At 45.0% G+C, this 72,089-nt stretch overlaps 1 protein-coding gene and 1 long non-coding RNA gene across 3 annotated transcripts; both read right to left on the bottom strand.

Moving 5' to 3' along the window:
- Nucleotides 1–29,963: 29,963 nt before the first annotated feature.
- VAPA (VAMP associated protein A) lies at nucleotides 29,964–66,482 on the bottom strand. 2 transcript variants are annotated; one of them, XM_081561664.1, is made up of 7 exons: nucleotides 66,175–66,482; nucleotides 46,940–47,092; nucleotides 43,834–43,937; nucleotides 43,337–43,417; nucleotides 36,506–36,640; nucleotides 32,532–32,705; nucleotides 29,964–30,723 (listed from the first exon to the last, which is right to left on the bottom strand). In XM_081561664.1, the coding sequence occupies exons 1-7, from the start codon at nucleotides 66,251–66,253 to the stop codon at nucleotides 30,565–30,567; spliced, it is 885 nt and encodes a 294-aa protein (XP_081417790.1). In that variant the 5' UTR covers nucleotides 66,254–66,482; the 3' UTR covers nucleotides 29,964–30,564. The 2 variants fall into 2 exon arrangements, with proteins under 2 accessions (XP_081417790.1, XP_081417791.1); XM_081561665.1 differs by lacking the exon at nucleotides 36,506–36,640.
- On the bottom strand, nucleotides 49,300–65,897 carry LOC145534356 (uncharacterized). Its single transcript, XR_014074491.1, has 3 exons — nucleotides 65,472–65,897; nucleotides 51,234–51,309; nucleotides 49,300–49,464 (listed from the first exon to the last, which is right to left on the bottom strand). It is a non-coding gene; the product is annotated as an uncharacterized LOC145534356 (long non-coding RNA).
- Nucleotides 66,483–72,089: the final 5,607 nt, after the last annotated feature.

Below are 72,089 nucleotides of genomic sequence, written 5' to 3'. Positions count from 1 at the left end.
CTGCCCTCTGCTGCCCCCAGGCGGCCTAAAGCAGAGGCCTGGAATGCAGGACCCCACCTGCCCCTGAGCTGTTTGCATCCCTTTAGATGGTTAGCCATGCCTGGATAGACCACAGGCCAAGCCCACAACCACACACCTTGTGGCCAAGGCTTGGTCCTTTGATTGCTTCTCCCCAGGAAGCTCCCTGTGAAGGAGAGCAGGAGGCTGGGACTGGTGCTGGCCCCTCCCAGGGTGGGCAGGCCCTGCTGGGAACTGAGCTCCATGAGGAAGACAGAGATGCACACAGTCCTACCTGCCGGGGTATGACGAGAGGTGTGCCTGGCAATGTGGGGCTCCTTCACAGACCGAGTCTCCCCTGCTCCCCCCAGACAGGGCCACCAGATGGGATGCAGATGCCCACAGGAGTGGAGCTCAGGTTCACCACCAACAATGCTTTGGTATAAGTACATCTCAAACGTTTCATGGGATATACTTATCCTAAAAACTTTTCATCATTCATCTGAAATCAATATATCTGGGCATTTGGTCTGGGGGAGTTTCATTTGTCATTACTGGTTTGGGGAGTTTGTTTCTTTGTTTCTAAATCTGGCAGCCCTCTCCCCACATCAGCATCCCCACCTTAACAGGACTCACGCCCTGAAACGCCCGCCCCCGTGTCTGTCCCCCAGCAGCACGATCATGCAGTGACATGCAGCAGGCCTGTTCTGATGAGGGAAGCCAAGTGAGTTCAGAACCTCCGGCTGGAGGCAGCCTCTCCCGGGGCTCCTTCTGCTCAAGCGGTCACCTTAGGACAAGGGCACCAGCTGCCTTGGGAGTGGCCGCTTCTCTCATCCCAGCTGATAATTTTTTCAAAGTCAGAGATGAAAAGCACTTTTAAGGCCCCAGCATCTCCCAAACCATCTGTTACTCATTCTCTTTGACCTTGATTTTGTCTCAGTCTCGTAGAAGGGCTCAGGCATGCCTGTGACTATCTGATTTGTATTCTAAGCTGATGACACTGTGGAGCTGGCATTTCCGTCTAGATAAGAGCTAGAACACCCACATTTGTTTCCAAAAGCCTCTGCCATGCATCCCATCATGTTATCTTTCTGCACTGGGAGACAAACAGAGCAGCAGCCCCCACCCCCCAGGGCGACATGTTGGAATTACCTGGAGGTGCCGGGGTGGATAGGGCTTCCCAGGTGGTGCTGGTGGTAAAGAACCTGCCTGCCAATGCAGGAGACATAAGAGATGTGGGTTTGATTCCTGGGTTGGGAAGATCCCCTGGGCTTGGCAACCCACTCCAGTATTCTTGCCTGGAGAATCCCATGGACAGAGCCGGATGGGCTACAGTCCGCAGGGTCGCAAAGAGTCAGACACGACTGAAGCAACTGAGCCCAGCACTGCACAGCAATCTCATCATGTTCTTCCTTTAATCCAACTAAGCACCTCTGGGGCACCTTATACATGGTTAGTAAGACAGTGAGTAGGTAAATAAAAAGGTAGATAGATATGTAAGTAGGTTGGCAGGTAGTTAAGTAGGAATGCAGGTGGGCAGGTAATTAAGAAGGTAAGCAGGTAGGCAGGTGTGTCAGTAAGCAGAAAAAAGAACACATGCACACACATGCATAAACAGCTGAGACAACTTAGAAAATTAACCACAATATGTTGTTTGTTGTTTAGTCATTAAGTCGTGTCTGACTCTTTGCGACCCCATGGACTATAGCCCACCAGGCTCCTCTGTCCGTGGAATTCTCCAGGCAAGAATACTGGAGAGGGTTGCCATTTCCTTCTCCAGGGGATCTTCCTAGATATATACACAATATGCAACAGAAAAACGAATAGTAAAATTAGAGTCAAAGTCTGATTGAATAGCAAACAGACATTCAGCACCAGGCACCGGGGCGTGGGGATGCAGCCACTGGGGACCCAGTCCCGAGTTCCCTGTGACGGTGCAGGACCTACTTGTCACTGTTAGGTGAATAGAAGATTCATCTCGGGAGCAAAGCTTTCTCTGCTCTGCAGGTTCTTAAGTAAACTTTCATGTTCTTTGGACTGGATATACAGACCTTCTCGGGTCCTTTGTTTTCCCTTATTCTCTGCCACCTGCCTGCTCACTCTGACATGTCTTCATTCCATGGAAACACATATCCTTTCCTATTCTAGCTACAAGCCAGACCTGCAGGTGTGGTCTCTGAAAGAATAAATGAGGAGAGAAGGTGAGAATTGAGTCATGCTTGAATAAATGTATATCCAGTCCAGAAAATGTCTATTAAGCTCTGTGTCTGCCAGGAACCCTGCTGGGGTTGAGCTTTCAGAGCTTAGAAAGGCAAATCCTGCCTACCAGGGAGCTCACTAGTGAACAGAGGAGCGTGTGCTGCGGGTCCATGACCTGAGATAGGAAATCGAGCTGGTCAGCAAACCCATCTGCCTCTCTGCACTGAGGTTCTGCAACAGAGGAGTGACTGGAAAGGCTCGCTGGCTGCAGAGGAGGAGTAGTGATGCAGAGGGACAGGACTGCCTACCCCAGGTTCCCACACCTCAGTTCCTGGCTGAGTTAGTCTTCTTCTGTATATTTATAGTAATTCACGTTCTATAAAAAGTTACTTCACTCAGTACACTGAAACATTTGATCAGCCCTGAACTTCCCTTCTGGTCTCTAGGTTGAGCATTAGGCCGATTGAAGCATCTTATGATTGCATCAACTGTATAATATCACCCTTTTCCATCTTTTCATTCCACACTGCAAAAGTCTTAATGGCTTTATTTGCTCATCTTAGGGTCTTTGCCCATCCAAAAGTCTAAAATATATCATAAACATTGTGAGACATCTTAAATATTTTAAGTCATAGTTGATATTTTCAAGATGACTCGGCCTTTAGATACTTTTATTTCAGGGACCTGTTTCATCGTTGGCCACATCCTCTTGATACGCAAGCATGTAACTATAGCTCATTATCATAAGAGGGGCAAGCTTCAAAGAAACATCTAATCATTCACATCAAGTTCTCCGTTTTTCCTTGACAGACTATCTATCGTTGCCAGACTTAACTAAGCCCTAGTGTCTCTCAGGCTCAAGAAGATCTTGCCTGGAGGAATCTCCCAGAACACAGCCACTTTCAAATATTTCTGGGATGTTTTAGAGGTGAAGACAGTCTTGCATTAAATCAGCTGCAGGCAAACTTTTTATCACAGCCAGGCAAAAGCTTCTGACTTCACAGCCAGGCGAATGCTTCTGACTGCTGTTTCGTATGTAACATAATCTCTGTTTTCTGTAGCTCTTCCCAGAGATCAGAAACCAAAAATCGCACCATGCTTTTGTTACTCTCACCTCTGCAGGAGTTCTTTGCGTCTTTCTCCTGCAGAGGCCCTGACCTACCAGCTGAGAAGTTCCAGGGTCTCTCTTCATCACTGGGCCAAGCACTCGCATCTTCACATGTGGTGACCTGGACTGTCTTCCTGGCAATCAGGAAAGAGTCCACCTTGGCTACCCCAGCCTTCTTCATCAGGGAGCGCTTATGGAGGAATTCCCATGGACAAAGCTGTGCTGATCCCAGTGTACGTGTTGGTCAAAGCGAGCCCTAGAACAAGACACACGGAGGGTGGCAGTAGCCCATGGGCTCAATGACCACCAGGGGCCAGATGCCAGGACACCGAGGAGGCAGCGACCACAACATCCTGAGGACTTGGCAGGAGCCTTGGAGATGGTGACCTTTGAACAGGACTTAAAAGGTCAATAGTCATTCCCCAGCAGAAGAGAAAGGGCCTGAGGCGTTCCAGATGGAAGATGCCACATGCCAGCTAGAAAAATACAGACGGAGAAACACTATCCAAATAATTTGTGGAGTAAGAAAGTCGATAAATAAAAACCCTCTATGCTGCTGCTGCTAAGTCGCTTCAGTCGTGTCTGACTCTTAGCGACCCCATGGACTGTAGCCTACCAGGCTCCTCCTTCCATGGGATTTTCCAGGCAAGAGTACTGGAGTGGGGTGCCACTGCCTTCTCCGAAAACCCTCTATCAGTTCAGTTCAGTTCAGTCGCTCAGTCGTGTCCGACTCTTTGCGACCCCATGAATTGCAGCACACCAGGCCTCTCTGTCCATCACCAACTCCCGGAGTCTACCCAAACCCATGTCCATCGAGTCGGTGATGCCATCCAACCATTTCATCCTCTGTCGTCCCCTTCTCCTCCCGCCCCCAATCCTACCCAGCATTAGGGTCTTTTCCAATGAGTCAACCCTTCGCATGAGGTGGCCAAAGTATTGGAGTTTCAGCTTCAACATCAGACCTTCCAATGAACACCCAGGATTGATCTCCTTTAGGATGGATTGATTGGATCTCCTTGCAGTCCAAGGGACTCTCAAGAGTCTTCTCCAACACCACAGTTCAAAAGCATCAACTCTGTGGCACTCAGCTTTCTTCACCGTCCAACTCTCACATCCATACATGACCACTGGAAAAACCATAGCCTTGACTAGACAGACTTTTGTTGGCAAAGTAACGTCTCTGCTTTTAAATATGCTATCTAGGTTGGCCATAACCTTCCTGCCAAGGAGTAAGCGTCTTTTAATTTCATGGCTGCAGTCACCATCAGCAGTGATTCTGGAGCCCCAAAAAATAAAGTCTGACACTGTTTCCACTGTTTCCCCATCTATTTCCCATGAAGTGATGGGACCAGATGCCATGATCTTAGTTTTCTGAACGTTGAGCTTTAAGCCAACTTTTTCACTCTCCTCTTTCACCTTCATCAAGAGGGTCTTTAGTTCTTCTTCACTTTCTGCCATAAGGGTGGTGTCATCTGCATATCTGAGGTTATTGATATTTCTCCTGGCAATCTTGATTCCAGCTTGTGTTTCTTCCAGCCCAGCGTTTCTCATGATGTACTCTGCATGTAAGTTAAATAAGTTATATCTACTACTGTGGGCAAGAATCCCTTAGAAGAAATGGAGTAGCCATCATGGTCAACAAAAGAGTCCAAAATGCAGTACTTGGATGCAATCTCAAAAACAATAGAATGATCTCTGTTCGTTTCCAAGGCAAACCATTCAATATCACGGTAATCCAAGTCTATGCCCCAACCAGTAACGCCGAAGAAGCTGAAGTTGAATGGTTCTATGAAGATCTACAAGACCTTCTAGAACTAACACCCAAAAAAGATGTCCTTTTCATTATAGGGGACTGGAATGCAAAAGTAGGAAGTCAAGAAACACCTAGAGTAACAGGCAAGTTTGGCCTTGGAGTACAGAATGAAGCAGGGCAAAGGCTAATAGAGTTTTGCCACGAGAACGCACTGGTCATAGCAAACACCCTATTCCAACAACACAAGAGAAGACTCTACACGTGGACATCACCAGATGGTCAACACCGAAATCAGATTGATTATATTCTTTGCAGCCAAAGATGGAGAAGCTCTATACAGTCAGCAAAAACAAGACCAGGAGCAGACTATGGCTCAGATTATGAACTGCTTATTGCCAAATTCAGACTTAAATGGAAGAAAGTAGGGAAAACCACTAGTCCATTCAGGTATGACCTAGATCAAATCCCTTATGAGTATACAGTGGAAGTGACAAATAGATTTAAGGGACTAGACCTGATAGACAGAGTGCCTGATGAACTATGGACAGAGGTTCGTGACATTGTACAGGAGACAGGGATCAAGAAAATCCCCATGGAAAAGAAATGCAAAAAAGCAAAATGGCTGTCTGAGGCGGCCTTACAGATAGCTGGGGAGAGAAGAAAAGCGAAAAGCAAAGGAGAAAAGGAAAGATATTCCCATCTCAATGCAGAGTTCCAAAGAATAGCAAGGAGAGATGAGAAAGCCTTCCTCAGTGATAAGTGCAAAGAAATAGAGGAAAACAACAGATTGGGAAAGACTAGAGATCTCTTCAAGAAAATTAGAGATACCAAAGGAACATTTCATGCAAAGATAGGCTCGATAAAGGACAGAAATGGTATGGACCTAACAGAAGCAGAAGATATTAAGAAGAGGTGGCAAAAATACACAGAAGAACTGTACAAAAAAGATCTTCATGACCCAGATAATCACAATGGTGTGATCACTCACCTAGAGCCAGATATCCTGGAATGTGAACTCAAGTGGGCCTTAGAAAGCATCACTACGAACAAAGCTAGTGGAGGTGATGGAATTCCAGTTGAGCTATTTCAAATCCTCAAAGGTGATGCTGTGAAAGTGCTGCACTCGATATGCCAGCAAATCTGGAAAACTCAGCAGTGGCCACAGGATTGGAAAAGGTCAGTTTTCGTTCCAATCCCAAAGAAAGGCAATGCCAAAGAATGCTCAAACTATCGCACAATTGCACTCATCTCACATGCTAGTAAAGTAATGCTCAAAATTCTCCAAGCCAGGCTTCAGCAATACGTGAACCATGAACTTCCAGATGTTCAAGCTGGTTTTAGAAAAGACAGAGGAACCAGAGATCAAATTGCCAACATCCGCTGGATCATCGAAAAAGCAAGAGAGTTCCAGAAAAACATCTATTTCTGCTTTATTGACTATGCCAAAGCCTTTGACTGTGTGGATCACAATAAACTGTGGAAAATTCTGAAAGAGATGGGAATACCAGACCATCTGACCTGTCTCTTGAGAAACTTGTATGCAGGTCAGGAAGCAACAGTTAGAACTGGACATGGAAAAACAGACTGGTTCCAAATAGGAAAAGAAGTACGTCAAGGCTGCATATTGTCACCCTGCTTATTTAACTTATATGCAGAGTACATCATGAAAACCCTCTATAGCCTCCCAATAAATTCTTTTTTTTTTGGCTGAAGTTAGCCAAAACTGGTTTGTGTTGCTTGCTACCGCAGAACAGTTAATCATTCTGCATTTGATCACACTGTCCTGGCCACCCCACGGACTGTCCTGACAAATAGACCACCGGGTGTGAGAGCGTTTTGTTGGCCATAAAGCTCTGGAGGGGTCTCACCACATGGATTCAAAGTCAGAGAGAACAGGCCAGGAACACAAGTCCTGGAGGCTGGGAAATTCCCACTGCGTTGGTCTCATGGAGTCTGGAATCCATCATGCCAAGGTATCCTCACGCCCAGAGAGAACAGTGTACATGGTGCACTGCAGGTGTGTTTTCCACGGGCTCCAAGCACCTGGCCAGTGGGACCAGCACTGCCCACTGCGAGCAGGCATCACAGGCTGGGTTTGTGGCTCACAGATTAGGTGGGATAAATCCTCTGTGCCTCAGAAACCAGCTAAACAAACAAGGGAGCGCATGATGTCAGTGCCCGCTTTGCCTTCTGAAGACCAGGAATGGGCAGAATGATGCTGGGGTTATAATTAGCTCCACTGAGATGCCTTGTAAACTGCCCAGCGGTTTTGATGCGAATCATCCAGCCTGCCGTCTCATTGGTTTCCTATTGTTGCTCTTTCCAGCCATAATACATGAGCCCAGAATACTGTTTGTTCTCGTAAAAGAAAGGGCTTGCCTTGAGAGTAGGGCTTCCCTCGTAGCTCCAGCCAGTAAAAAATCTGCTTGCAGTGCAGGAAACCAGGATTCGATTCCTGGGTTGGGAAGATCCCCTGGATCTTGGAAATGGTAAGATCCATCCATCAAGGAAATGGCAACCCACTCCAGTATTCTTGCCTGGAGAATCCCATGGACAGAGGAGCCTGACAGGCTACAGTCCATGGTGTCACAAAGAGTCAGACACGACTTAGTGACTAAATCACCACCATGGTGAGAGCTCAGAGTGGGCTCTGTCTGCTCAGTCAGTTGATGACTTCTAAATGCCAGGTCGAGAGGTAAGTGCTTATCCCGCTGGTCTCTTTTGTACGTTGTCAAGAGGAATTTTAAATCCTAAAGTGAACTGAAATGATATACACAAGCCAGACTCGCCCCTCAGTTTTTAGTGCAGAAGAAGCACAGCTTTCCTTGACTTGGTATCCAGTGTGTGCAAGATACTATGCATGGACCTCCCTGGTGGCTAGGTGGTTAAGAATCCACCTGCCAATGCAGAAGATGCAGGTTTGATCCCTGGTTCAGGAAGATCCCACATACTGTGAAGTAACTAAGCCCTCAAGCTGCAACTACTGAGCCTGAGCTCTGGAACCCAGGAGCCAGAACTACTGCGCCCACGTGGCACAACTACTAAAGCATTGTCCACGGAAACCAAGGCCTCCTTGCAGAGTTTGGGAGAAAGAGCAATGGTGACTATGGAGCACCGGGCACTGGAAGCTGCAGCCTGGCCCTGGAGACGGTCCTTGTGCAGCCTCCGCCCTGGGAAACCTCGGGGAGAGCACTGTACACAGGGTCATGTGGCAGTAGGGGTTTGCCGGCCCCCCGCGGGGCAGTCATCATCCACCCAGGAAGGGTCTGCTCCATACCTGCCATCCTAGTGCCAGGGTGGGGAGGTGAGAACCCCGGGTGCACCCAGCCATCCCAGAGCAGTGCCCAGGAGGCAGGCGGGTGTGGTCTGAGCTGCAGAGCAGCACAAAGGGGACCCCGGGCCCTCAGACCTTCCGGATTAGCGGACTCACTGGTATGGTGCTGATGAAACTCATTTTAATCTCCACAGCGTGATCACTGCAGTGCCTTAGATGCAATGACACATCTCAGAACCTCACTCAGTGAAGAGTTTCAGAGCTTTTCCCTCCATTTGCCTGCTACACCTTAATAGATGGTCGCTTAGGTATCCATCCAGGTCAACTTTACTCTAACCTGGGCTGGACGTGTGGGAGGCTCTGAGCTGCACCCTCCGGGGGCCGAGACATCACAGCACCTGCCCAGGGAAAGCTCCAGACAACATAGAGCAGCCACAGAGCAGCTAAAGGGCAGAAGGAAAAAGACACCACTCAAGAAAGAACTTTTCTTGTTGACTCAGGACCAGAGCAATTTGTTTGTTCAAGGATTTTGTTTTTCACGCGTTAAATCAGTCACTATTTCTGAGCACACAGTGTGCGCCCACGGGTGTCAGAACCATGGATGTGCTTGCAGACGGGATCAGAGAGGGAGCACTGGGCAGGCTTTGGACACCTCAGTTCTGAGGAACAAAGGCCATACTGATGCTCCAACCCAGAGAACATCCCCAGGCCCCAATTCCCTTCAATTTCCCTTTTCAGTCCAGTGTTCAAGGCCCTGTGGTCACTAGTGCTCTTGGAAGTTCCACCTTGGAGGCTCTGGGAGCGAGAGCCAAAGCCCGTCCAGCCTCCACTCCCCCAAGCTGGCAGGATCACCCGCTGTGGTCCCAAACCACATTTGCAAAAACCATCATTTTCTCGGATTTCTAGGTTCTGTTCTCATGCACAGGCCAGGCTTGGGAAGTTGTGCAAAGCTCAGGAAGTGAATTCCTCATAAGAAAATGATTTATAACATGACCGCTCTGGGGCTACACATGGTCAGAATAAGTCCAGCTCAACTTCTCCCCAAGTTCATCAGTTATTTCTCCCTCAGCCCCTCCTTGCCTGCCCCACCACACACATGCGCACACTCATGCACACACAGCACACACACTGCCCTCAGCTCACTTGTGTCATGCCCCTGTTTTCACATCTGTGTCCCCCTCACCAGCCAGCCATGGCCCAGGACTGTGACCCAGCTGGGAACCCTGGTCTCAAATGTCAGCCTGAAGAGTGACCCCTGCTGAGGGTCTTCAGACACCTGTTGTCCCTTAGTTGGCAGCTCGTCCACACCAGCTGGAGTTGCAGAGCCTTTCTAGAAGGTCCTGCCCATCCCAAGGGGCTGGTGAATGATAAGAAAAGCAAGTACCAAGCAGGCTCATGTGTTATCTTCACCCTCAGACCAGGACAGTGTCCTTTGGGTGTCCCTGTGCCTACTGAGAGCCCAGTGGGACCCAGTGAGGCAGCTGACATCCAGCCTCAGGAGTGTGGGCGCCATGATCCTCGGGGCAGTGGCGGGGCGGCGTGACGAGGCCCCCGGTGTCTGACACTCTTTCCCTCCAAGCATCCTGGAGACCTCTTTTAAGCAGGTTGGGGGAGGCAGGAGGGTGATCTGTGGTCCACCCCAAGCTAGTTTCCCTGCTGCTCCTTCTTCTCTGGGGGCCTTCAGAAACATGGCCTTCACACACGGTCTTCAGAGACATTCCTAACAGGTTGCCCTGGGCCCTACCAGAGGAATTGGCACTGACTCTCTGTTTCTCTTGCAAGAAGCAAAAGCAGGAGAACTTCAGGGTCTGAATAGCCTGCGTTCTGGCCCCAGATCGGAAACTCAGAATGACTGGGCTGTCAGTTTGCTCCCATGTGTTGGGTTCCTTGGAGGTGGCCTGGACCTGTCTCCTTGCAGTCGGCCCAGATGGAAGGCTGGCTCAGCCTCTCCCAGAACACACATGGTTTTGCATGGCAGCATCAGAGGAGAGAAACGAATCCTGTGTTCCATGCTCCCTACCAACTTCTTGATGACTAGCAAATGTCATGGACAATTAACCTTCCGCTCCCAGGGACATGCTCGCTCGATGTGGACAGGGGCGTGGACAGGGTTGCCGAGGCGGGCAGGCCTCCAGGGCATCAGACCACAGGGCAAATCCAGGGTCACATGGGGTATGGGCTCTGGACACAGACGGAGCCAAGTCCCGCTCCAGTTGTTCCCAGTGGCTCTTATGGATCACCCAGGAGCTTGACTCCTCCTGACATATCGAATTTCACTCAAACTCATGAAAAATACAGATTTGTCCATTTGAAGATCATAAAAATCTCCCAGCTGGAGAAGACTTTAAAGTCACTTATTTTGACCTTTTTTGTGACCCTTGCACACCAGGTAGGTATGCAATCGCCCCATCACGGGGTCCTCGCCCCCCAGGGGCTCGACTGGAGGGTCCCCTCATGCTGAACCCCCCTCCCCCACAGCGTGTCCTGGCCCAGCCTCACGGGAGCAGCGCCTACACGGTCCAGGGGCTCATCAGCTCTCTTAGCCGAGGTGTGTGTCCCCCCCTCCATTTCTCATGTAGTGTGGTTGGGGGCCCACGAAGCCCCAGCTCTCCTCTTGGCAAAGCACCCCATCAGATGTGCCCCTGTGGAGGGAGGCGTCCCTTGCAGGACCAGGCGCACTGCCCGGGTGGTCCAGCAAAGCCTGAGTGGGACGAGCCCTTGTGCCTTGAACCCTGCACTTATATTAACGCAGCGGCAGCTCAGATTCCCGGCAGGCACGACCCTCCAGGACTGAGGACTAACTTCATCCTCAACCAGCTTGCAGCCCATCTCAGCCCGTCTCAGCCTGTGCCCACTGGCTCCCATCACCCCTCCCTGAGCTTCTACAATTCACTTCCTGGACCCAAGAGCCAGGCCTTTTGTTTGCCGGGCATTTTAATTTAGAAGTAGACAGCTAAACCATAAATCAAAATTAGGCCACACCCACCCACATCCTTCGAAAGTTGCCTGAGAACATCCAACAAACAAGATCCAACAGGAGAGCAAGAATGGTTGAGCTGAACTGAAGCCCAGCCCATTCCTCCTCTGGACACTCGATGCCCTATCCATTTTAGTCAGTGATTCATTCGAGCCCTGCGGGGTCCAGCGGCCTCAAGGGACGAAGGCATCTATTAAAGCAAATGTTCTGATGTTGAGAGCCATGGGGCCCTTCTCTCTCTTCGGCCCGTGGAACACAGCCAGGGGCCGGGGCCAGCAGAGGGGCCCGGCGAAGTTCAGGCCTCCTGGTCCCAGAGGGGCTGCCAGAGAGCCAAGCAAACCAGTGGTCTCCCACCTGGACCACCATGCCGGCTACCTGGCACCCAGGGCTGGGTACCCCCACTAGATTCTGCCAACAAGCACCAGTGCCACCTCTGGGGTCCCCACCACAGTAGTGGGATGTGCCAAGCTTCCCTCTTGTTTTCCTTGAGTCTCAGTCTCTGAACAGCACTGGCAGAGGAAAGGAAGAGAAGGGAGGATGAAGAAAGCAAAGATGGAGAGACACAAGATAAGTCCTGGGCCTCTTTGAAAACATGGGCAGAACTCTGCACTCTGATGTTTTGTAGGAAAGCAGACTCTAAGAGGGACAGTGTGCACTGACCTCCCTGCTTGGAGAGAGAAGAAATTCGTCCTTCCAGCCTGCATGGAGAAAGGGGGCTTCCCCAGCGCACCCAAGCCACCAGCCAGGGTCACACCCTGGACACAAGAGTCCAGCAGGAGGGCCGGCCTCGAATTCCCCAACAGCAGTGACCCTGGGGGAAGGCCCTTCCTGCTGGGGATGTGGGGTCTCGTCCACTGAGGGGTGACCCCGAGTGCTTGCCGGCTACCCCAGGGCCTAGAAACTGAGCACAGAGGATCACCCTCCCTGTGGGCGGTCTTTGCTCCTCCTGGCTCATAAATCACATTTCATTACCAGCCCACAAGTCCTCCTGGGGACTGACTTCTTTGACTCAGCTTTTGGTTGAAAGGAAAACCCAGCGCAGCAAGAAGCAAAACTCAAGCTTTTCCCCAGACGTTTTCACGACGCTGTTGGTGTGGTTCCTCTGATGTGGGGGCTGTGCTGGCCAGAGGCACCCACTCCGCTCACACGCAGCTGGGGAGCAAAAACACTACCGGAGCATCTCCGTTATTCAGCAGGCCTTTCTGTGGTGTCTCAGTTTTTAACTGCAGTTTCCTTTGGAAATGTTCAGAGCAAAGACATCTGTTTCCTTTCATTGGGATTTTTATGTTCTTCCAGCCAAAAAAGGAGAGGACAGAGTTCATTAATTCAGGCTAGTAATAATTACAATGTCCACATAAATTCTGTTGGGTTTGGTGCTTTCAAATACTGAAGCCTCCACCCCCTCCTCCCCTCCTGCTTTCTCTGTTGAGATGTGAAGATGACAAGAAAACCGGGATGACCCTGGAGGTCTTGCCAGCCATAAGGAACTTGCCACCAGATCTCCAGGAGCACGATGACGTCCCCAAGACCCCCAGACAACACAAGGACATGGTCACTCAACATGCCATGGGCCCAATTCTGTGGACACAGGGAGATTCAGACCGCCCCACATTTTATTTCCTGAAAAAAGTAAAAATCTGCCCCAGAGAAGAGGGGGTAGAAGGAGGCAGGGCCAGGACGTGAAAGCCCACATAAGTTAAGAAACTTGGACTTCTTCCTTAAAGCATGGACTCTCAACTCCTCAGAGGTCATGACTATGTTATACATAGTTCCTGTCGTCCAGGCTCTAAGCCTGGTGTGGAGCCCACACTCCAAGCTCTGCACATCCTGATGAATTGATTCATGGATTTCAATTCAGCACCAGTGCCCCTCAGGAAAAAATGAAAACGACTGATGGTGTTCGATAATGACACCAAGAAGCCGGAGTCTCTGGGACCTCAGAAGTTTCACAAACTCTCAACACGTGCAGCTTTTGTACCAAACAACCTAATTAGTTTTTTCACAAAATCATCTGGGTATGCATTCTGCATGCCTCTCAGGAGAGCATCTGCAGACTATGCAGACTATATAAGAGGCAGGTTCATTGACCATCGTGGTTAGGCAATGCCAGCAACGGTCTGGCCCTTGCAGCCAGGAGGCAGGCATCGGCCGCAGCCTCCCTGCCTGCACTCCTCCGGCAGCCATGGCGGAGCCAGAGAACAGGCTTCCTTACTTTGTTCCTGTCGCTCATGACGTCCGAGCTCCTACATTCATGTGCTGTGCCCTCACCTAACGGGATGAACACAGAGGGCAGCCTGCACGCCCAACTGCCTGGCTCCCCTGTTAACCAACTGACCACAAGAGCCCCCGTGCTCACCTAAAACATGCAAAAATGATCATGTAGGGTCAAACTAAAAAGCTTTTGCACAGCAAAGAAAACCATCAACAAAATGAAAAGGCAACCTATGGAATAAGAGAAAATGTTTGCACATCATAAATATGATATGGGGTTAATATCCAAAAAATACTAAAAAATTCAAACAACTGGAAAGCAAACAAACAGGGAGCTCCCTGGTGGCCTAGTAGCTAGGATTCAGTGCCTTCACTGCCGCAGCCCGGGTTCAACCCTGGTCAGGGAACCGAGATCCCACAAGCCATGAGGCATGGCCAAATATATATGTATGTACATATATATCTTTATATATTCATATATATTTTCATATTGTTGTTCAGTCACTCAGTTGTGTCTGACTCTCTGTAACCCCATGGACTGCAGCATGCCAGCTTCCCTGTCCTTCACCAACTCCCAGAGTTTGCTCAAACTTTTGTCCATGGAGTCGATGAAAAGAGCAAACAATTCAATTTTCAAATGAGCAGAGGAATAGACATTTCCCCAAAGAAGACATACAAAAATGGTCAACAGGCTTGTGAAATGAAAATCAAAACCACAACGAGATATCACCTCATACCTGTCAAAAGACTACCACCAAAAAGACAATAATAAATGCTGGTGAGGGTGTGGAGAAAAGGGAACCCTAATACAGCAGTGGTGAGAATGTAAATTGATGTAGCCACTGTGGAAAACAGTATGGAGGTTCCTCAAAAAATTAAAAACAGAACTACCATAAGACCCTGCAATCCCACTCCTGGGTTTATATTCAAAGAAAATGAAAACACTAACTAGAAAAGGTGCCTGCACTCCAATGTTCACAGCAGCATTATTGACAATAGCCAATATGTGGAAACAACCTCAGTGTCCATCAACTGATAACTGGATGTGTGAATACAAACACACACACACACACAATGGACTACTACTCAGCCATAGAAAAGAGTGCAACTTTGCCATTTGCAGCAACACGGATGGACCAGGAGGGTCTTATGTTAATGAAGTAAGTCAGACCCAGAAATAAATGCTGTATGTTTTGTTTCGACCACTGCCCACTTTTATAAATTAATTTTTACTGAAACAGGGCATGCTTCCTCAACTACGTATTATCTATGGTGGCTCTTTGCTACAACAGATGTGTTGAGTAGTTGTGACAGAGACCATGTGTCCTGTAATATCTGAAATATTTACTATCTGGGCCCTTTGCAGGCAAACTTTTCCCCAAACCTCTGATCAAAAGAGGTTGTCTTCTCTGTGGTAACAAATAACTCCAAAATCTCAGTGGATTCACACAGTGGGTCTGGATAAACCCCAGGCATACTGTTCCCCATGGAAAAACACAACGTCTCGATCCCATGGATCTGCCACCACAACACAAATCTTCCTGGACCACCAAGTAAGGAAGAGCCCACAGGGCTCTCACCTCCCCCTCCTGCACCATAACTCCACCCACGGAGCTTCAAGGCAACCGAAAAGTGTAACCATCTGGATGGCGGGAAGGAGACAGAACCCAGGTATTGGTAGGAATTATAATATCTACCAAACAGATTTTATTACATCTCAGTAATTTCTTTCCATTCGTATTAAAAAGTTTTTATTTGGTTGTTAAATTTTCTACATGTATTGATAGATTCTTATGGGTTTTCTCCATAGGAAATGCAAAGTAATAAATGATGCTCATAACTTTTCTGTGAGGGACTCATTCATGTGTTGTTGCAATAAAGTCTATTTAGTGAAATTTTTATGACAGCTGATTTTTATATATTAATATTTTATTTTTGCAGCTATATCCATGTGTGAGATCAGGCTGTTGTTTTCCCTTTTAGTATTACCTTTATCATATTTTATGCTGGGAAAATCTCAATCTCAGTACTCATTAAAATCACATGGAGCTTTTGCAAAATACCAATGTCCATATGTTTTGGACAGTTAAGCACAATGAGGAGACAAGGGAATATGTCCCAAACAAAAGAATAAGACAAAACTTCAGGAAAAGAACTAAACAAAACAGAGATAAGCAATCTTCCAGGTAAGGAGTCAAGAGTAGGGACTTCCCTGGTGGTTCAGAGGCTAGGACTCCACGCTCCCAATGTGGGGGCCGGGTTTCAGCCCCTGGTCAGCTAACGAAATCCCACAAGCTGGGATTAAGATCCAGTGCAGTCAAATAAAAATAGATATTAAAAATTAACTAATAAAATTACTCACTGAACTCAGAAGAATGGAGGAACACATTGAGAACTTCAACAAAGAGATAAAATATTAAAAAGAACTAAATCAGAGCTGAAGAATACAATAACTGAGATTTTAAAAATATACTAGAGGAAACCAGGAGCAGATTAGATGATACAGAAGAATAGACTGGGGATCTGGAAAACAGTCTGGTAGAAATCACTCCCATCAGAACCAGTAAAAAGAAAAAAAAAGAAGATAGCTTAAGAGACAACATCAGGCTTACAAACATTGCCGTATAAGGGTCCCAGAGGGAGAAGAGAAAGATAAAGGAAAAGAAAACCGAGTGGGAGAAATAATAGCTGAAAACATTCCTAACCTACTGAAGAAAAGAGACATGCAGGTCCAGGAAGCACAGAGAATCCCAAACAACCTGAACCAAAAGGCAAATTCCTTTAAAGGAGTGATAAATAGACTGATGGCTGACTTCTTACAGGACCAGTGGGAGCCAATGACAGTGGAAGCATATTTTTAAAGGACTGAAAGAAAATAACTGCAAACCTAGATGGTACACCCAGCAAAAATATCCTCCCAGGATATAGATGAAATGATGACATTTCAGATAAATTATTTAAAATACAGGCTGTAGCAAGGGCAGGCTAGGACACATCAGAGCTCAGAAACACCATTCAAACACAGCAGAATCTTTTGGGAAGCAGCAGACCCTGCCAATGGCAGTCAGGTTTCCCAGTTCCTCTCCGCCTGGTTTTGGAAGTAGAATGGACAACTTTGGTCAATTGTGAGGGGTGGGAAGGCTGGCAGGAGAAAAGGTCTATGATCCTCAGTCTGTACTTCATGGTCCCAAGACGACCACTAGAGGCAAAGCCAATCAAATTCATGTTTCAATCTGGAAAACAGTATCAAGGAAAAAATGACATAAGCAAAAATAAGAAAATGAAATGTCCCAGTCGTTTCCAGCAGTCTCCCACTTACTTCTGACTGCTCATATCACGTGAGCATCCCCCCAACAAGCAGTGGCAATGTTTTTACCTGGCAAATGCCACCCAAAAACAATGGCAGGGTCTGTGGGTGCAGAAGGAAGGGAGTGATGTGGAGAAAAGGCAGGTGGGCCTTCACAGCGGAGTCAACTTCACAAGAAATACGCCATCCAAACTACATCAAAACTCAATGGAATGCCTGCTCTGCAGTCAACATTTTCTTAAAGGTTACATTCTAGTCTCTGAAAGTCTGTGTGGCATCTTTTGGTTTGTTTGTTTCCTTTTTACAGATGTTTCCAGGCTGAATTTGTGGAACATGGTTTGGACACCACAAAGATGGTTTTATTCTTTACGGTCAATCAAAAATGTCTTCTCACAAGTCAAAGAACATCATTAGAAATGGTATGCAAAGGAATAAATCTAAAACTGTTCCCCAAAAGTTAAAATCAGATTTTTTTTAATTGATAAGTGTCCTGAGGCATCATTCCTTTCCATTGAGGTAGGTCGAGGAAGTATATTTATTCATCCTTAGGATAAACCATATACTGGCGATAATGAACTCCACCCACGCCTCACTCTCTGCACAGCCTAATGAGAAGCAGACAGTCCCAGTGGCCCCCGCCCTCTCTTTTCCCTTCAAGGCTGGCAGCTTCAGAAGGAGCTGCTTGTGGAGCAGACCAATCATTCCCTTCATCCTGGTGCACTGTGCCAGGCAGAGGGGAAGATGCTCCCTTCATCGCAGGGGAGGCACCGCCATTCAGTTCCAGACTGGCCATGGGACCAGAGCTCCTCACCCAGAGGCATTGTCCCCTCTGCCCACCTGCCCAGGTGTAGGGTCTGCACAGATGAGGACAGGGTCCAGGCTCTAAAGCCAGCTCCACCCCCAGGACACTAAGTTCCTGACCATCAGCTTGTGACTGTGGTAGCACCCTCTTCAAAGACATCCAGCTACACAACTCGGCGAGGAGCCGGCCACCCAGGAAGGTCCCCTTTCAGAAGGCCCTGGGTGGCCCAGATAACTGACCCCTCGAGTGACCCGCTGCTCTCTGCCTGCACCCCAGTTCCTACTCTTATGCTTTCAATTTGCCAATAAAGAGTGAACCTACAAAACACAGAGCACCCCACCTGGGACCCTAATAAAGGCTGAGCTCCAGGTCCTCACTCCTTCCCTCCCTCAACCTTGACCTCAGTGTGTGGTCCGGGTGTGCCGCATGTCCTCCAGGACTGGTGAGTCATAAAGCTTCTTTTTTCCGAAGTTTCCTGGTGCTTGTTGCTGAGGTGCATTCTGCAGTCATAAGACCCAGAAGGCCTGATCTAGCCACATCCTTGGACCCTGGTCAGGGAGATGTCTGTACGGGCTGCTGCAGGTGGGATGATCCAGGTGAGCACCACAGGCATCTCTAGCCAGGAATATCACTGTCATAGACTGAGACTGTCAGGAAACACTGTGCTGTGAAGATGTGTGTGCAAGCTAAGTCACTTCAGTTGTGTCTGACTCCTTGCAAACACATGGACTACAGCACAGGCTTCCCTGTCCTTCACCATCTCCCAGAGCTTACTCAAACTCATGTCTATTGAGTCAGTGATGCCATCCAACCATCTCATCCTCTGTCACCCCTTCTCCTCCTACCCTCAATCTTCCCTAGAATCACAGTCTTTTCCAATGAGTTGGTTCTTTCCATCAGGTGACAAAGCATTAGAGCTTCAGCTTTAGCATCAGTCCTTCCAATGAATATTCAGGGTTGATATCCTTTAGGATTGACTGGTTTGATCTTCTTGCTGTCCAAGGGACTCTCGAGAGTCTCTCCAGCACCACAGTTCAAAAGCATCAATTCTTAAGCACTCAGCCTCCTTTATGGTCCAGCTGTCACATTCTACATGACTACTGGAAAAACCATAGCTTTGACTATACAGACCTTTGTCACCAAAGTGATGTCTCTGCTTAGGAGATTTACTTTTTAAATTTCTGTTGTTTTCAAGCCTGTATTGAAGCTTTCCTCTTCCCTCACCAAGGTTCAACCTGAAAGGCAGTACACAGGCCTCTTACACATTAGCCAGGCGGGCAGGGTGTGCACATGGAACGCAAAATTCAACCACTTCAATTGTCAACTTAAAAAGCTGCTCATCAAGAATCAGATACAAAAACACATAACCCCTTATGCATTTATGAGACATTGTGAAAAAGCTTACAACAAAAGTTAGTAATGAAATTAAAGGTATTATTCTATAGCATCTTTTCATTAAAGACATCACTAGCATTAAGCCACATTATTGCTATAATTATCCCAATTTTATAATGGAAAAACAAACTTTACATCAGCTATCTGTTATCTTCTGAAGGAGAGGGGAGAAGTTTCATATCTATCCTTAGAATCAAGATAAACGCTTCCTTCAGTTGGTAATGACACTTTGCATAATAAACATAAAAGTCTGATTTGTTTGGGATGATAAGCCCACTCGCTGGGCTTGCCCGTCCCCCCCAAGCCTTGAGACCACACTGCCACCTGGTGGCAGAATGAAGTTTTACAACAGTTCATTTGTGAGCTTGCCAGCCTTTGGGAAAGACCAGCGCGCTGGTAAAGACTGGAGGCAAAAGGAAAAGAGGGCGACAGAGGAAGAGATGGTTGGATGGCATCGCTGACTCGGTGGATATCAATCTGTGCAAACTCTGGAAGATGATAAAGGACAGGGAAGCGTGGTGTGCTGCAGTCCATGGGGTCTCAAAGAGAAAGACATGGACACAATTTAGCAACTGAACGTACACACACACCCAACACACACACACACACACACACACACACACACAACACACACACACACACCCAAACACACACACAGCCTTTGGTTTACTATTTTTAAAAATGAAAAGGTGGTTATCATTTAACTTAAAAAAAAAATGGAAGGGTCTGAGGGACAGGGGGTTGAAGGTGCCAAATTAAAACAAAATGTCCAAATCTTCTTAGAAAGCTGTTAGCCCCATCCATCCCCTGGAACAAAGCCCAACCCCACTGACACCTGGAACTCAGTGAGCATCCCCCCAGGTACCCAGTGGAGGTCGCACCACACTTCCAATATCCCTGCTTGCTTTAAAACCCAACCGTGCCTCTCAGCCAAAGCCAAATGGCAAGGCTCTGGAGGTTAGGAAACCTACTAGTTAGTGACCTAGTTTTAGAAAACCTGAAAGAAGCTATGAGCACAGGTGTTACTTGAAACCAATGAATTCTGGTGATTCTCATTTCAAACATGTCACAGCGGTTAAAATATTGGGGCTGAGATTTTAAGGAGCATTTCCTAAGACCAGGCGGTTTATCACAATAGCTAACGAGCTGTGGACAGGAAGAGGATGCGTTGCTGCCTCTCAGGGAAAGGGCTTTGGGGGGTGCCCTCAGCAGGACCCCAAACTCTCCCCAGGGTGACCCCACTGCAGCCCAGTACAACCCACACAGAACTAGACTTGTATATGTTGTTGTTCAGTCACTCAATTGTGTCTGACTCTGCAACCCCATGGACTCAATGGACATCACGCTTCCCTGTCCTTCACTATCTCCTCGAGTGTCTTCAAACCCATGTCCACTGAGTCGGTGATGCCATACAACCACCTCATCCTCTGTCCTCCCCTTCTCCTTCTGCCTTCGATCTTTCCAGGCATCAGGGTCTTTTCCAATGAGTTGGTTCTTCGCATCAGGTTGCCAAAGTATTGGACTTCAGTAATTAATGTATATTTACATCAAATATTATACTAACTCTACATACTTGATACTTAGCTCAGCATTCAAGAAGCTGCTGATAAGCCATCTCTGGGGAGTGGTATCAGAATTCTTTTCTACTATATGCATCTCTATAATTTCTACGCTTCTAAAGTCAGCGTTACCTTCATATTCAGAAAAAAAAAAAACAATGGAAATAGAAAACCAAAATGCATTATGTGTAACACAGTAAGAACAACCCCCTTCTCTAAATGTGAAGGTATTTTTACATTTCTAACTCAAGGTCCTCACTTCCATTAAGCAGCTGTTAGAAACTTCTAAATATTTATTGCATCTTTCTGATACATGATCAAAGGACAGAGTACAAATGCCAATTTTAATATGCTTATTATGTACCCAAAACTATGCTGGGTTCTTTAAAGTGCCCTTCAGTCCTCACCACACCCCCCTGGATTGCATGGGAAGTGTGACCAGCAGATGTGTGGCTGCCAAGAGGGCCTTGCAGAGGTCCCACTGTGTCCAAGGGCGGAGCTGAAACCCGAACCCAGGCTCGTCTCTTCTCCAAAGCCAGGGTCAGTTAAAGGTGTTTGCATTCGACCAGGCATTGCATTCAGCAGATCTGGTTCATGACTTCAAAATGTCAAGCCAGTCCCCTCTCTGGATATTGCACTTTAATTCTTGACCCAAATAATCAGACCACGGCCCACTTTCTGCCTCCCTTGTAGGTGGACAACACCTGCTTCCATCTACTGAGCGTCCGCTTGGCACCAGGCTCTGCTTTCCCACCCCCTTCACGCTCAGTGAAGCAGGCGTGGGTAGGACACCCTCTTACAAGCTTAAGAATTGGGGTGCAGAGAAAAAACACCCCAGGTCATAACCAGGGATGTGACCAAACTCAGAACATAACCCACGCCATGTCAGCCCAGGCCCTAGGCTAGTAAACCCTTTAACAAGCTTCCTTCCCAAGCAACTCATGCTTCATACTAGAAACTGTTAACACTAAACACCATATATATATAGCTAGTCATAATCTGGGTTAACTGGTTGAAAAGCCAGCTGTAAAGACCCTGGGTTGCAAAATGCTTAAACTCTGAAACCGTATCATGGCTAGAAGCTTCTAGCCACTAATGCAGTGTGTAGTAAGTGTGGAATATTGTCTTGACGCCAAGATTTTCAAAAGCAGAAAATCACTTATTTAATACATCCAGTACTGAGAGACTGAGACCAAAGCGTGCTCTCATTTGTATTGAACTGAACATCATTAAGCCAATTTGGGGCTTAATCTCAGCCCCAAATTGGCATTTATGTCACAGATTATAACAGGTAAACACGCTACGTGCTGATGGTGACATACTAGAGGGGTAACATCTTCATGCAAGGCCTCCCTGGTGACTCAGCGATAAAGAACCCACCTGCCAATGCAGGACACATAGGTTCGATCCCTGGATCAGGAAGATCTCCTGGAGGAGGAAATGGCAACCCACTGCAGTCTTCTTGCCTGGGAAATCCCATGGACAAAGGAGCCTGGCGGGCTACACCCCATGGGGTCACAGAGTTGGACACGACTTAGTGACTAAACAACAAAAGCCAATTTTGCAGCTTCATCCACCTTCTTCTCAAAGACGGTGGTGCACGGGGCGGCCCACGCCTGGGACCAGGACTCGGCTCAACACAGTAGCCTGGAAAGGCCAGTCCTCCCAGTTCTCCTCTGTTAAAAGGTGCTCCAGGGAGAAGTTATGTAAGCCCTGATCTACAACGAACGGTTCCTCCTAGAAGCGGCTTCCATTGCCCCTCAGACTGTAAGGCTGTTTCAGCTGAGGTCGCTTTGGACCGTCTGGGCCCAACCAGCTGTTGACAAAGGTCAGGGGTCTTCAGGGATCTTTTGTCCCCTGAGAATAAGATTCCCCTGGGTTCTACCTTCCAGAACTCAATCCCAACCTGGTGTCATCGTACCCCAGCCCACGCCCACCAGTGCCCAGCTCAGGGGAGGAGTAGCCGCCAGTCCCACAACATGAGGACCTGAGCTGGCTTACCGGCTCGAGTGAGTCCAGGACTCGTCCCGCCAACCCAGAGGGAAGTCAGAGCCTTCAAACAGGAAGTGAATCACACGTGGGAGCCAAGTCCGTGCCTCGAGTTTCCCCAAAGTGGGAAGCCCTAGTGTTTACATTTCTCCCTTTTCAAAAATGCAACAAAAACCACCTCCATCCCACACATGTACAAACACACAGTGTAAGCAGACAGCAAGGCAGCGTGGCCACACGAGGGTCCCACACGCGGACCTGCGTTCTCACCTCCCTCCCCATCCTCGCTGTCCTTACAGCTCAAGTTCTGTGCATCTGTGTACACACATCACACAGGTGGCTTGTAGGGAACCATTTGCCCACCTTCCTATCTCCCTCCTACAACAAAACCCAACTGCCAGAGATGCGGCTTTAGCAGAAGGGCCAGGATCTCCGGGGTCTTGCTGTCACAATTTCAGTGCCAGCCTTGGCAGCAAAACATCCCTGTGACGAGTGCAAGCTGGCAGGGAAGAGGAGAACATGGTGTGTTAGGTCCTGGAACTCGTACGAGACATGCCAAGGGCGATTCCTAGATGTTTGCGTGCCTCCAAGAACTTCTAGGGGAGGGAGAACTCAACACAGCCCACTGAGTGAAGAATGGCATTTATGTCACAGATTATAACAGGTAAACACGCTACGTGCTGATGGTGACATACTAGAGGGGTAACATCTTCATGCAAGGACGAGAAGGACCCCTGGACACCGCAGGTCAGCGGTCTGCTGAGGGAAGTGTCCTCAGGAAAGGGTATAGAGGGGACATCAGTCCTTCTCTCTGATGAGTTCCTTTTCTCTTTTCCTTTCTGTTGGGAGTACAGTTGCTTTACCACTTATGTTGTGCTAGTTTCTGCTGTAGATGATTTACTTTTTAAAAGCCAAGAAATCAAAGGCAAATATGGAAAAATGAAATGTCAAAGCTGAGGAAAAGTTCATAGTGAAAACAACGAAGCCCCAGGGGAAAGGCGAAGCCATCCTGCAGGCACGCCCATCTCAGCCCCTGGACTCTGGGGTGGGGACACACGAAAAAGGAAACCTCGTCTCCTACTGGCCTCTGTTGTTACTCAGTCACTCAGGCGTGCCTGACTCTGTGACCCCATGGACTGCAGCGTGCCAGGCTTCCCTGTCCTTGGCTATCTCCCAGAGTTTGCTCAAATTCATGTCCATTGAGTCGGTAGTGCAATCTAACCAGGCCTCTCTCTGCAAGGTACGCTTTTAGAGTTAAGGGATCTAAGTATTGGAGGAAAAGAAATGTTTATTTACATAGCTTGAAACCTACTTCTTGGTAACATTTGTACATTTACTGCCTCAACCAGATACAGCAATGTTACGTTGTTAAAAACTTGGAACAGCATGTGCCCTCCTATGGCCTCTCGGTGCAAACACTACAAGGACAAACACACCAATTTTGAGCACTTTGTAAAGTTCCCTGTCAAGAACCTAAGCACATATTCTGATATACTTACCTCCCTAAAATTCCACCCACCACTTGCCTGACAAAGGAACACTTTACCCAATTAAAAATTAACATTCTTAAGCCATTTCCTCATTGTAGAATGTAGGATCTTGATAAGAAACCAATTTTTTAAAACGTGTAAGGCAATTCCCCAGTTAACAAATTCCATGGGGGTGGCAGGGTGGGGGGGGGGTGCTCATGGTCTAAGAGCATTTTTCCCTTGAGAAGATGAGAATTCAATTTGATAAATTAAACATGATCATTAAACTTTTACAAGAAATTCTGATTTTTATTTGTTATTTCACAAAACTTAGTTGATGGCAAAGTACAGAGGGCATTCAAAGAAATGCTTTGCAACAAAGCTTCTCTTTGCTTCTCAAAAGTTAAAGTTGGATTTTTCAAATCAAGTATTTCCCTAAATTTAAATCAAAGTAGCTTGCTACACACCCTTGTATATTTATCTACATACTGCACATTTAAGGACACACACTTAGGATTAAAACAGCACACAATGAAAAAGCAAGTTTGCCCCCAAAACTACATTAAATTCTTTATGTAACTCCCAACAAACCTCTACTTCTTAAAACAAGGAATTCACTAAAATGAGGAATTCTTACTGCTAGAAATGTCAAATGGACAAGTACTTGCAATTCTTCATAATTTTTTTTGTAACTCAGTTCTTTCCCCTCCAAAATCTACATTTTTCCTTAAGTTCCTTAGGTGTGTACATTACTTGATCTCTTTTGTTCTTTGTAGGATTATAAACAGTATCACGATTTTAGACTATGAATGATCAAAATCCATACACTTGGTTTAATCATTAAATATTTAAGGACCATGTAGATTAAAGACTGAGGTCACACTCTGTTCCTCCAGCTGTGAAGGTCACACATAAGCCAGTTTCTGAGTTCCACAGTCTCCTGCTTATGTGACATTGATAAACGTGTTTGGCTATGCTCATCCTGGCTTTATTTAAGAGCTGAGATTGCTAGTGGCCAGTTATTTCTTTTCAATTCTATGGGAAATAAAGGCAAGAAAAAAGGTCTTAGAAAATTCAGGACAAGGTTCCAAGGTTCCGGTCTGCCCTCCGCGTGTGTGGGATGCGCATCGTGGATACAAGAGAGCTGACTGGACTCAGTCATTTCACACAAGTGACTGTCGGACACCCCTGGGTCATGGTTTCCTGGGGGAATCTTGGAACCCATCCATCCTCAGGCACAGAAGAGAGGGCTGCATCATCTGTGCAGTCAACCACAGGCATCACAGAAGGACCACACCGGAGATGGCGCTGACTAGGACAGGACACAAGGCACTCCCTCCACATGATGGACCTCACTGGGTGAGAGCCTGAGCTCTAGGACCACGTCATCGGGATCCAACGCCTGCCCTGTTACCGAGAGCCCTTAAACCTGAGCATCCTTCACTTCCCTAAGCCTGTCTGCCCCTCCTCGACAAAGGTGCTAAAAACAGTACCTGTATCCCAGGAAGGGGGTGAGGACTACGAGTTGACCTAAAAGTAACACCTGGCACACTGTGATAAAGATCTTGAAAACCATTCCGTGCTTTGAGAAACACAATGGGTGAAACACATTTCTCAGGTGGGTAATCACTTTGGGTGTCTGCTAGCAAAGCAGTTATTAAAGCTGAACCTGAAAACATTTGTCAAATCATTCATTTTTGGACAGACGATTTAGATCCTTTTGCAAGCTAAAAAACTTTACTGGTGTTCTAACCAACCTAACTTCACCAAGACAGCTTGTGCAGTAGCAATCCCTAAAGGTGATGCCTGCAACTTAATAAAGGTGTTAACACAGTAAGAGTTCTGAAAATGCAGGTCACCTATATTGTTAAGACTTCTGTCTTATTTAAAACCGATTTTGTACCTTGCCTTGGCATTTAAAAGCCTCTAAAGCAGTTTTCCAGAGAAGGCAATGGCACCCCACTCCAGTACTCTTGCCTGGAAAACCCCATGAATGGCGGAGCCTGGTAGGCTGCAGCCCATGGGGTCACTGAGAGTCAGACACAACTGAGTGACTTCACTTTCACTTTTCACTTTCACGCATTGGAGAAGGAAATGGCAACCCACTCCAGTGTTCTTGCTTGGAGAATCCCAGGACGGGGGAGCCTGGTGGGCTGCCGTCTATGGGGTCACACAGAGTCGGCCATGACTGAAGCGACTTAGCAGCAGCAGCAAAGCAGTTTTCTGGCTGCAGACTAAAATGACTGGAGCTTAAAAACAAAAGACCATGCCAGGTCTCCACTCCCCGCCAATTAAGGGGTATCTCCGCAGGTACTGGTCAAGTGTCAGGACACTTTCTGAAGTGCATCACCACACCCGCTAATGCTTGGGTCTGGTCACCCACCACTGAAATCTAACATAATGAATAACTATCTTCGTAGTTTCCTACACCTTTTCCAAGGTGGGTGTTATTAATACACACCGGAACAACTGGAAAACAAGAAAACCAGTTTCAATACAAGAGCAATGTGATCATAGGGAACGTATGAATAATTAAGAAAGGGAATTACCTGGCCAATCGAGCTTTACACTGTTAATTACAGAGCTCAAAACCTTACAGTCAAGAATGTGATCATAAAGATACTTTAGGATCAGAAAAAGCATTTTTGCAGTCGCTTATACTTGGTTTTCAATAAACCTGAGAAAGTAGATTACGTTAAAAAAAGATGCAAAGCTGTAATTTATGGTTATGCTTGATCAGCACTGACAGGGAAATACTCACAGAAACTGATGCTGGATGGCAGAACTTAGCATTAGTTTTTTAATATAATTTACTTTCCAAATTGCCTAAAATGCACACATCATGATTTCTACAATCAGAAATGCAGGAAGACCGAACTCTCTCTCCCTTCAAGGGTGATGTTCTCACTTCTCTGCACCCATCCCACAGGTTGGGAGTTCACAAGAGGCCACGGCTGCCCAGAGCTCTCCAGAAGCTTGGCTCTCAGGGTGGGACTGGAGTGCAGCTGTCCCCATCTCCTACCCAAAAGCCCTTGACCTCCAGGTCAAGGTCACTAAGAGGAGACCACCTGCCAGCAGACTCGAGTCAGTGACAGGCCATCACTGCCTGACGCAACGTGAGCACACGCATGGCCGTACTCCATGGAGATCAAATCCCCTGCTGCAGTTTTTCAGAAAGGAAAATGACACTTCACCACACTTCTGAACAGTTTATTTATTCACACAATAGTTTATCTTCCTTTGAAAGCTAGCATATGAAGATCACTTATTTACCTTGTTTTGTTGTTTTCCCACATGGTAAAACCTTGATCGTCCCCTAATTCTCATAAAGGTCAATGTTTTAAAATCTATGCACATATCAGAATCACCGAAAGCAATATGCAAAAGCTCTGGGAAAACTAGTGCTTGAATGTTTTTAAAGTGGCAGATCACAATTCAGGGATAAACCCTGTAAGGAACTGTATTTTTACCTTATGGGTAAAACTTGTTTTCAAAGTGGTATATTTTGAATGATTACAATCCAGAACTAAATCCCATGGCAGACAACATCCGTTTTAGGGGAACTTCTGAGCTAAAAAAACAGAAGGAGAAATTAAGAGTATTACTTTTCCCTGACAAGAATTTCCGACTTTGATACATATTTTCCAAATGTCATTTTTTAAGGTGACATACGACACACCCAGAATATGTCTTAAATCTGTCTCTTGTAAATACAAGAATGGGTAGAATTACGTACATTAGTTACAGAAAGAACGTAGGAAGGCGGTGCACTTAGCATCACATAAGAACATTAAGGCCTTAGTTACGTGGCTGTGGCTTCGGTGATGTCAGCAGTGTGTTCCCCTCATGCTTACATTCCAAGTAAGCAGGCAGGCAAAGCAAAGATTTCTAAACATGTAAGGGCTAAAGATAGTTTAACCTATATATGCTATGCTATGCTAAGTCGCTTCAGTCGTGTCCAACTCTGTGCGACCCCATAGACGGCAGCCCACCAGGCTCCGCCGATCCTGGGATTCTCCAGGCAAGAATACTGGAGTGGGTTGCCATTTCCTTCTCCAGTGCATGAAAGGGAAAAGTGAAAGTGAAGTCGCTCAGTCGTGTCCGACTCTTAGCGACCCCATGGACTGCAGCCTACCAGGCTCCTCTGTCCATGGGATTTTCCAGGCAAGAGTACTGGAGTGGGGTGCCATTGCCTTCTCCATTAACCTATATATTACCAGTCAATTAACACAGTTGGGACTCTTCTCAAGTAACTGTCACAAAGCAACCACATCACACTTCATACAGAAACGAGGCGCCTCCCGTTCAGTCAGAGCGCTTTCTGGAATGTAAAGCAGAGGAGCCCACGTGGACTTCTATGTTGTAGACGGTTCCCAGCTAAGACCAACCACTGCATCATGCAGTCTGTGAAATGCCTACCAGAAAATGCATTTACTTCTTACCAGTTTGGGAGGGGGTAGTCCTAACCTAAACATTAAAGCCAGACATGTAGGTGAGACTATTCCATGGCGGCCTGTGGTTTCATCTTAGGACAGGAAATTTCACACAGTTATTAAACAGCATCTTAATGTCCACTATTCCTGTCATATCAAAGTTATCAGAAACAGACAGGAAGCTGGAGTCTGGAGAGCAGGCTTGTAGGTGCAGCCCTGCCTCCACCTCCCGTGAGACACGAGGGAAGTTCTCAGCCCCCAAAAAGGTCTCGGAGCCCTCAACGAGAAAACAAAGGGGCTGAACAAAACGAACCCTAACTACACGGGATTCCCATCAAATGGGATTCTGCTAAATTTAGCTTGAAAACTGACAGCTCTGAAACTGCTGGCCTGATGCTCATCACCAGTAACACTGATCCCAGGGAGAGATTTAGGCCAGGGAGTGACTGCTTCTGCACTGACGGGGCGGGATGGCAAGGCTGCTGCCGCGTGCGTTCCCCCTGGGCCCCGGACAGGCGGGCGGCTCCAGAGACATGCGTGTGTTCTCGTAACTCGTGCACGCAGGCAAGGGGTTTTCTAGAAGACACCATACAGCACATGGATCTGACAAGCCCAAAACACATCTGAAATGAAAATGCAACCAAATACTTCAGACTGTTTCTCTCCTTCATAAAATGCACACACACACGTGGGGGCAACATCCTTCACTGCACGCCAGGTCCCCGAGTCCAACTTCCCTTTCAGATATCAGTGCTTCTTTTACAAAACCAACACCTATTTTCAAAAATCAAAATTTGCTTGGATTAGACTGTACTTAGTAGAAAAAGTGAATCTATTTTTTCTAGTTTCAAGATTTTCTACACCAACACAGAAAAACTAAATGAGACATAAGACTTAAGTACAGGGAAGTACACCAGACCCTGCCACGCACTTATACTGAAAACCCACTGCACGTGGCTGACACAGAGACTTGCAAAGACGGTCATTTTTCAAAACAGAATTCCCCAGGCTTACTCGGTAACACCAAAATTCCATAATGGAAGCTACTTCACATGTCAAACTGGACACGGGGGGGGGTGGGCTACTTTTCAGTATTATTCTGAGATGCTACAAAATCACTAGGCTGGTCAAAAAGCAGTGATTAGAACCAAGGAAAATTAGTCTCTCTTGAGAAGATACTCAAAGAACCTAAGAACAGGATAAATTAAACAGAATACCGCCACAGGGCAGACACGTAAAGTGACTGACATTACCGCACTTTTTTTATTCTCATGATATTTGCTTATCTTGTATTATCTTGAAGACAAACGGATTATGACCTTCCAAAATACCAAAAGTGTCCTGAAATCTTATCAATTCCTTTCCTTAAAGGAATGAGGCCTTTGAACCACAAACACCATGACACCTGCAAGGGTTTCCGTGAGGTAAGTCATGCGTTTCATAACCCAGATCGCCACACAGCCTCAGGACACGACAGACACAACAAGCTATTGAGCAAGAATCTGTTAACAGTTTTATTATTTTTGTGTTAAATACCATGGGACAGGATTGGAAGGATGAAAAACTCAGTCAACAACTGCCTCACAAGGGATAAGAAAAATTCTGCCATGATATTAGCAAAGGTGAAGGAGAAAATTTACACTGTACGAGGCACCATTTCCCCACAGAATACCTCTTGGCATTTCCTGAATGAGTGGGATTAGCAATCTAAATAAATCATATTTCAAGAGGTAACAGCAACAGATAAAATTTAAAGGGATTATTAAAATAACATTTACAAGACTCTGAACAATTCTTGAACTCTTATTAAAACCACAAAGAAAGAACAATTCTTTATTTATGAATTTCATAAAGGACTGAATGTGCAATGACACCTGCTAGGGACGGTCTGGTGACGATGGCGCTGTCCGGAGCCCAGCACTCTGTTCTTACGTGTTTCTTTCTAACCGTGAGACCGTTACGGGCGAGGCCTACATGACGCTGCACACACAAAGCATGGTCACCGTGGGCCACACTACCAGTGAGATGGCAGGTAAACGAATCTTTTCTGGTCAAGAGGAAAAAAAGAAATAGCACTCTGCATGCTTCACTCTACAAGATGAATTTCCCTAGAAAGAATCCAATGAAAATGGCTGCAATGACAACAAGAAGTGAAGGAAGAGGACTGGTGACGTTCTCTCTGAAGGACGCAGCTGAGGTGGATCCAGGTTTATCCGAATGTGCTACCTTCCTGAGCCGTAAGCCTTCATCCTAGGAAAAAACACAGGCACGAAAAGAGGTTTCAAAAACAAATGTGCATCAGACCACAAGCTACAAATCCACAGACAACAGAGCCATACGCAGGTGACCCAGGAGGCCCACAGCGTCCTCACAATGGGCCCTTCAGCCACAGACGACCAGAAACAGGTCAGTGCTAGTCAGAGTTTGGCTTACAGACACACGTGGCAAGACAGCCCCACACAGGAAGAGCCGGGATCTCGCAGGACTAGGGGAAAGGGAGGGTGTGAGTAAAGGGCTAGCACCCGGCCTGGACCACAGAGGAGACACAGGACCCTGTTTTGTGAGAAAGGAGGGACACAACAGAGGGGAAGTGCTGCTCACAGGACCCCACCCTCAAGGCGCTGCACCTGGACTGGAGACCACTTTCCTGCAAGGTGATCTCCACTTCCAGACCAAAGCGGCTGCTCCATCCTGACTGATGCTATCTCACACAGCAATTTCTGACAGTCAGTCTGGGACTTTAGGGGACAAGGTTCTCAGTAACACGACAGCAGTCACTCAAAGTAGGAGGCTGTTATGACACTTCACCAGCTGCAGAATGACCTTGGAAAACACCCACACCTGTGTGCCGAGGCAGCCAGCTTCACCTGGCCTATCACCCTGACCAGAGAGGGGGCAACCCTTCAACCCCTGAGCACCAGCTGGTCTCACTTCTCGCACTGCCTCCCTCATGCGTTCACTAGTAGCACCACATGCACTTGACGTCATGCTGTGGGTTGTGGGTTTGGGTCTTGTTCTGGTTAGTCCTGTGTGGACACCACAATGACTCTCAGTCCCATAGAGAATTTTAAAAGGCACTCCAGATGACTCTGACTCCCTGGGTCTGGGGTGTGGCCCGGACATGAGGCAAGAGCTCACAGCAGATTCTGATGAACAGGCTGGATGAGGAAGCGGGGGTGGGGAGGTGAAGGGCAGTGGGGAGATCCTGCTCAGGAAGGCTGTCACAATGCCAGCCTCAATATGAGCTGTTAAAGGGCCAGAGGTCAACTCAGTGCACCAGCGGTCTTCAAGGCTCTTTTATCTTTTAAAAAGCAGGATGCTTCTTCAAACAGCATCTCCTAGAGAACATCAGTCAATTCCATCACCTGTCTCCCAGCCTGGTCAGCCTGGCAGTTCCTGGCATTCGGGCCTCGGCTTTCTGAACACCTGGGCTCAGCATGCCAAGGAGCACACCGTCCACCAAACACAGAACTGAGGTCACGGCAGGTAAAGGAAAAGTGCAAACAACAGCCCCCTTAGAGCTGCACGGGGTTGAGTGTGGTTGTGAAATGGATATCTCCACCCTCCAGGTAGGTGCTCGGGGCAGGGGCCTCGGAGAGGGGCTTGGGAGAGGGAGAAACAGCCAGAAAAACCATCTCAGCACAGGTCAAGCCACCTCACAGGAGCCTTCAATGCGAGCCATGCATGAAATTTAAAATCTTCTAAGCCCATTAAAAAGGTACCAAAATTGATAAAATTAGTTTTAATAATGTATTTTTTACTGAATCCAATAGAATCCAATATTATTTCAACATAACAATACAAAACAAGGATTTTCCTTGCACTATGTGACTCACAGCACAGCTTAATTCCAACTAAGCACACCTAAGTGCCCCACCCTGGACAACGGGAGCCCCTCGCAGGGATGGCACTGCTGCCGCAATGACAAGACCAGGCCCGGAACGCGGAGGCTGCACCAGAGAGAGAGGAAGCAAGGCCACGCCAACCCCCAGCGCCCAGGCCAACGGCTAGAAGGGCGTCAAGGCCTTCACCGACAGCGGGGACCACCAAGCACTCACCCTCAGGTGCCGGTTCTCTTCCGACAGCTTCATCATCTCCCCCTGCAGCCGCTTGCACTCCTCCATGAGCTTCCTCGTCTCGGTGTCATTGAGGGAAACACTGTGCGGCTTTGGCACCGGCCCGTCCTGCTTCGCAGCGTTCAGGGGAACGGCTTTGCTGGGTTCCATGTCGTTCTGCATCACAAAGATAGCAGGCGGGGACTTTGTCAACAGACAGCTCTCCTTACAGGTTTTAAACAAAACTTTAAACTCCACATCCTTGTCCGAGCAATTATTTACACAGAAAGTTCTGACAGGTTTCAGTTTCATTATTAAAGTTTTTAAAATGTCCAACATCTGGTCCCCTGTGACCAGCTCTACAGGACAACAGTGAGCATGAGCAGTCACCAAGGTCTGAACACGTGGTTCCCTGCTCTGCATCCACCTCCCACCCCAGGGCAGCGAGCATCGTCCTCCAAGAGTCTTCCCTACAACACCTCAAAGTCTGGGAGAGCAAGAGTCACTCGTCTGTGCGTTCACCCGTAAACCCAGCACCCCAGCCACTGGTCACTCAACAAGGACACTGAGGGACGCCTGCCTGGATCCACACACGAAGTTCACGGTCAGTGCTGATCCTGCAGCCCGAGCGAGGTGCCGGAGGGCAGGGGGATGTGGTCACAACCAGTCAAATGAAATCAGACCACCTAAGAGAAATGCGTGACGGAAAACCCAAGTTCTGTTCACAGAAAGAGTCACTGGTGGATCTGGAGCCTGAAAGGGAGATAACGACCACAAACACAGGTCGTGGGGGAAAAGCAGGCAGGGAGCCCACCTGACGACTGCGCTCAAACACGAGTGGCCCCCACATTTATGAACTAACTCCCTGCTGTAAGTCACGAGACCCCGTACGGAGCCAAAGCGGTGCTCCGGCACTTTAAATTACAAGCCCCACATCTTAAGTCCGGCCATCACGGAACCATGTGACCTGCCAGGCCCCTAGGTGCCCTGAGCCTCAACTGGACACCTGTCCACCCGAACCTCCTCTCCACCTTCAAGCACCCCAACAGGACTAGCACAGCAAGTCTTGTCTTCAATTAAAATTTTACTTGCTAAAAATTTAACTTTTCAGATAGCAAGGTATAAACTGCTTTATTCAGACATAAAATTCTACCAAAAACATTTTCAAAATCAACTTTATGGCAGGTTCCACAGTACTCATCAGCGGATTTAATTACAGTCAACACCTGCCACAGCATCCCAGTTCTGGAATTCACACTGAGTACAAATGGGGACAAGACATACTTTCTAGGAATGGGTTGTGCTCTGACTGCTATGTCTAGATCTGTATAAAAACGAACACCACTGATTATACTGAGGTCCCAGGTAACACTCACATCCCCATCTCTCTCCGAAGCATCCCCGCCGGGCTGGGTGCTTCAGGATCCTCTCTGCTTCTGTGTGAGCCTCATTCTCCCCTCTCTCCCTTCCCAGTCAAGCCCCTCAGGTCTGCTAAAAATCCCGTTTCAGATGCTATGGTACCCTCCACCAACAGCTTCTCTCTTCCTTTCCTTCATAGTCACCAGAGTTCACTTCAAAATGGCTTCCCAAGTGACTTCTCACTTTCCACCTAGAAGCAGCCCAGCATCTGGGAACCAGGATGGCACACGGCCCTCCTTCCTCCGTGAAGACAAACAGTCCACAATACCGCAACTCGGCACTCTTCCGGTTTGGGGAAAAAGTATCACCCTCGTGCCAGAAAGCTGACTAAGAAATTAAGGGGAGATACAAAAGGTCACCAAGCAAAGACAAAACTAGAACAAAGACTCATCAAATTCTTCCCAAATGGCTTTTTATTTTTGAACAAATTTTTGAAATTCTAGAAAATTGAGACTACGAGAGAGGAAATTACCTCCCATTCTCTCATCAATTCAACATAACTATTATTCCTATATTATCTTCCAATATTCTTTCATTGCATGTTTTATAAACTCAGCATACATGTAACTTTTAAATCTTTATTCATTTATATGTACATCTTTTAAGTGTCATTCTAAATGACATGATGTCACTAAATACTATTCTGTGCTTTACCAAAGTTACTTAAACATTTCACTCTTATTAACATCTGATGGGAAGCTCTGACTCTGGGATTTTAAATACCACGTCAACTGATAGCATCTCACAGTGACAGAATTAGATCTTTTTATTGAAAATTTTCCTTAATGTAGTTGCACTGCCTTTATAAGGAAAAGGAAAGAAATGTCATAAGCAATCTGTGGAGCATACACGTTAAGACTAGAATGCACAGGATAATAGTGAAGCCTAAACACTTGTCAGAAGTGAGCCCAACAGGTCATGAGACAGTCACACTGAGTAAGTGCATGCACACCCTGTGCTCACAAACATTCCGGTGCCTGCAAACCAGTCAGCACACACAGCAGGGCAAGGAAATCCAAATTACTGATTAACTAATTTATAGTGGAAGCATACAGAACCTAACTTGGGGTGGCTAAAGAAGGGTTGAGTGGGGGCGTCACTGGTGCAGCAGGACAAGCTGGAGACACCAAGGCTGCTGGGACCTAACTACAGGCTCCAACGCATGGTCCCTCCTTGAGAGTTGCTTCAGACGCTCCCCAAAGAGGAGACGGGTTCTCCTGAGAGCCATGGACACCAACTGGAGGCATTCAACAAGCTGTGACACAGAGCAGTTGAGGAGCAGTGACGCTGCACACATCTAACACTGCAACTCGGAAGAGACTCGGCAGTCAAGGCCATGGTACCACTAAGAGCATGCTACCCTGCTTCACATGACTCAGCCTATCAGCAGCAAGCCCCACCACCTAGGAGATGAGTTTACTGCTGTACTTTTTAAAAAGCCTCCTTTAGAATTTCAGTTCCAATACTCTGAATTATTCCCGTTAGGGATAATTAGAAAAAGTGAGGGCTTAGGGGCTGGACAGAAAAGGAAAGGTGGGATAAAAGGCAAATTTGGTTTCTGCATTGAAGCCCTGGGATGGACAGAGGAGGGAAAGAACGCACACCTGGGCAACACTCGTGGCTCCTGGGCAAGTGAGGGGTCCAGGGCATGTGCGGGGGGTAAACGGCAAAGCCCGGAGCTGCGGCAGGAAATCACAAGAGGCTCAAATAAGACCTCAGCTGAGAGGAAGTGGTGTTTGAATATAAAGTTACCAAAGTATCAATACATCTGCAGTCTAAACTAAAATCAAAAAACGGTTAGAAGTATTAGGCCTTTAGAGAAAGGAGTAGGTTTTGAAACGTTAGTGTCCATGTTCTCTGAAAGCTGGAGCTCCCCAGAAGCAGGAAATGCGAGCGAGAGGCAGCCTACAGCACCCGGGACTCCGCCAGGAGGTCAAGGTCAACAACAGGTGTGCCCGTCATACTGAAGTGTATGTTAGGTGTACACACGCGCGCGCACAGGCGCACACACAGAGACACTCAATAAACTCAAATGTGACCTCAGATCTGTAGGGCTCCTACCACCATTCTCCTACCCCCAGGGCACCGACAGTTAAAGACAGTGACCATCAACTGCATGGGACAGAAGATGTAAGGCAGAAATCTCATTGATCTTTCTTATGTATAACATAAAACACTTGCCTGGAGAGTGACATCCACCAGCTCCCCCTTGACTGACACCTGTTGCCCCCATCAGATCTTTCCCAGAGGATGCTCCCCAAACCTCAGCGACAGTGAAAAAGCACACCCATTTCATAATAATGCTCCCATTTACACTGTTCTGCTCATGACCAGGATGTTATCGAGTGTTGTGTTTGCTGTTTAGAACAGAAGAATTTGTATGCATGGTTTTTAAGTGACTGTGGTTCTGCTGTCATTTTAAACAGAGCTGAAATTTTCAGTTCTCATTACTGCACATAAAACACTCACAATAAATACCTCACACATGCTCAGTGACTATGTCACTGTGATCAGTGACACTGGCAGACTCGTCTATCTGTCAGCTCCCTGAAACAAACCTTCTGCTTCTCCTGTTTGAACACACTGAAGCCCCTGGGCTCATTCTTCGCACTATAACTGGTAGGTGCTGTGCCTGTGCTGTTGATGCTGCTCAGCGGAGCGACAGCCACGGCCGGCCCTGGAGGAGCGAGACCCTGAGGTGCGGGGGAAACACAGTCTCAGATTCACACCGAGCTCTGACCGCTCCTGCGAGGGACTGAGGATGACTAATACAGAGATCATTAGGCTCTCAGCATTCAACTTATTCTATAAAGACGTGTCATGCATAACAAATAGTAATAAATACTAGTTATGTTAAAGCAAAAAGTACCTTTTTGAAGTTTTTCTATGAATTAGCTATAATCAACTTGCATTATGTTCACTAAACTAAACGTATAAACCTTATTAACCTCAGGCCAGCCTCACGTTGTCCTAGAATGAGGACCTGCGTGGCTCCTAATTTTTGTTACTAATGAATACTTGTCAATACCTGAAGAACAAGCACTTCTGTTTTCTTACCTTTGAAAACACTCAACTTTAACAATGTTTAAATTAAATGAATTTTTTCAAGGGTTCAAAAATTGCAATAATTTATACACTTCTGTATTCAGCACAGACACCCCTCCCCTAAACACAAACATGCGCAAACACACACCCCTACCCACCTCCCAGGATCAAGACACAAAGACACACAGAACATTCTAATCTCCAAAGTTTTCTATCTTCTCAAATTCCTTTAACACACATTAAGATAATACCATACAAAAAGGTTGTAGCAGACTCAAATAATACTTACTGATATCCAGGTCACTATACACAACTATGATAAGACAACTCCATCTTACTTGATAATGCACTGTCGCCAATCTGTTCTTTATCTCAACAGAAAATAATGTCCACTTAATCATAGAAAATCTTTATACACAGGACCCCTGAGGTTCCCTTTCTTGACTGCCCTTTACTCTTCATTATGATTAAGTATTTTTTCCTTGAAAATAACATGTCATAAAGCAAATGTCATTAACAGATGTTAAATGGAGGGCTTATAAATGAAATGTAATACTTTAAAATCACGAACACTAACTGGACATCAGATTTCATAATACAGAGATAATCATAACTAACAAGAGTTAATAACTCAGAGAACTGCGCTTGCCATGAACTTACTAAAATGCACCAAAGACGTATTCAGGGCCCTGAGGACTGGGAGGCCACAAGTCTTAGCGCCTAAAGTGGAACTGTCCAGGAAGTATTAAACAGTACCTCTTTTTATTCTAAAATAAAAGACTTGAACTCCTAGGCCATTCTATGTATGATCCAAATCAGAGAGCTATTTCCCAAAAAGAAGCCCATATTCTAATGATGGTTCAAATACATTATGACTGTTTCATCACAAAAATGACTTCCTTAAACAATAAAAAAGACTCAACCACTATACTAGTACCTTTCCTACAAGATAACCAAAAACTTCATTTTCTTAGCTATATATTTGGCATCAAGGTTCTAAAAACCCTAAGGAAATCAACAAGATAACAACACACTCTTTTCCAACTGTTTTTAGGAACAGTAAATGCCAAGAACTAACAGCATACCTAAAAAGACACGGATCCTCAAACAGGGTGCCTTATCTAATGTGCTTAACTGACTGTCTACTTCTTTGGGGTGGCTCGGGGAGGTGAGTGAGGGGCTGCGGGCAGGGGTGAGAATGGGATGGGATACCAAACATTAAGAAACACTGAGTCAACATCACAACGCTGAGATTTGCTGCCTACACCAACTCTGAAAACAAAGTATAACAATTATGATAGCTACTGCACCATCTATCAGCTTTGGATATTAACTAAAGCTTTCTAAATCAACCCCATGGACTGTAGCCTACCAGGCTCCTCCACCCATGGAATTTTCCAGGCAAGAGTATTGGAGTGGGTTGCCATTTCCTTATCCATTCTAGATTGATTACTAAAGGTCCTAAATTCAGATGGACAACTCTTCAGAGTGAATGTGGAAGAGGCCGCTAACTGGCATGGGCTTCTCTTCCGCTCCACATACTAAGCGCTGAACACAATGCGAGTGCCATCTGGACGGAGCTGTGTATTAAACCACAGGCTGTCACCAGCAACTTGGTCAAGACTAAATTGAATTTTGCTGAAATTAACACGCTTTTAAAAACATACAAATGAACAAACTAAACAAATCAGAGGTCAAACCATGTCACCATAGGAATTTACTACACAATAATCGTAACTATATACTAAAAAATGTTTCGTACTTTACTTCAAAAGATACATGCTACTAACTGCTTAGAAGTGTGTTTTCCTTGAATAAGGGAGTGTCCTCTTTAATCAATTTGTGTAGTCAGCATTCAGCTTCATATGGCACCTAACCAATTTATCTGTAGTAAACTGACAAACTTTATCTATGCAAAACACAACTCAACGATGCCCTAATTCCCTAATAAACAAAGTTCTTACTAAAGTGAAGACACATATACAGAAACGGGGTATTAAGTAATTTCATAACTGTACCTATGGATACTAGAAAGAAAGCAGTATGTCAAAGACACTATGATCTTAGAGCAGTTTCATTAACATCATCTGTAGTTAACACTGAACTGGAAATGACAAGATACCATTAGGGTCTTACCAACAGGGTTTTATCACTACATGAATAAAGCACTAGAAAAGAGGTGTTTCAAATGTATTTTTACACACGTGTGTATCCATACATATATGTAAGGTTTCATCCTTAACCATTATAATACACAAAAACTTTGTATTTTTTTTATCATAAACACTCCAGGTTTGGTTACTTTGATGCTTCACATTTTCTTAAAGATTCTGACATAAGACAAAGCTGACGCCTTGACAGGAAGTCACTAATCAACAATTCAGATGGCAGGTCTGGGGCAGGCTGTGCCCACTTCAGTGATCCCTATGTCACAGGGGTTTCTTGTAGAACCTGCAGGTTAGCAGCACCACAAGAATGAGTTTAAGCAGGAACAGTTTCCAAAAGAGTATTTTACAGAACACCTGGTACCAACATGGTACCTCTAAGGGGCTGAAACACAAATGAGTTTAGGTCCATGAGTCCACAGAACACAGCAAAGAGGAGAAAAGGAAGGAGGTGGCAAAACTAATGGAACATATCATCAGAAGGACACAGTGAGTGGATGCTTCTAACCTAAGAGAAAGATTGAGAACTCTACCACTGAATGTGTCAGCAAATATCAAATGAGTGCCAGATACTTCTAACACAGTGAAGCAGGAATGACAGAATCACCATTACACAGCCCTAAGTGAATTAATGGACCTAAACCACGTTTTCTCACTTTCGACGTTACTGACATTTAGGGCTAGAGAATCTTGGCTGTGGGTACGGTCCTGTGCACTGGAGAAGTTGAGCAGTGTCCCTGGCCTCTACCCACTGGCTGTCTGTAGACAGCCCCCGCCGCCACCTCAAAGACTGTGACAACCAGAAATGCCTCCAGACATGGACAAATGTCCCCTGGCTGGGAACCACTGTCTACACACCAACAGCTGCTAGCTTCAAAACAAAAAAGACACTATGTGCCTCCCTGAAAGAACAGATAATCATCTATACAGCAGTCCTGCCTCTCCCTCACCAGCAAAAAAGAAGCCTCAATTTAATCCAGTCTCTAAATTCAATTATGGGAAATACCAAAAACAGCAGAAAAGTTAAATGACATCTGAAGGATGCAACCAACAAAACCCAGGCTATAGGAAACTCTACAAGACAAACCTGATTTAATAAGCAATTTTCAAGAGGAAAACAAGGAAATCTACAGTTTAAGAGTCTTAAGAAACAGATCATCCAAGAGCAGTGTGTTTGATTTCAAATCAAACTACAAATGTCCAGACACTTGTGACTCTGCCTGGCAGCGTGATGTTGATGATATATTAAACTTTCAAAGACTAATGACAGTGTTGTCTTCACTCTTCTACTTTTCTTAACATCCTTAGCTTTGAACAATATATACTGAAACAATAACAGACTGAAATTAATTATGTCTGAGATGTGACTTCAAACAGTATGTGAGATGGGAAGTGATGGAGATGTGATGGAGATAAAATCAAACTGGTCATTGTTTATAAAGCTGGTTCACAGGGGTTAACTTACTGTTCATTTTTTTAGGTATTTAAAGTTTTTCATAATCAATTGCTTTTAAAAAATCATTACCTTTAGCAAGTATTCCCTATAATTTAATTGGTCAGTAAAAACTATACTGCAAGTCCAAGTAGTTCAATAAGTGCAAATCCTTCAGTTCAGTTCAGTTCAGTTGCTCAGTCGTGTCTGACTCTTTGTGATCCCATGAACAGCAGCACCCCAGGCCTCCCTGTCCATCACCAACTCCCTGAGTCCACCCAAACCCATGTCCATCGAGTCAATGATGCCATCCAGCCATCTCATCCTTTGTCTGGGTCATGAAGAACTTTTTTGTACAATTCTTCTGTGCAAATCTTTTGTGCAAATCCTTCTGCAGCCAGTATATCAAGCTCAGGATCAGATACTCTCTGGAGAACTTTGAAATTGCTGAACACACTCCAGGTTACTAACAACCTGCTCTGAAAAACTTCTAGGACCAAACTACTTTGTCTTTAGCTCCATGGTGCGGGGCCCTGGGCTCACCACGCAGTTCCTATTCAAGCCTTTAGCAGATCCAAAGCCACTCTGCTGGATAGTCTGAGCTACACCTCTGTCTGGTGCACCTGCTACTTCCCTGTGTAAGGTGGAAGATGGCTGGGCCCATCTATCATAGTCATATCATTTCCCTTAATTTCTGGTTTGGTTTCCAATGCTACTTGGGTCCCAGCCCTTTTCAGACTATAATCTCAAATGGCCTCCAATCCAGAGCATAAGAGAAGGCCAGTTGAAGACAGCTCTGTGCTTATTAAACAATTGTAAAAATCACATAAAACTCATAAAAGTGAGAAAATACTCAAATGTGTTTTTAAAATGAGTCAACCCTACTCCAATGAATTCTACTTCTTGGAATACATATGAAGGAAAGGAAAGCGCTATGTGGAAGAGATATTTGCACCTCCATGTTCACACAGTAGCATTATCTACAACAGACAAGACATGGGAACAACCTAAGTGTCCACCAAGAGAATGGATAAAGCAGTTGTGGTGTATATGCAGAGACTGGAATGCATGTATACAATGGAATATTATCCAGGCATTAAAAAGGAAACCCTGCCATTTGTGACATCATGGATGAACCTTAGGGGCATTACACTAAGTGAAGTGAGAGAAAGACAAATACTGTATGATGAGCTCCCTTATACATGGAATCTTAACAACAAAGCCCCAGACTCTCAGAAACAGAGATCAGGTCTGTGGCTATGAGTCAGGTATGGGGAGGAGCATCTGGATGAAGGTGGTCAGAAGGTACACACTTCCAGATAAACAAGAACTGGGGATGTAACATACAGCATGGTGACTGCAGTTAACACTGCTGTGTGGTACACTAGACACCTGTTAAGAGAGCAGATCCTAAGAGTTCTGATCACAGGGGGAAACAGTGTTTTTTTGGTAGCTATATGAGACAATAGATGTTAACTAAACTTACTGCAGTAATCATTTCACAACGTATGGAAGACTAGTCTTTATGCTGACACCCTAAACTTATACAGCATGTCAACTACAGCTCAATAAAACTAGAAATAAAACAGGTCAACCCAGACAATGTGCTACTGTGCTTTCTTGGTTCTGGTAAGAACTACGCAAGCTATTAGCCTGCTGGCAGCCTCGGCAAAAAAGAAAGTGAACTCTATGTGGGAAGTGTCAACACTTCATCAGGCTGATGCACCATCAGAACCTCGCTCTCCAGTAAGAACATATGTTCACATTCTCTGTCTTTGGCAAATATTTCAAAATCCCCTTAAAAAGGCATTAAAAACACAATAAATGATTTGGTCAATACCTAGTTACCATTCAGGAACTTTTTCATTTCAGCTTATCCTCAAAGAGAAACACAATAATCTAGCCCATGTATTCAACTTGCAAGTTTACTTTTCAACAGGGCAAATAGCCTCCAGAGCAAAGACAACAGTCATGTCAGATTATAACCTAATTGTGCCAAACAATGCTATGTGTTCATATTACCTTATATGTTAAATCACACGCACACAAATCTACCAACCCTTCAAGTCCCTCCTAAAAACCACAGAAAAAATTCAAATTTGCATTTCAGAAAAGGAACAGAGAAAGTGACCACAACCCATTCTCTAAGGCTACTTTTTAAATTCTGCATATAAACATCAGTCCCTCAAATTTTATTTGCCTCACACTAATCAAAACACAACATAAAAATCATTTACTAAGGGATAAAATCAGATGTATTTTGACCAATAACAATAGTGAACAAAATACCTGGGAACAGCCTAATCTGGAATAAATGTTTGTCCATGTAAATTAAATCTTACCCCCACACTGTAGGTATATAGCTTCCAAAAAGCAGTTTATGTCTGTAACTTAATTATATTTATGTATACACACGTCTCATTCTAACAAAGAACTTGAAGTGGTTTAAGTGGTAAGATTTTGGTAGGAAGAGATGGTTCTTCTCCATCATGCAGCTTTTTTAATTATTTCCCTTTTAATCATACTTTTAATCAAAAGTATCTGAAAGTACTTTTCTTCTTGAACAAAATGTTGTAACAGGAAAAGAGCATGTCCATGCCATGTTTTTAAAAAAAAGCCTAAGCACCGAATCTAGAACAGCTATATCATACATCACACCCCCACCAAGGCCAAAATCAGCAGCACAAGTTAAATCTCAGTGGCTAAGAGCTGAGCAGCTTTCAATTTTCTTAAATTTTCCTACTTACCAATTTATCATTTTCATTGGGCATTTCAAATACACATCTCAATTTAGAATCCATTAATTCATCAGGTTTTGCTTCTTTCCACTAAAAACAAAAGAAACCAAACAATGAGACAGAGGAAATACAATTGCAACAAGTAAGTTTCCTCTCAAGGGATAACCAAAGGGTTGGTATAGCTGCCTGGAGGCAGGGGTTGGGGGTTTCCAGGTGCCACAGAACTTTCTGCAGAACCTTACAAGAGCTACTGTCACCACCATTAAAACCACACTAACATCCCTCGAGATGACCGGGGTTCACTGTTAGCAGTGCACTTCTAAACCGTCTCTAAGAAATATGACTTCAAAATTCCTTCATTCTTGACATGAGTTAGGATTATCCATAGTGAAGAGATGTACAGATTTTTTTAATTTTAAAAAGTAGGTTTCTCAATGAAGAACTAAACAAAACCCAACTTTAAACAACATCCCCCCAAAAGATTTCTGTTCAATTTCTCTACTCACCACAACTTCCATGTCTGAAATGTTTGGTGGAGCAAAGATGGTCTGTACCATAAACTTGTGTTTACTCTTCTCATTGGGGTCATAGTCAAAAGGCTGCAGCATTACTGAAGAAGAAAGGACACATCACTGACTTTTGATTGTTCTGATCGTTGGTAGTAGTCACTCACTAATTTGCAAATTTAAAGAAAACCAGGAAGGTTGCAAGAAACACTGGATTATTAAAGTTGATTCAGAATCAACTTTATGATTTTCAATTATTTTTACCTTGTCTACCTTTTAAATTTGCTACATCTTTAACAACCCACAAAATAAACAAATGGCTATTTTAAAAAATAAGTATCTATGATTGCCCTCTCTAAACTTAAGTTTGGAAAATCTTCAAAACTTTGCTAACATTAACTATTACAATGCCTATAAACTCAAAATCTAGTAAATTTGTATTTAAAACCACTTATAAATTTAGTTTTCATGTTAGTTATTTAGTGATAACAGCTCTTAAAATCACACAAGTAGAATATTTATAGGAGAAATTCTAGGTAACTTAAAATTCACTACCCTTTATTAGTGCTTTGATATAACTAGCTTTTTCTAAAATAGATTTTAAATAAACACCTATTGAAGAGTTTATCAGTGTGTTTAAATGAGTCTAAGACAACAAAATGTACAAGGAAACCATATAGCCTCATGATTTCTGAACTTTTTCTGCTATCCTACTAATGATATTTAAAATTTTTTCCCAAGCATTTATGGTTTTCAGTGGCCTACAACAAGAGGTTTTTTAGAGGCTCCATGTGGTTTAAATTATATAATATAAATCTAATAAGAGATTATAAAGAATGAATCAGCAATTCCACAAAATATGTACACAATACTGTGGAGTTAACTTCCCTGCTAATATCTAGTTTATTTCTAAGATAGACGTCAACATTTTCAAAAACTCAGACACAATTAAGCAAATGTAAGAAACAGCAATTATATAAGAACTTCTTCTTTATAAGGTATGTCTGCGAGATCCTTAACGCCCATCATGGTAAAAAAAAATTTTAAGGGCCAAATATACAGCAGTAGAAAATGCACAGGATAGGGAAGTCCCTGGTGGCTCAGTGGCAAAGAATCTGCCTGCCAATGCAGGAGACACAGGTTCAATCCTTGATCTGGGAAGATCCCACATGCCACAGGGCAACTAATAAGCCCTTGCGCCACAACTACTGAGCCTGTGCTCTGTAGCCCAAGAACCACAACTACTGAGCCCACGAGCCACCACTACTGAAGCCCGAGTACCTAAAGCCTGTGCTCTGCACAAGAGAAGCCACTGCAATGAGAAGCTTATGCACCACAATTAGAGAATGCCCATGCAGCAACAAAGAACCAGCAGCCATAAATAAATAAGCAAAATTATGAAAAAAAAAAAAAGAAAACGCACAGGATAAATGCCCAGAATCCACATAATCTATCTCCAGGAACACCTTTCACTGAACAACCACCCCAGGATATTCACTAGAAACTGGATAAAAAGAAAACCTCAAACAAAGATGTGACTTTGACTTGCTGACAGACCTCATAACAAGAGAAAGACAATCTTAATCCATAAAAGTGCATGCTAGACTGAGTATGCATACAGTCAGTTAAGGAGGGCTGCTGGAGGAAGTGTGATTGGAGGACCCTCACCCACTGAGGTGCTGCACTAAGCTGGAGTGCCGAGTTCCAAGTGGAGGACAGGTGTCAAGGATGCGTGTGGACACAGGAACCAGTGTGTCTGGAGGTCTTAGTAACTCAGATACTCGATACAAGGGGGGGCTTATGTGGGAGAAAGTGCTTTGAGAAGTATATACACATTCTTAAAAAACACTAATACCCGGAAAAGCTCAGTGAATTAGAACCTTCCAAGTAAGTCACACTGAGTAGTTCCTTGGATTCCTAGGAGTACAGCTGCTTGTGCCAAAATCCATTTTTAACCATGTAGATAGAAATTATTTTATCTTCTTCCAATTGAGCTGCAGGCTTGTGGCCTTAGAGAGCAACTTCGAGAACACACGTGCCCACAGCTCACTCTTCTCACTGCCTGCCACCTTTCCCATGAACTGACAGCTCAGACAAACAGGACAGCAAGCCTGCCCGGCCGCCACATCATAAAACTCCTTTTCCAGGGCCTCCAGGCTCTGCGTCTGGGGCTAGTTACCGAAGGAGGATTCGGTGCCCCACAAACTCTGACTGCAGTCTGGCCTCAACTGCCACTGCATCAGGTTCCACCGCAAAACCTGTCAAGGAGCCGGCCCCCAGGCTTGGTGGGCCTGAAAACTGGAACACTGACACAGAATTATTTAATATCTTAGTAGAATCTGTCGGGATTACCCAGGCATACTCTGTATGCTTTAACACACACACGTCTGGGCTGTACCCGCAGAGTCTCTAATCTGGAGAAGCCCGTGCTGCTATGACAGGCCTTCACAAAGATGAGAACCACGGCCAGAAAACAGGGGTAACTGGTCTTGCTGTGGGGCCTGTGAGGAGCTGCCATAAGTAAACTGTACCCTCGACTACATTCCTGCCTCCACCGTGAGACGTGAGACAGTGTCATGAGGGAAGAACGAACAGTCTAGGGGCACAGACTCGGCTCCACGGCAGAAGTATTCAATCCGTGTGAGCAAAGAACCAAGCACTTGCCGCGGACTTCAAGTAAACACAGAAGGGGAACAAAACTGACACTTGGCATTAACAATAAAAGCAGAAGCCTCATCGACTATAACTTACTGGCCAAAGATATGCACTGTACATTCTTAAGCAAAAGACTGAGAATAATCCCTCCATAGCTGCATGTAACATGTAACAGCTAGTGATTAACAGCTAGTGATCTATGGGAGAGAATGAGCAAAGCCAAAATGATACAAAATTTCAAAGACCAAATAATAAGGGCAGAGGATGTGGTAGTAAGCTGTAGAAATAAAGAACAACGTAACATTTTAGACTGATAGTAACTGCTTTCAGCCCACCACAGGTACCCTCCCACCCCACCCCCAAACACACCCCCACTCCACCCCAAGAGAAGGGGGAGACAGTTTCTGCAGCAGACTGCACACAGTAAGAGGACAGCACGAACATTTGCTACCTGAAACGGTCACAGTCAACCCAGGGTCAATGATCCCACTGTTGGGCCGCACACAGTACCGACGAGGCGCTGTCGTCTTCACTTTGAAACACACCTTTCGATCTGACGGATTTCGCAACTTAAGGTTTGTAGTGACTACATCTGTGAAGGGGCCTGTAAGATTTAAAAAACAAAAACGGGAAAAAATGTAATTGGATTCACACCCACACAAAAACAGAATTCAAAACTGCACAAACATAACCTCGACTTTATGTAGTGTGTACTGAAATCCACGTACAGGTGGGTACTCACAAAGGGGCTGTGCTCTCTCCTGCATTCCTAGCCAACCCATAAAATCCCTACTGGAACTTTTCTTGTTTCCATCAAGTAAAATCTGTTCTAAAAGTTTCACAACTTACAATATAAGCCCCAAACTGTAATCTCCCAGTACGTGCTTACCGCATTACTGAAAAGATCGGATCTCCAGTGCTCTGCAAACCAGAGCCTGTCTTCAGACTCACCTGACCGAGCCGAGGGCAAAGTCTCTCCACCTAAAACCAGCAGGCCGGGAGACAGGTGGTCCCACCCCACCTCCATCAGCTTTGATCCCCTCACTCGCTCCTTTCCCTCATGTTCATCACATGTTTACTAAGATAACTGTGTCAAATGCTCTACATACAAAGGTGTTTTTAAGCTTTGGTTCAACACCCAAACATAAAATTGCAAAACAAAGAAACCAAAACAGTGATGCACTTCTGCCTGAACAAGTAAATCTAAAAACCATTGTTTGTTTTAAAAAAGAGGGGAAAGTGGAGTGTGGAGAAACAGTAGAGTTCTTGGTTCAAGAAAAGCCTAAAGACATTGCACGCAGATTTAGACAATAAACTGAATACCGGTTAATTTGGAGACAGAAGATAAAAACTTATAAAAATATGTCCCAATGAGAAGCAACAACCACACACTTCTCACGAACCCCAAAGCAATTCTAAGCGGTTTCTAAACAAAACAAACAACAACAAAAAAACTTTAGAAGTCTGAAATCAAATTTCAAGGCTGAAATTAAACTAGAATAAACATGTCTTTTAAAACTTTAAAATGTTTCTAGTGTGCTTTAAAATGTTTCCAGTAAGGATCCCAGACTGAAAAAATTCCCTAACTCTGCCAAATAGTTTCCCATTTTGCTGAGTAGTGGGAGATTATCTAAGACCAAGGCTTGAAGGGGAACAACACACAGACAAATGAAGGAGAGAGTGTGAGGAGGTGAGGGCAGAAAGCAGACCAAACTGGTAAGAAGAGAGGAAAAGAGACTTCAAATGAAAGGCCAGGGAAAAGCACTTACTTCAAGTCCAAGGAGATAAATTAATTCTACTCTGTGCTTAAAAGTTTTTGAGTTATAAGATATTTTCTAACAAAGATTTGGATGGGATGAGAGGGAAGAGCTACAAATAAGAGAACATTAGAAGAAAACACATAAAGGCTGAGAACCAGTTATAGAAAAAACTTAAACATGAAACAGGCATTTAAATCAACAAGTGGGCTTTTTTTTTTTAATATATACAATATACACAAGAACTACGATCCCTTGGACAATTCGCTTTAATTTCGTGGTCGAGTCACTCACTGTATTTGCATATTTTGTGGTCGAGTCACTCACTGTATTTGCATATTATCTCACATCCTTGCTGCTCCTCCCAGCACTACTACAGCTTGCACGTTTTGACAAGCAGCTGACCCCCCATCCCCACACCCACCCAGGGAGTAAGGGGAAAGCCCCCAGCTGTGCATTCTGCCATGTGAATCCACTGGTAAAACTGAATCTTAGAGAGACAGACCCCATTTCCTAACATTCTCAAAATCCACAAGTTACCACAGGTAACTGAGAACGTGTCAATTTTATGTTATTATTTCAACTAAGATTTTAACATTAGTGCTAAATATAATTTCTAAAAGTTTGTTTTCAGAAGTTTCTTAGTAAAACAGCTAACATTTTACGAATCTTAATTTAGAACAATCCTGTATTTTCACAACCTTATTATGTAACCTCGTCATTTTAAATTCAATTTCTAAAATCTCCCCAATTTTAGAAGAAAAGTACCAACTATTCAAAATATGGTAAAATAACTGGTTTTTTAAACTGATTTTTAAAATGACCATGTGTCAATTTTCATCAACATACGAATTCTGAAACAGTACTCACATTTTAGATTGCCCATCAGGAAATATAAATCTTACATTAACAGACTGTGATCTTTCTAGACATGAAAATGCCAACTATCTAAAGATGAAAATAATATGTCAAAAGAAATTTCACTAAAACCAAATTCTTAACTGAATAGGTTAACCTTCTCAGTAAAATGTAAAATTACCTGTAATAAACCCACCTAACAAATGAATTTGAGGTTTTCTGCACCACTGCGTCCCTCTAACCAAGTCTCTCAATAAGGGTTGCTTCCAGCAGACAGGTCAGAGTCCAAAGCTATCTTCCAGGTTAAAAGGCAAAATCACCAAGTACTAATGACCACAAGCGTTAAGAATCAGATTTATAGCTGGAAGCGGGTTCAGACAGAGATATATGTTACATTTTGTGGGTCACAGAAACTCTGAGAATCTCACAAAATTAAATGTAGGTGTTCCGTCTGACGTGAGGACTGGAGGAGCCGCTGCTGGGGGAAAGGAACCGGACAGCAGTGTTCTGTGACACTCAGGCAGACCCGCGCAGTCAAATACCCACTAAACCTTCACACACTCCTCCGGACTTCCACACTGGTAAAAAAAAAAAAAATCTCTTTTCCAGAAATACATCTATTGCAAAAACTCTGTTCTCTTTCTCCAAAAATCTAAAATGTGAGTTCACCAACACAGAAAATTATTCTACCAACAGCAATGCCACTCAGGACATGTGAATCCTGCAACATGTCTGGGACAGTCAGCACACGTGTGTGGGTGACAGTCATGTGAGTGCACCACATGCATAAAGATTCTCTCGCCCTTATTTCAAGATGTTAGAGAAAACCAGTCAGCCTCCACCAGACAACTCTTGCCTCACTTCCCTTAAACCAAAGCTCACTTGTTGAAGGAGGTCACAGGCAGCCAGCTACTTCACTAGTCTTCCAGTATAGTCTATATAGATATATTATCTATCTATCTATATACAGATACACTACATCCAGTATAGTCTATATAGGATAGGTCTTCTACTAGTCTTCTAGTACATTCATGCCCCATACTTACACATCAAAATGCCTATTTTATTACAAATCCAGTTTCCTCTCCTGTATGTTATAGTTAGGGCATATATTAATATTTTCAACTATGTACGTTGGTAGGTAATTCCTACATGAATTTCATCTCAGAATGCAAAACTGGGCACTACAAAATATAAAATGTTAAAATGGGATACTGTGTCAAATAAGGTTAAAAACTACTGCATTCTATCAATACTCTCCAGCTTTACTAATATCCCGAGCAATGCTTAGGTGTTTAAACTGTTTAGAAAAACATGTAAATGGTCACCGTAAAAAAGAGGAGTTAGCTGTGCAGGGAAAGAAGGAGGGCTCTGCTGAAGCCAAGTTCCGTTTCCGAGCCTGGGCCGTGAGTGCACGGCTATTGACTCTCTGATAATTCTATCAACTGCACATGGTTTTTCTTTTATGAAAAACAGTAAAGGTTTTTTGGTTTTGTGTTTTTAAGAAACGATGACTCTTGGTATAACCTTAAAAAAAACTGAAAAAAACCTGTGAAAAGCACTTCTGATAAAAAAGTGGAACATTTGAAGCAAACTATATAGGAAGTAAACACTCATGCTTTGAGAATTTCTAAAACAATCCCTGTAAATGAGAGAAATCCAGCCATGTGTCCATCATAAATGTTTAGTTTAACATTTAGAAACACAATTACTACCAACAGTCCATTTAAGATTACTTGGTAGTAAACTAATCACCAACCACAGATATCATCTGGTATTCCCTACTTGAGAGATGAAATTTCACTGTTTACAAGTAAAAATATTCCATATAATTCCACACAATACAGATTACATTTAAACTTTTACCGAAAAGAAACAAAACAAAATTTTATTAAAAGTCTACCTTTTCATCACAGAGGCTGCCCTCCTCTCTTCTCCTCTTAAGCAGCCAGGCCACTTCGGGTCACCAGGTACTCCGCCCTAACTCTACCCGTTATCATTCCCCGTAAACCAGCATCCTAGCCTCAGCCCCAAACTGACAGAAATGTAACATACTTCCATGTGGGCTCAGTGTTAAAGTCTGGAAAAACTTGCCCCTTCACACTTCAGAAATATCTTGGGGCCACTCACCTGGAAGGCTGTCCTGAGGGAGATCGGCCTGACTCCTTTACCTAAAAATGTATTCCAGGCACGAAACACTGGGTATCTAAAATTTAGAGCAATTATTTCCTTTTAAATGGTTCTCCAAACCATCCAATCTTAAAAGGAACCCAACTAAGCTAAAAACAGAACCACTCTGACTAAACAAATCTTTAAAATGGTTATCATCTATCCATATTTTGACGTAAATTGCTGTTAAAAGTTTTCTTTAAATGCCAGGCTTTGTTTACTTACAAAGAAAACTGACTTGGGGGGGAAGGAGACAGAATAGTCGCCTTTTCTCCCAGCATTTTGAAGAATTTCAGAAAAATGAAAATAACTCAACTGTAAATAGTCATATATGCATCACCTAGACTCTACAACTGACACTCCGCTGTTACTTTAAGACCTAGCAACTTCCCTAGCCATCTGTGTCCACCCATCTTATCTTCTTGCATTCCAAGGTTTAACTGAAAATTCCCGAACACCTCAGCATGTATACTAACTTGAATTCAATAGTGTTTGCTTACTGACAAGAGAATCAAATGTTATTTCAGGATAAGTGGTCCTGAATACAGCACAGAGCATTACAGAAATATAAAAGGTCTCTGGGATTCGGCTCCAGAATAAACGGCTGTGTGCATAAACGTTACCCCGCGAAGGCTGGGGCATCCTTTAGACCAAGGACTCAGAGGCCTGCTGGCAGACCAGTCTCCATGGGTGCTGGCATTTCTGCAGCTTGGCCAGTGCAGGCCCTGAGGGCTTTCACCCAGACAGTCTTTCCAAGGATGTACAGCAGAGTCAACAGCCCCGGAAGACGGTACCTCCTCCCCAGGAGAGTAGGCTTCTCTATTATCCAGCGTGATAAAGCTCAGGTCTTCCTCTGGAAAAAGGTCAGGCAGGTTTCTCTGCAGCCCATCATGAAAGATTCAGGGCCCTACGCTCAAAGTTTCTCAGCTATGACACAAATCCACCAGGTGGGCAGCACCCGCCTACACTGAAGCCCTGTGTGTCACCCCATGGAATGAAGGGCAAAGGAAACCAACACAACTATGAAGATGCTGCCTGCAGTGCCCTGACCATCACACACCCTGGTCTCTAAACCCAGGGAGTCCCATGCCTTCCACAGCACCCACAACACTGAAGCAGACTCAATGTCCTGAAATGATCACAGCAGCTTTCACAATCTAGCCTTTATTGGACACTCACCAAGTATCAAGAACTCTGCATGAATTATGTCATCTAACCCTAATAACAAGCCATGAGGCTGATATTTTTTATTACTTATTATTCTCATTTTACAGATGAGTCAACTGTGACTCAGACATGAGAACACTTGTCCAAGGTCAGACAAGCACAGAACCGTGCAAGTGGGAAATCAAAGCAGGTCTGTCTCCAGAGCCTGAATTCTCATAAATTCTCTATATATTCTACGTGAACTACCTGGCTGTATTTATTTCCTAATTCATAAGCCATTCTAGGCCAACTTCTGCAGCATTAAGTCATGAAACTGCAGTCAAATCAGTAATACAGGAAAAAGATTTTTAATGGTTACTGTATTTCCCTTGGTTCCATGGGAAAAAATTTCCAGAAATAAGTTTCAAACACCAAGAAAACAGTTTTTCTCTTTTGCACCAAAGAATGCCCCAAATCATGAAGCTACCTAACTTTATTTACCTTTACTCCATTTTCCCCCAAACACACTGAAATCTCAGACCTGAGAGAATGTGAGCTCTGTGAAGACTGGTCTCATGTGCAGCTTGCCGCCAGCTGCTAGGACAATCCCTGGCACAGCAGGTACTGAATAAATGTCATCATACAAGCATTAGTGTAAAAACAAACAGAGGACCACTTCAGAAAACAAAATGAATCAATTCAAGATGGTTTATAGTTATATCTTTTTATAAGGTTTCATTATTACAAAAGTATGAACACTGAGATTAATACAAAAGCTAAACTTCACTATTTTATTTAAACATACCACCCTTATGGCAGAAAGCAAGAACTAAAGAGCCTCTTGATGAAAGTGAAAGAGGAGAGTGAAAAAGCTGGCTTAAAACTCAACATTCAGAAAACTAAGATCATGGCATCCGGTCCCATCACTTCATGGCAAATAGATGGGGAAACAATGGAAACAGTGAGAGACTTTATTTTCTTGGGCTCCAAAATCACTGTAGATGGCGGCAGCCATGAAATTAAAAGACGCTTGCTCCTTAGAAGAAAAGCTATGACCAACCTAGACAGCATATTAAAAAGCAGAGACATTACTTTGCCAACAAAGGTCCGTCTAGGCAAAGCTATGGTTTTTGCAGCAGTCATGTATGGATGTGAGAGTTGGACTATAAAGAAAGCTGAGCACCAAAGAATTGATGCTTTTGAACTGTGGTGTGGGAGAAGACTCTTGAGAGTCCCTTGGACTGCAAGGAGATCCAACCAGTCCATCCTAAAGGAAATCAGTCCTGAATATTCATTGGAAGGACTGATGCTGAAGCTGAAACTCCCAACACTTTGGCCACCTGATGGGAAGAACCGACTCACTCGAAAAGACCCTGATGCTGGGAAAGATGGAAGGAGGGAGAAGGGGACGACAGAGGATGAGATGGTTGGATGGCATCACCGACTCAACGGACATGAGTTTGAGTAAGCTCCAGGAGTTGGTGATGGACAGGGAAGCCTGGAGTGCTGCAGTCCATGAGGTCACAAAGAGACGGACACGACTGAGCAACTGAACTGCAATGAACTATTTAAGAGAGTCTTTGATTTCTTAAACTGTTTCACTGCCCTTGTTTATCCACATTATATAATCAGCAAAGAACTTCAGAATGCATCATGAAAAATCTCCAAAATCCACTTAAGTTTGTAGTGTGTGGTCATTTCTAGGGGCTTGAAGTCAGGGTTACAAGTGACCAGCAGGCAAGAACCATGTCGTTTCTTTACCTGGCAGCACTTTCAGTTAACTTAGCAGTGTTCTGAGCACACGGTCAAGTACTCATCCATCACCTGCCAGTGAAGAAGCATGGGCACCATGGTGAAGTCAAAGCGCTGACTCCCTGTGGGAGGCGGGATGGGGCGGGGGGGAGGGGGTCCACTATTGATGGAACACTGACCTGTGAAAAGTGTAATACAGCATGCTGAGTTAGAAGCTCCCGACCTAACACCATCAGTAAGGTGACGCACCTTGAGCAAATCGTGTCACTTCTCCAGCACAGCCTAACCTCCACTCTAGCTCAGCAGACAAACCCAGCTCCAATTCCTAAAATCCTCTAAGTCCTAAAACTACACGACATTTAGGAACAACTTTACTGCCTTAATTAGAAACACCTACTGCTCCACGGAAGCAGGGCAGACAATCCAACCTCAGATGATCACAGCCTTACGACATTCAGCATACAGCTACTAAACATTTTAGGAGTACTCTTTCTGACCTTCTGACGCACAGCCTGCTCACTATGACCAGAACAGTCTGTGACACGGTACCGAAAACGAGTTGGAGAGAATACATAACTGCACTGTCTTCACAAAGAAATGAAACAATTTGATTTGTAACATTTTTATATAAATTTTATGTCCTTCCACTGTGCAACATTATAAAGAAAAGTCAGATGTACACACATATAAAATTTAATGCTTGCAATCAAAATTAAACATTAAATGCGGAGGCTGCTTAAGTGAACACCTTCATTAAAACAGAAATAAGTGCTTCATATCTGAAGAGTTTAGACTACTTTTTCAAACATTAGGTAGGCAGAGTGGGAAAGAATAAAAGAGAAATGGATACTTTGGGGAGAACTTGAAATAAATGTTTTAGCACCACTTATAAATCTAAAGCTCTTGTTAGACTAGAAGCAAAGTAGTCATGAAAAAATTATCACGATACTATAAATTTTAAAAACATAAGCTATGAGTCATACATAGAAAAAACAGCCAACCGCTACCAGGTGTTATTAGGTGGCAGGATTGAGACTCTGCTTTATACTGCTCTATACTTTCTCAACCTTCAACATTAAGCGCTGACATAACAATCAGAAGGGATTTTTAAACACGAATTCATATTAGCTTAATTTATTCATAAAAGCTTTTATTTTTAAAGTCACGCTGGGGGTACTGAGAAGATACACAAAAACTATCTTTGGAAGATGTGGTTATTAAGATGTTTGGCAGTGGGAACCATACTCAGAAAACAAAACCAAGGAATCCATCTTCCCCTCTAAGCTATAAAAGTAAAATTTGTTCATGGAGAAAACAAACAGAAAACACACTCTGTGATGCAAAGATACTCTATACCTTCAAAGGTATACCAGTCACTCCAATTTATGTCGGATTATCCAAGCACCAAAATAAAATATATGTGTATTATATAAATACATATACGAATGTGTATATATGGACATATATAACTACAAAATAAAAGGCTTTCAAAATGTAGCCCATAAGAAACCTGTCAAATTATACTGTAAACTAGTACTTTAAAGTCCTCTCATATTAACAATTCTTTAACATATCTATTTTTAAAAATGGCAACTGAATTCAACCATATCCTTTAAAAGCTGAAATACAAATAACTAAACATCTCATTAATTTAAACATGACTTTTGAAAACAGTAATAAACTGAGGAAAATCCTGAAAGAGATGGGAATACCAGACCACCTGACCTGTCTCTTGAGAAACCTGTATGCAGGTCAGGAAGCAAGTTAGAACTGGACATGGAACAACAGACTGGTTCCAAATAGGAAAAGGAGTCCGTCAAGGCTGTATATTGTCACCCTGCTTGTTTAACTTATATGCAGAGTACATACATCATGAGAAATGCTGGGCTGGATGGAGCACAAGCTGGAATCAAGATTGCCGGGAGAAATATCAATAACCTCAGATATGCAGATGACACCACCCTTATGGCAGAAAGTGAAGAAGAACTAAAGTGCCTCTTGATGAAAGTCGAAGTGGAGAGTGAAAAAGTTGGCTTAAAGCTCAACATTCAGAAAACTAAGATAATGGCATCCGGTCCCATCACTTCATGGCAGATAGATGGGGAAACAGTGGCTGACTTTTATTTTTCTGGGCTCCAAAATCACTGCAGATGGTGACTGCAGTCATGAAATTAAAAGATGCTTATTCCTTGGAAAGAAAGTTATGACCAACCTAGACAGCATATTAAAAAGCAGAGACATTACTTTGTCAACAAAGGTCCGTCTAGTCAAGGCTATGGTTTTCCCAGTGGTCATGTATGGATGTGAGAGTTGGACGGTGAAGAAAGCTGAGCGCAGAAATATTGATGCTTTTGAACTGTGGTGTTGGAGAAGACTCTTGAGAGTCCCTTGGACTGCAAGGAGATCCAACCAGTCCATCCTAAAGGAGATCAGTCCTGGGTGTTCATTGGAAGGACTGATGTTGAAGCTGAAACTCCAATACTTTGGCCACCTGATGCGAAGAGCTGACTCACTGGAAAAGACCCTGATGCTGGGAAAGATTGAGGGCAGGAGGAGAAGGGGACGGGGGATGACATGGCGGGAAGGCATCATCGACTCAATGGACATGGGTTTGGGTGGACTCCGGGAGTTGGTGACGGACAGGGAGGCCTGGTGTGCTGCGGTTCACGGGGTCGCAAAGAGTCGGACACGACTGAGTGACTGAACTGAACTGACCAAATGCTGGCAGTATCTACCACAGTAAACACCCCAAATGCCAGAGAAAAGCAAACTATGGCATATTGATAACACAGCATCAAAGATGGCAGCTATAAAAATTTAAGACGCTGGTGATTATTTTTGTAAAGCAAAATATATGTCACAGTCATCAAGTTGAACATATTCTCATAAGCTTTGTAGTCTAATTTTATTTAAGCAAGGAGTTTTACTAGGAAGAATACAATCACACTTAAGACTTGGTTCTCAAGATGCAGTCAATCTTATGGTACAGGAAATGAAGTACAGCTGGCCTCACAAAAGGCTATCTCCAAGAGAAACCGCTACCTGGATCTAGGAGCTCTCTGCCACCTGCTCTCCCCTTCCTCTCAGCTAGCTGCTTCTGCTTGCACAGGCCCCCACTCCAGCCACTGTCTCCAAGCCTCTGCAACCTCAAAAGTCTGAAGTTTAAAGAGGAGACATCAAAATGTTGACTGTCAGCCATCCATACATACACGGCCCAGCCTGGGGGAGATGCCCACCACAAGACCAATGAGTCCAGCAGTCTGGACATAGAGGGAGGGCTCCTGTGAGCTTCCACACTGCTCTTAAATACCGTCTGTGGGCAGGGCCGATTCTCTGAGAAATAAACCCCCTCAACAATTTACCATGCTCCTCACCAGGGACCACCAACTGATGCTGACAGTAGGAGCTCAATCTGTCAGCTGTCACAGGATAATTATAATTTATAAATTAGATTCACTTTCAAACAAACATGTTTTCTACTTGTCTTCATATGCCTTAATTTTAACTGTTACTGGATGGTAACAGATTTGCTTCCTACTGACCTTACATAGTCACCTCATTGTAGGACAACTGAAACTTTTGATATAATCTCCCAAAGTGTCAAGTCTAATAACAAAATAATTTTTTCTCCTACTATGAAAAGCACTGAATGTTGACACAGAAATCTTTGAAAACACAGAAAAGTAAAAACAAAAGCATCCTAAAGTAGACCTAAGGACTGCTAACATCCTTTTCTTTCTGATCTTTTTGCTCACACATATTACCATAAATGCACTCATATTTATGCAACTTCTCACGGGCAGGATAAGCACGGGCAGGATAAGGTTGTCATCACCCATCAACTTAACATCACTAGAAGGGGGACAAGCAGCCATTATCACCTGAGGTGACACAATTCTATCTATGAAGTGTCTGTACCAAAAAAATACCGAAACCTGAATCTTTACGCCCTTAAATCCAACTCCAAACTTACAGGAAATACATACCAGAAATATCACAAGTGTGGGACACTCCACTGGACAACAACGGGGACTTTTCAACAAGTGAATGGTGTGATAAAAAGCAGGTAGAGGAGGCATTGCCAAAGATTAGGACGACCTGACCCCCAGCAACCAAAAATCAGGACTATGACTGGGAAGATTTCAACAGACAAGATACCAGATTATTAAAGAATCACTTTTGGTTTTATTAAGTGACAATGGTGTCGTGATTATGTAAAGAAAAAGCCTCTTTTTTTTAATTAGAAATGTAAGCTCAAACATTCAGGCTTGAGATGTTACCATAGCTAGAATTTGTTTAAAATACTGAAGTAATCCTACTCTCCCCCAAACAGTAAAATACTAATAATCATTAAATTTATGATTATATGAAGCTATTAAAGAGTACAGAGGTTCATTAAGTATACAGAAAGTTTTTTATGAATGTTTTGAAAGTTTTCATAAGGAATGTTTGAGTAATCTGAGTCACATTTTAAGCATAATAAACCTAGTAAACAAGCATTTGCAAAAATTACTAACCCTCCTTTTACATTTAATTTTTCTTAATCAAGAATTTTTCTTTAGTGGTCACACAAAATAATATTACATTTTGTGGTCTGTAAAGTTTAATAAACTGGCAAATATTATTTTCTTTTAAACCAATTTTTTATTAAGGAAAGCAAGATCCATGCTATATTAACCACTATATCCTCCGAAAGACAGGAGTTCACTGCAGGGTCAGTAAAGATAACAGAAGCAACAAGAAAACGAGTTAGCAAGCGCCTCTGAAAGCAATGATAAAGGGGTCCTTGCTAACAGACTCACCTCACAGACCATCTCCACATGGTTAAGGAAGTGTTTATTGAAAGGAAAAATAAAAGGTAACTATTACAATATAGAAAACAACAACAAAATTACCAATACTAACAATCACAAAATACCAAACTCAGAAGAACCTCATCAAGGTCTCCCAATTCTTATGTTCTTCCATTTCATAGAAAAATTGTGTTTCCTTTTTGCACTCAACCATCCTATGCATTCACAAACCTTTACAGCCAGACCACCACGGAGAAATCACCCACCCGTGCTTCTCACTTCACAAATGAAAAAAGTGAAGCATAATAGTCAACTCTTAACAAAATACCCTTTTCTGGAACTACAAAGCTCTGAAAACACTACCTGCAAAGGCAGATGAAGCATCTACTGAAAGATGCAAGGCTAAAACCATGATAATCATAAGACAGAGAGATGGTCTGAGCCTTATTGATGCGATCAACACTGACTGGGCAATCACCCCAGGCCAGATCTTGTTATCACGGATATAAAAATAAATGAGCATATCCTCAAGTGCTTCACAAATAGCTCGTGAGAGAAAAGTATGTAAACATCAGTATTGTGCCTTGTGGTGAGTGCTGTAATTGCCAGTGAGCAGCAACAAGGACAGGGGCATGAAAAAGGCAGCGGCCCGGGGCCTGGAGAGCCAGAGACAGCACCGGAGATAGGGCTCCTGGAGGGGAGACAGCCCTCCCAACAGGAGCAGACAACATTTGGAAAGAGCATGCAGAGGCCTGCAGCACTGACAGCGTTTGGAGAAACCGCTGCACACAAGCAAAGCTACAGCAGAGGAGAACTGAAGAGGTAGGCGTGCATCTGGGCTCCAGTAAGTGCATAACAGGAAAACACTGCAGGTTCTTCAACCAGGGAAGCAATGGGATCAGGTGTGCACTTTTCAAAGGGTAGTTCTTCCAGCATCCGTGAGGACGACACGCTGGAGGGAGGGGGACACAAGGGGAAAGGAGACCAGCCTGCTGACCGGTAGAGGAAAGAGAATCACCTGAAGCAAAGAAATGAGCCAAGTCCAGATCCCTCCCGAGTCAGGCACCTGGACCCCCAAATGCCCATGGGTTCCCTCCTCAAGTCCAGCTGGAGGACCTAAATGCAGCTACCCTATCTGAGGAGGTCAGGACCTTCCTGCAGGTACTCTCCCACGCCCCTGAATTCTGCCAGCATCTGCCAGCTCCTCTCTCCAGCTGTGCAGCCAGAGACCACAGTGTTGTCTGGGCACTCTCCCCTGTGCACACACCCAACAGACCCCACAAACTTCTCACCATTCCCACCACTGCCCCTCCAGCAGTCAGCACCTGCATGGACGGCAGCCACAGCCTGGGTCATCTCTAGCTCCCTCAACCACAAGTCCACACCTACGATCAGATTACAACACTCCTGTCAACACAAAAGTGGTATCAGCCCACTACCTACACACCTCTGCCTTCTCCCCACTGAAGATCAACAGTGGGTCAAGATAAAAACAGAACTACTAAGCCAACACCCATGCATCCTGGCTGACCCAGTGACTGGGGTACTGACCTCACAGACTCGTAAACACAGGAGAGGTTATTTAACACGTCGAACACCACACCCTCCTGCCTCAGGACCCTTGCACCTGCCGCTCCAGCAGTGTGCTCCTTTCCTCTTCACCCAGGTAACTTCCACTCACTCTTGGAATCTTAAGTCAACCTGTGGCAGCCTTCCCCAACCACATCAGAGACCCCTATTCCACGTTCTCACAGCACCACAGACTCTTCAAAGCTAATGTCTTCTGATGATCTGATTAGCTTCTATCTCTCCCATGACAATCACCTCATAAAAATAAAGATCCTCTTACTCGAAACTGTAGTTCCAACACTTATTCAACGTGCATCACATATAGTAGAAACTCAAATCTTTCTTATATAGCTGAATGAATTAAAACAAATGAATTGAGAAGCTGAGCTGCATTTAACAGGCGAGATTCAAGTTATCTCTTGGATGCAAAAATACAGATTTTAATTACTAGATGTGCACAGCATTTCTGGAATGAGTAATCAAGATGCCACAAAAAATAAATTAATAATACAGGAAAAGGAGTGGGCGTGCACTAAAAAGCACAGTTCAGGATATGCAGAGTTTGAGATGTCTGTCCATGTGTGCTGAGTCGAGTCCTACTCATTGTGACCCCCATGGACTGCAGCCCGCCAGGCTCCTCTGTCCATGGATCTCCCAGGCAAGAATACTGGAATGGGTTGCCATTTCCTTTTCCAGGGGGCCTGCGATCCAGGGATCGAACCCAGGTCTCCCTCATTGCAGGCAGATTCTTTACCACTGAGCCACCACCTGTGCTGTGCTTAGTCACTCAGTCATGTCCAACTCTCTGCAACCTCATGGGCCATAGCCCACCAGGTCCCTCTATCTATGGGGATTCTCCAGGCAAGAATACTGGAGTGGGTAGCCTATCCCTTCTCCAGAGGATCTTCCCAAACCAGGAATCAAACCAGAGTCTCCTGCATTGCAGGCAGTTTCTTTACCAGTTGAGCTACCAGGGAGCCACCTGAGCAACATTCAAATCCAGGATAGTCAAGAAGTAATCAGTATGTGGTAAAGAACCCACCTGCCAATGCAGGAGACAGAAAAGAGGCACAGGTTCAACCTCTGGGTTGGGAAGATCTCCTGGAGGGGAACATGGCAACCACTCTAGTATTTTGCCTGGAGAATTCCATGGACAGAGGAGTGTGGTGGGCTACAGTCCATAAGGTCTCGAAGAGTCAGACACAACTGAAACAACTTAACATGCATGCACCCACAATCAGTATGTACTCCAAAGCAGATCCCCGCCTCCACTGGCAACATGAGGAACTTCCCAACCTGGGATCAAACCCATGCCCCTTGCTGTAAAGCACAAAGTCTTAACCACTGTACCACTGAGGAATCCCCCAAAGCTGATTTTAACTCTGAACTCAACACAGATTTGGGTGTGTAGCAATGTGTGCAAAGAGTACGGAGGAGACAGAGAAGCTCTCAAAACAAGGAAGGCTGAACAAGGGAAGTTCAGAGTGAGGTAAGATTGAAACCAAATCAGAATCTCAAAAACATGAGCATTTAAGAAAAAACAGGTCACAAATGAGACAGCAAAGATGAAGGCTGAAGGACAACTGTGTCACAGGAGTCAGAAGAATCGAGTTATTAAAAAGCAAGCTGTCAACACTGGCAAGTGCCACAGAGAGGGCCAGGGAGAGAGAAAGCAGTGTGGTCACCACAGTGGCGATCGGAAGAGACCTGGAACTCCAACAGCTTTTCCAAGAAGCCTGACTGCAAAGGAAACAAAGCCCAGAACACGAGAGCCACGGGGAGCTGGGAGTCAAGGAAGTACAATATTTTGCTGGTTTGTTTGTTTTTAAAAGGAAAGACTTAGGTGTATGTGTTCTTATGTTTAAAGGAAGAAGCCAGTGCTTGAAAACGTGACAGAGAAAATACCTGACGGAACAAGGTCTGAGTCATGAGCGACCTTTACCTTAACCAGCAAAACCAGCAAAACCAGCAGAACCAACAAGCTTAGACACGAGAAGGGCTCTGCCTTCTCAGGGAAGTGTGGACGTGTGCCGACGAACAGGTGTTACAAGAGGGGACAGCACATCCCAGAGGGCGTGTACGCCACACTAAGAGTTACACACTCACCCAGTGGGCAGTCGAGAGCTCCCTGAAAACTGTTAAGGAAGACATGACATCCATGTCCAGGGTGTGGGGAATCACGCCAGGGGTCTGACATAACCACTGTGAAACATAAGCGAGCTGAAACTCCTACAACTGTGCCACAGACCAACCAGGAGGAGGCATATTCTCCATCATCCCTTTCTTCTTCCTGATGTGCTGCTATTCAAAGATGCTTTGTCTGAACATCACTGGTCCCTCGTCGCTCAGTTTTCTTTACTGATGCTATTACTATGGGCCATCTTCAATACAATGATTTTGGGCCTATTTTCCTTTCTCTGATCATGACTAGGAAGAATATATTCACAACTTATTTCAGCATTTTCTAAACTTTCTTCTTCAAACTCTCCTCCAAAACGAACACATTGGAAAAATAAAATATTGTCTAATACAAAGGAAAAATTTTTACAAGAGTAAATAAACACTCCAAAGACCGCCCCCCCCCGCAAAAAGTCACACATGTAATACCAAATTTCACATCTGAATTCTAGGTCAAATTACTGCCAAAGCTTAAAAATCAGAATTTAAAAATATCTACATATTTTTCTTTATTAATGCAACAAAAAAACTACTTCAGAGTTCATGACATTATAAAAGTACTTTCATATAAACAATTGTATAAAACAAACAATAAACTAGAATAAAATATTAAAGTATGTAGAAAATGTATTAAACTGTTATTTGCTTCTCCAAAATTGTGCAAAGTGCCAATAATTCATAGCAAGATGACTTTATTATGCATGTAACAGAAAATGCACCATACACTCTCAGAATGGTTAAATAACTCATTCTTGGAGAAACTACCTTAATTAAATGTAAAGTTAAAATAATTCAAATAAGTCTACCAGAAGATGACATTTTGCAAAAATATCCTTTAACAGACTTCTACTTCAACTAAAAACTACAGATGATTTAAAGTAGAGTTGAAAGATTTTTTTCACACCATCATCAAAATTAGCATGGAGAGAATTGCAGATTCCAAATGAGTCTCCTCACTTAATGCTGAACTGGTCTTTGGAATACAGAGAGGTTTCCATCAACAACTTATTTACCTCTGACTAAATGAATAACTTTTAAGAAGGAAGGAATCAAATGACACCAAATGTAGCCTCCCAATTCATCCTACCCTCTGCTTTCCCAATCCACGCCATCCCCTACTCTTAAACAGAACCACACAGCACACCCTGGGTACCTAAGCACAAGCCAACCTTTTCTCCCATCAGGAAAGGAGCAAACCATTCCCATGACCTGCCCTCCTGCTTCCCCATTTGAAAGCAAGCCAATAGTGGTGTTGGAGAAGACTCTTCAGAGTCCTTTGGACTTCTAGCAGATCAAACCGGTCAATCCTAAAGAAAATCAACCCTGAATATCCATTGGAAAGACTGATGTTGATGCTGAAGCTCCAATACTTTGGCCACCTGATGCGAAGAGCCAACTCACTGGAAAAGATCCTGATGTTGGGAAAAACTGAAGGCAAAAAGAAGGGGGTGGCAGAGGATGAGATGGTTAAATAGCATCACCCAACAATGGCCATGAATCTGAGCAAATTCTGGGAGACAGTGCAGGACAGTGGAGTCTGATGTGCTACAGTACAGTCCATGGGTTCACAGAGTCGTACAGGACTTTGCAACTGAACAACTCCTCCTCAAACAAGTGGGGAGGAAGGAAGGAGGGGCTTCTTTTCCTCTTACTTGTTTTGCCTCTGTTACAGCATCTGCGTGCCTCTTCCGTCTGGGAGTTCAAGCACTAAGAAAAAACATGTTTTACTCCTTAAACTACAAACTAACTGTGGGTCTTTTCTCCACCTTGCTTAGCACTGAATCCCCAAATATAAGCTGATGTTTGTTGAATAAATTACTCATTGTTGAATACTCTTCATCAAATATATAGACATGGTACAAAGCTTTCAACAGTGTTTGCTAAGTAAATGGCCCAATTGAATATGTGTCCCTATAAACTTTTCCTTTTTTTAAAAAAAGTCAACTAATGTCCAAACTTTAATAGGCCTTGTGAATTACTTTCATCCATAACACAACAATCTGTTCTGTAATCATAGCTAGTAATTCAATTCCTAAAATAAGCATCTGGCAAGTCTTTGGGTCGGGGTTTTGGTTGTTGCTTTAACTTGCCTCTTTGCTATTATTAGCCTCTTACTACTGAAACGGTAAAGAATCCAACGAAGATTTCCACGGTAAAAAAAATTCACCTGCAATTCAGGAGACTAAGACACGCAATTCGATCCCTGGGTGGGGAAGATCCCCTGGAAAAGGAAATGACAACCCACGCCAGTTATTTCGGCCTGGAGAATCCCATGGACAGATGAGCCTGGCGGGCTACAGTCCATGGGGTCAGCAAAGAGACGGAGGCGACTGAGCCAGTAGCATGTCATTGAAACATAAAGACTTCTCTAAGAAGAAACTGGCCAACTCTGTTAATACTTCTTGACCTAAAACTAGTTTTAACGGCGTCCAAGTCCATAATGGCAACACACACAGATTAATAAGGAGAGAAAACTTCCTCTGTAAAATCAGCCTCCCCCAAAATAAGTGCAAAACACTTAAATTCTCACAAGAACTACCGACCATAAAGGTTTACATTAAATTCTTCCATTCTCAGATAACAGCTACAGAGTTAGGTGTCACCTTAATTCTGGTATTCATCGTACCCCTAGGTGTTTTACTTCCCCCTTTCAGCGAAAACTATGTAAACTCACGTCGCGCCCATAAACTTGCTACAATAAAATGCACTTAAGGAGCCTCTCTAAATATTTCGTGGAGTTGTCTTAAAACCTAATCCTCACCTAACACGCGGCTCACTGATATTTCCATTCAAAGAAATTCGCAAACGCACTGAAGAGCTTGCAAAATACAGGCTTTATACAACAATCCTCTCATAGCGGCAGAATACAACATCTTGAAGCTCCTAAAACTATTTAAAACGTGTCCTACGGAAACTAAGGTGTTTCCTTTCGCACTCCATTTCTTTCGGTTTGATTCTCTAAAGCACTGGAGAGGCCTCAGTCCCAAGCCCGTGTGCTCGTTGGGCTTCGAAATGAAGGACGAGTCACGGGCTCCGCAAGCTCCCCGCGCCCGCAGCATCCCCAGCAAGAACCCCCAGGAAGAACCCCCGAGTCGCTCCAGCGGCCCCCGGGTCCCCCCGCAGGTGACGCCCCGCGTAGGTGTCGCCTGGCAAGGAGAACGTCCGGCCGCCTCCGGCCCGCTGACACAAAGCCCGGGCCGCGCCCGCGTCAGGGCGACGACCGCCCAGCCCGCCCCGCGGCCCGGGCCCGCCGCCCACGCCCGGACCCCGCCCCGGCCCGCGGGCCAAGGATGAGGCCTCCGCCGCAGCGAGGCGCCCGCGGGCCGCAAGATGGCGGCGGGAGGCGGGCGGGGCGCGCGCGCCCGAGCGGGCGGGGCCGGGCCGGGCGCGGGCGGCGGGGGAGGAGGCCCACCGGGCGCGGCTGCCACCCCCGCCCGCCGCTCCCGCAGGCCGCCCCTGCCCACCTTTGAATTTGAGGTCTGTGGGCGGGTCGAGGACCAGGATCTGCTCGTGCTTCGCCATAGCCCCGGAGGCGGACGCCATCGGAGACAGCGCAGAGCGGGGGCGCGCCCGCGGCGGGTCGCTGGCTGCGGGCGGGGGGCGGCGGCGGCGGCGGCGCGGGTCGGCCCGGCTCGACGCGGGGCCAGCGCTCGGCTCCCGAACCCGACACCCGCCGCTCTGTCGGCGACTCGCTGGACCACTCGCCGGTCCGCAGCTCCGGGTCTCACAACTGACTCAACCCCACACCAGCCGCCGCGGCCACGCGCACTGCGATCCTCGGCGCCCCACGTGACGCCTCTGCGTGCTTACGTGCGCGCCCCTGCGGCCGCGCGGCCTCGCGCCCGGCCCGCCCTCCACGCCGCCAGGCGCGACCGGCTGCTGCGCCTGCGCGCCCCTGGCCCGCCGCGCTCTGAGCCTAGCCCATCTGTCAAGAGAGCGGGCGTGGACGGGGCGGAGCTCAGCTCCCTGGCACTGACGCGGCGCGCACCGCAGAGCGGGAGGGCGCAGTCCTCGGTCACGCTTAGTTGCAGTTACGAGACTGGACTGGAAAACCCGCTATGGCAGCCCATCGCCATCTCCCAAGCGGGAATGCCAAATAGCAGAAGTAGGACGGGCTCGTGGACTACAACTCCCAGCATGCTCCGCACGGGGCGAGGTCTCCAGCCGGACCGGTCCTCCTGCGGCGCTGCGTGGTGCTTGCTGGGAGTTGTAGTAACGGCTGAGCGCGGGCGGGAAGGAGAAGGGTCGGTTGGAGGCTGGGGTGAGGCTTGCCAACACTCATTTTGGTTCCCAAAGGATGTCTCATATGCCCTGAAAAAAGAAAAACAACTTTTGGAGACCGCCCCGAGGTTCCCCGGTTAGAAGTATAGAAGCTTCTCAGAGGAAACGTGCCAGGATCTGTCTGTGTGCTCCCTCCCTAATTCTATCTATCCCTCCGTCGGTACAGCTGTGGTTCTCCAGTCCAGGCTCTCTGGCTTCCCGAATTCTCTTCCGTGATACAAAAGCCCATGAGGAAACACACGTCCTCTAACGAGCAGACGCGTCGTTGGGGACCTGATGAGGCACGCGTTATCAAACTGGAAATAAAAGTCAGAATCTACAGTGTTTGTTGCTCTGTCTCGTCCTCAGTTTTGATTGATAACGATGAGCCCAAACCAAAACAGTTGTCACGTTCACGTGTTGGCAGCGAATTCCACCTGCAGCATTTAAGGTAGCCTGTAGTAAACTGAGCCGAAAGAGAAAAAATGCCAGCAGCAGAGTTGCTGACCAGTCTTTAACGGATCGCCAGGGTAGTCGGGGACAGGAACATAAAACAAACGAGTGTGCTGTAAATCAACCGTCATGATGTTGCTCGACTTCAAATCCCTGGGAAGCACCGCGAAACAAAGCTCAAATTGATGCTGCCGCGGTGGAGGAGGAGCCCAGTTGGTCTAGAAAACAAACCAGACAAATGGGACAGTGGCCTAGCCGTGGACACAGAGTCCACGTCCTCACTGCAGTCCAGGCATCGGAGGCCACTTGGGAGCAGCTCTCCGGAATAGCTAACCTAGCATGCGCACTAGGCTGTAGGCTGTGCCCAAGGAGAGCAGTGTACCTTCAGCAGGATGCCAGAGCTTAATTTGTTTGAAATGCGTGCGTCCTCAGTCCTGTCGACTCCCTGCGACCCCATGGACTGTAGCCCGCCAAGCCACCCTGTCCAGGGGATTCTCCAGGCAAGAATACTGGAGTGGGTTGCCATTTCCTTCTCCAGGGGGCTCTTCTGGACCCAGGGATGGAAACCACGTCATCTGCCTTGGCAGGCAGATTCTTTACCACGGAGCCAATTGTTTGAAAAGTATCTTCTAAATCTACCTATCCTTTGATTTTCTTCTATTCACAAAATTATTTTGAAATATCAATTCTCTTTAAAGGAAAATACAGAAAATCTGTTCAAGAGGCTTTAAGATTTAAAAACAAAATAGTTGAGGTTGACAATCTCCCCATGGTATGTGGTCCCATATATGTTTAGTCGTGAACTGACGACCCTTAAACTATCACAAAGTCAAGTTCCTTTTCAGCTTGCTGCAGAACTCTAATCCAAGTTAGCCTGGCCGACTGGCCCCTCCATGACTAGGTGAACACTTGTCTCCCAGCAAGCTGACTGGGAACCCCAGGTAGCAGACCCAGTATGCTGAAGGATTTGCCAATTTCCCTGCTGTGGGGCAGGTTGGCTTATTCACCGAGAGTTCAGGAGGAAGCCGGAAATGGATATATTCCAGTTTGCACATCTGTATCATTCAGAAACCTCTGCCTATTTCAGTCATCGCCTCTGCAATCAACTGATTTTCTCTTTGCAGTATAGCTTCAAAAATGGAATAGAGTCTAAACCCATAAGAATCTACATATCTGGTAGTCTAAGAATACATGAAACTTCTTTGAAAGAATTCTTCTATTACTGGTTTAGAGCACTGGACTGTGAATGACTCAGAGTCCCCCCGAATCACTTACCCCTCATTCAACAGTGCACTGTTTAAGTGCTTTGTGCTTTATTTTTGTTTTTCAGTTGTTTTTGCCGCACAGTGTGTGGGATCTTAGTTCCCTGACCAGAGATTGAACCACACCGCCTGCATTGGAAGCACCCAGTCTTAACCACTGGACCACCAGAGAAGTCTTGTTTGTGCTTTGGTGTTTTTTAATACCTTTCTTCTTACACTTCGAAGAACTTTACAAACATCACACACTATTCAGAACAACCTCATAACAGTTGGCAAGTGTTACTTTTGTTGTTAAATATGGAAATTAAAACATAGGTGAGAGCATCTCATGTTAGTTAATAGACCTAACCTGGAGGGGAGGAATTGCCCAGTTTTCTCTTCTGTGCATTTTCGCTCTTCCCAAAGCCACAATAAAATGACACTCGAAAGTGATTAAGGCAACACTTGTTTTAAGTGTAATTGACTTCTATTGTTTCTACATTGACACACAGCTTCCCGATGATCCCTTAAGGTAATAGCCAAAAATATACTCAAGCATATTTTTTAACTCCCAAGTTTTCAGGTGTCCAAGAGATACAAAGTCCTCCAATATTACTTCAACCCACTTGAATCATGAGTAATACTCACCTTTGTACAGATTATCTCTTAGGAGTTTGCCAAGAATAAAAAAAAACCAACACCACCAATTTCCTGTACAAATGATGACAAAGTACAATTGTTTTCTCCATCTTTAAATATGTTAACCTTTACTATAGAGATGCTCTATAATTATGAATTTATGGACAATTCTCTGCATAATTTATTTCAGTAAACATTTAAATGAGCATATCTTCAACAGATACTGAGGCAATAAAGTGTATAGAGTACAGGCTGGGTTCAAGTTCCGTCGTCTGCTGTGTGGTCCTACCAACTGACTTCACCTCTCTGTGCCTGTTCTTCATTTGTAAATTGGAAAGAATAACAAAAGCTCTATCCGAGGTTTCGGAGAAGGCAATGGCACCCCACTCCAGTACTCTTGCCTGGAAAATCCCATGGACGGAGGAGCCTGGTAGGCTACAGTTCATGGGGTCGCTAAGAGTCGGACACGACTGAGCGACTTCACTTTCACTTTTCCTTTTCATGCACTGGAGAAGGAAATGGCAACACACTCCATATTCTTGCCTGGAGAATCCCAGGGACGGTGGAGCCTGGTGGGCTGCCGTCTATGGGGTCGCACAGAGTCGGACACGACTGAAGCGACTTAGCAGCAGCAGCAGCAGCAGCATCCGAGGTTTGTTGTGAGAATCACATGAGTTAATACTTTATCAGTGTTAAATTACTGCCTTGCCCAGCACGGGGTGAGTATTCAGGGGTGAGCCAGTAGACATGGCCTCTGCCCTTCCATCTGAAGAGGACAGACAAGCGTGAAATAGCTCCTTTGCAGCTAGGATTCTGTTCTCGGCATCAGTTCAATCAGTCAGTTAGGCTCCTGGGATATTTGAAAGTGAGAAGGAGGCCAGCTCTCTGCCCCTGTCTGTTTTCTGAGGAGGCAGCAGGGAGCCTTGACGCTTTCTGCAGCAGCGCTCCAGTGCCCAGACTCTGGCTTTCTGGTCTCCAGAGGCAGTAAGTAGTGCAGGGTCAGCAGAGGCAGCGGCTCCTGTTTGAGTGCAGATTCCAGCTCGCCAGGTCAGAGGTTGGACCTGCAGCCTCGTAGGCGGCAGCTGCCCTGGAGAGCCTGCCCCTCCCCCACGTTGTGTAAGCACCTAATTGCGCTGCTTCCTGCCTGTGATAATAGTAGAGGCTGCGGAGAGGGAGGTGTCAAGGAAGCCAGGAGTGGACCAAGAAAGGTGAGAGGTGTAGAAATCTCCTGAGTGGTCTTATAAGGCAAAGACGGGGGACCATCCACCTAAGGGTGTAAAAGGGGGCGCTGGAGTAAAATGGGAATGGAACACAGTCACTGCGCACGAGGGACTCTTTCTAAAACACTCAGATATGATGGAGAGTGAGAACCACCTGAAACAAGCACAAGGTCAGGAAGCACCCCAGGGAAGCAATGATGAAAGTGTGGGTATGTTGGGGGTACTCCTTGTAGCGTATTTTTCAGACATCTCTGAGAAATAGAGATTCCAAGAGAAGGCAGGTGGAAGCTTCACCAGATAAAATCAATGCTGGAAGAAGAGTTAGGAATAAAAAATGTATCCCGGGATACATTTCAGTCACTCAGCCGTGTCCAACTCTTTGGGACACCATGGACTATAGCCCGCCAGGCTCTTCTGTCCATGGGATTCTCCAGCAAGAACACTGGAGTAGGTTGCATTTCTTCCTCCAGGGGTCTTCCTGACCCAGGGATCAAACCTGCATCTCCTGCATTGGCAGGCAGATTCTTTACCGCTGTGCCACCTGGGAAGCCCCTTGTATGACTATGGAAAGCAGTTAAAACTACAAGGAATAATCTTTGTTTATGAGAAACAATTTAAAGAATGTTTTCTCAATCTTCTATTCTGTAAAAGCAATATGTGATTATTGTAACAAGTGACATAACCCAAGAAGCACATGAATAAGAAGCTTCCTCTTGAATCTTGCAATTGTCACCGCACTTCAGGTGACCAGTGTAACTGTCTGGGTTGTGTGCCACTCCCCAAATTTATCCAGACTTAGAAAAATATGGCTAGTTTGTTTGGGGGTTTTTAAAATAAGAATTCTTATAAAATACATAAAAACATATCCAGTTGCTTTATTCACCTGACAGTTTAGTATGGATATCTAATCAGGTCAATTGGCAAAGATCTAACTCAGTCTTTTAATAGCTGAATCCACAGAATAGATAACCCTACTATGGTACCTGCTCTATTGACTATGCCAAAGCCTTTGACTGTGTGGATCACAATAAACTGTGGAAAATTCTGAAAGAGATGGGAATACCAGACCATCTGACCTGTCTCTTGAGAAACCTGTATGCAGGTCAGGAAGCAACAGTTAGAACTGGACATGGAACAACAGACTGGTTCCAAATAGGAAAAGGAGTCCATCAAGGCTGTATATTGTCACCCTGCTTATTTAACTTCTATGCAGAGTACACCATGAGAAACGCTGGGCTGGAAGAAACACAAGCTGGAATCAAGATTGCCGGGAGAAATATCAATAACCTCAGATATGCGGATGACACCACCCTTACGGCAGAAAGTGAAGAAGAACTAAAGAGCCTCTTGATGAAGGTGAAGGAGGAGAGTGAAAAAGTTGGCTTAAAGCTCAACGTTCAGAAAACTAAGATCATGGCATCTGGTCCCATCACTCCATGGGAGATAGATGGGGAAACAGTGGAAACAGTGTCAGACTTTACTTTTTTGGGCTCCAGAATCACTGCTGATGGTGACTGCAGCCATGAAATTAAAAGACGCTTACTCCTTGGAAGGAAGGTTATGGCC

The sequence above is a fragment of the Giraffa tippelskirchi genome, chromosome 14 (assembly GCF_054371585.1).
Source record: "Giraffa tippelskirchi isolate mGirTip1 chromosome 14, T2T-mGirTip1v1.2.pri, whole genome shotgun sequence".
Taxonomy (NCBI): Eukaryota; Metazoa; Chordata; class Mammalia; order Artiodactyla; family Giraffidae; genus Giraffa; species Giraffa tippelskirchi.
This window is presented reverse-complemented; position numbering and strand designations above follow the sequence as displayed.

Coding starts and splice junctions, on each gene's coding strand:
- VAPA (XM_081561664.1), bottom strand. CDS start 66,253: ATGGCGTCCGCCTCCGGGGCTATGGCGAAGCACGAGCAGATCCTGGTC. Junction 47,093..66,174: donor CACAGACCTCAAATTCAAAG/GTGGGCAGGGGC, acceptor TAAATCTTACAG/GCCCCTTCACAGATGTAGTC. Junction 32,706..36,505: donor TCAAACAGGAGAAGCAGAAG/GTTTGTTTCAGG, acceptor TTTGTGATGCAG/AACGACATGGAACCCAGCAA.